Raw genomic sequence first — 72,089 nt, 5'->3', positions numbered from 1 at the left:
TAACTTCTGGGGCAGGGTTTAAATATATTTTCTAAAAATATATTTTTTAAAAATATGACTTTTTAGCCAAATATGTAATCTACCTTTACTATAGTCTGTATTCACACACACACACACAAACACACGTGCACACTGAGAGACTCATTTCAAGGAACTGGTTCCCATGATTGTGAGCGTTGCTGGTCTGAGACTTTTAAGGCAGGAATTTCAGTCAGGAGTTGGTGCTGCTGTCTTGAGGAAGAATTTCTTCTCTAGGAAACCTTAGTTTGTTCTCTTAAGCCCTTTCAACCTACTGGATGAAGCCCACTCACATTATCGAGGAAAATCTCCTTTAATTAAAATCAACTGATTATAGCTTTTCAGAACTCTGAAGAATCACCTAGATTTGCATTGGATTGGATGACTATGTGCTACAGTCTAGCCAAACTGACACATAAAACTAAGGATTGCAGGATATAAAGAGAAGAAAAAAAAATCCCAAACCTTGACCATTAGTTTAATTCACTTTAAAATGAATAAATTCTTTACCATGGTGGTAATACTTAGATTTTTTTGGACTTCGGTCATTAAAACTGATCTCTATTGCTCTTCTGGAAGCTGGAGGAGGACATTGCAGCAATCTGTGCTGGGAAATTTTCTGGAAAAAAGCCTCTCTTTTTTCCAACCCTGTGTTTTCCAGTTGCAGTAGACAATGTCCTCCTGACTTGAAGTGTGGGGTGGGAATTGGTTATCCTCCTGCCACCAGGTGATCCCTTATTCCTGAACTTATCTTTTAGTTCACAGGAAGACCAGAGGACCAGTTCACAGGTAAGATTGTGTCTGAGTTTCCCAGTTCTTCTCTTGCTTCATTGAACAGAAAGTCAGGAGGTAGGAGGCAGAGTGTAGTAGAAGGAGAAAGCCTTTGTTATGTAAAACCTGTAATCCCTCCTTATTCCTCCCTCCCTTCCTTCTTTCCAAGACCATTCCTCAGGCAACTCTGAGCTCTGGAGCTTCCATTCCCTAGAACATTGGACACACGGATGTGCAGAGGATGGTTCCTTCCCTCTGGAAACGCTCTCGTGTTTAGGGTCTCTGTTGACTGCATTTCATTTTTTAAGAAATAATAATTACCAACTGGTAGGATTATTCATTGATATAAGGATAAAAAAATAAGTCTGATATGAAGTAAGTATTTAGAATGAAGAAAAGAAGGAAAGAGGGAAGGAAGGAAGGAAGGAAGGAAGGAAGAGAGGAAGGAAGAGAGGAGGGAAAGAGGAAGGTGGGGGAGGGAGGAAGGAGTCCAACAGGGAATGGCCTTTGTCCCAACACCAAAGGCTATTACACTATGTGCACCTATCATATTACTATATGGACCCCAGAAAATCCAGGTTAGTTCCTGGCCTTTTGAAAAAATTTGAAGACTCTGGTTTGAACCAACCTAGAATTGGCAAATCATATCTGGACCTGAGCCTGTTTTGGAAATATTGTAAGTTTGTACTGAATTTGCTTTATTTTATTTCTAGGCAAGATGCATGCCTTAACCTTAAAAAGGCTAACAATTTAATTTGCTAACAATCCAAATATTTTCTTTTTTTTTTTTTTTAGATTTCATATATATGTGTTAGTATATGGTATTTGTTTTTCTATTTCTGACTTACTTTACTCTTTCTGAGAGACTCTAGGTCCATCCACCTCACTACAAATAACTCAATTTCATTTCCTTTTATGGTGGAGTAATATTCCATTGTATATATGTGTCACATCTTCTTTATCCATTTATCTGTCAATGGACACTTAGGTTGCTTCCATGTCCTGGCTATTGTAAACAGTGCTGCAATGAACATTGTGGTACATGACTCTTTGAATTATGGTTTCTCAGGGTATACGCCCAGTAGTGGGAGTGCTGGGTCGTATGGTAGTTCTATTTTTAGTTTTTTAAGGAACCTCCATAGTGGCTGTATCAATTTACATTCCCACCAAGTGGGCAAGAGAGTTCCCTTTTCTCCACATCCTCTCCAGAATTTATTGTTTGTAGATTTTTTGATGGTGGCCATTCTGACCTGTGTGAGGTGGCATGACATTATAGTTTTGATTTGCATTTTTCTAATGATTATTGATGTTGAGCATCCTTTCATGTGTTTGTTGGCAATCTGCATATCTTCTTTGGAGAAATGTCTGTTTAGGTCTTCTGCTCATTTTTGGACTGGATTGTCTTCTTGGTATTGAGCTGCATAAGCTGCTTGTATATTTTAGAGATTAATCAATGGTCAGTTGCTTCATTTGCAAATATTTTCTCCCATTCTGAGGGTTGTCTTTTCATCTTGTTTATGGTTTCCTTTGCTGTGCAAAATTTTTAGGTTTCATTATGTCCCATTTTTTAATTTTTGTTTTTATTTCCATTTCTCTAGAAGGCGGGTCAAAAAGGATCTTGCTGTGATTTATGTCATAGAGTGTTCTGTCTATGTTTTCCTCTAAGAGTTTGATAGTGTCTGGCCTATAGATTTAGGTCTTCAATCCATTTTGAATTTATTTTTCTGTATGGTGTTAGAGAGTGTTCTAATTTCATTCTTTTATGTGTAGCTGTCCAGATTTCCCAGCACCACTTACTGAAGAGGCTGTCTTTTCTCCATTGTACATTCTTGTCTCCTTTATCAAAGATAAGGTGACCATATGTATGTGGGTTTATCTCTGGGCTTTCTATCTTGTTCCACTGATCTATATTTCTGTGTTTGTGCCAGTACCATACTGGCTTGATTACTGTAGATTTGTAGTATAGTCTGAAGTCAGGGAGTCTGATTCCTCCAGCTTCGTTTTTCTTTCTCAAGATTGCTTTGACTATTCGGGGTCTTTGGTGTTTCCATACGAATTGTGAATTTTTTTGTTCTACTTCTGTGAAAAATGTCATTGGTAGTTTGATAGGGATTTCACTGAACCTGTAGATTGCTTTGGGTAGTATAGTCATTTTTGCAATATTGATTCTTCCAATCCCAGAACATGGTATATCTCTCCACCTGTTTGTATCATCTTTCATTTCTTTCATCAGTGTCTTAGAGTTTACTGCATACAGACCTTTTTTCTCCTTAAGTAGGTTTATTCCTAGGTATCTTATTCTTTTTATTTATTTGCAGAGGTAAATGGGAGTGCTTCATTAATTTCCCTTTCATATTTTTCATCATTATCTATAAGCATGCAAGATATTTCTGTGCATTAATTTTGTATCCTACTACATTACCAAATTCATTGATTAGCTCTAATAGTTTTCTGGTAGCATCTTTAGGATTCTCTATGTATAGTATCATGTCATCTGCAAACAGTGACAGCTATACTTCTTCTTTTCCAATTTGGATTCCTTTTATTTATTTTTCTTCTCTGATTGCTGTGGCTAAAACTTCCAAAACTATGTTGAAAAATAGTGATGAGAGTGGGCAACCTTGTCTTGTTCCTGATCTTAGTGGATATGGTTTCAGTTTTTCACCATTGAGGATGATGTTGGCTGTGGGTTTGTCATTTATTATGTTGATGTAAGTTCCATCTATGCCTACTTTTGGAGGGTTTTTATCATAAATGGGTGTTGAATATTGTCAAAACCTTTTTCTGCATCTATTGAGAATATCATATGCTTTTTATCCTTCAGTTTGTTAATATGGTGTGTCACACTGATTGATTCACATATACTGAAGAATCCTTGCATTCCTGGGATAAACCCCACTTCATCATGGTGTATGATCCTTTTAATGTGCTGCTGGATTCTGTTTGCTAGTATTTTGCTGAGGATTTTTGCATTTATGTTCATTCGTGATATTAGCCATAGTATTCTTTTTTTGTGACATCTTTGTCTGCTTTTGGTATCAGTATGATGGTGGCCTTGTAGAATTAGTTTTGGAGTGTCCCTCCCTCTGCTGTATCTTGGAAGCATTTGAGAAGGATAAGTGTTAGCTCGTCTCTAAATATTTGATAGAATTTGACTGTCAAGCCATCTGGTCCTGGACTTTTGTTTGTTGAGAGATTTTTAATCACAGTTTCAATTTCATTACCTGTGATTGGTCTGTACATATTTTCTACTTCTTCCTGGTTCAGTCTTGGAAGGTTATATCTTTCTAAGAATTTGTCCATTTCTTCCAGGTTGTCCATTTTATTGGCAATATTGTTTATCTTCTCAAAGAACCAGCTTTTAGTTTTATTGATCTTTGCTATTGTGTCCTTCATTTCTTTTTCATTTATTTCTGATCTGATTTTTATGATGTCTTTCCTTCTTCTAACTTCAGGGAATTTTTGTTCTGCTTTCTGTAATTGCTTTAGTTGTAAGGTTAGGTTGTTTATTTGAGATATTTTTGTTTTTTGAGCTAGGAATGTATTGCTATAAACTTCCCTCTTAGAACTGCTTTTACTGCATCCCATGGGTTTTGGATCATCGTATTTTCATTGTCATTTATCTTTAGGTATTTTTTGATTTCCTCTTTGATTTCTTCAGTGATCTCTTGGTTATTTAGTAGTGTATTATTTAGCCTCCATGTGTTTGTATTCTTTATGTTTTTTTTTTTTTTCCTGGAATTGATATCTAGTCTCATAGCATTGTAGTCAGAAAAGATACCTGATATGATTTCAATTTTCTTAATTTTACCAAGGCTTGATTTGTGACCCAATATATGATCTATCCTAGAGAATGTTCCATGAGCATTTGAGAAGAAAGTGTATTCTGTTGTTTGGATGGAATGTCCTATAAATATCAATTAAGTCCATCTTGTTTAATGTATCATTAAAGCTTATGTTTCCTTATTTATTTTCATTTTGGATGACCTGCCATTGGTGAAAGCATGGTGTTAAAGTGCCCTATTACTATTGTGTTACTGTCTATTTACCCTTTTATGACTGTTAGCTTTTGCCTTATATATTGAGGTGATCCTATATTGGGTGCATAAATATTTACAGTTGTTCTATCTTCTTCTTGGATTGATCCCTTGATCATTATGTAGTGTCCTTCTTTGTCTCTTGTAATAGTCTTTATTTTAAAGTCTATTTTTTCTGATATGAGAATTGCTACTCCAGCTTTCTTTTTTTTTTTTTTTATTTTTTTTTATTTTTTTTTTGCAGTATGCGGGCCTCTCACTGCTGTGGCCTCTCCCATTGCGGAGCACAGGCTCCGGATGCACAGGCTCAGCGGCCATGGCTCACGGGCCCAGCCCCTCCGCGGCATGTGGGATCTTCCCAGACTGGGGCACGAACCCGTGTCCCCTGCATCGGCAGGCAGACTCTCAACCACCGCGCCACCAGGGAAGCCCTCCAGCTTTCTTTTGATTTCCATTTGCCGGGAATATATTTTTCCATCTCCTCACTTTCAGTCTGTATGTGTCCCTAGGTCTGAAGTCAATCTCTTGTAGACAGCATATATACGGCCTTTATTTTTGTATCCATTCAGCCAGTCTATGTCTTTTGGTTGGAGCATTTAAACCATTTACATGTAAGGTGATTATTAATATGTATGTTCCTATACCATTTTCTTAATTATTTTGGGTTTGTTATTGTAGGTCTTTTCTTCCTCTTGTGTTTCTTGCCTAGAGAAGTTTCTTTAGCATTTATTGTAAAGCTGGTTTGGTGGTGCTGAATTCTCTCAGCTTTTGCTTTTCTGTAAAGGTTTTAATTTCTCCATAAAATCTGAATGAGATCCTTGTTGGTTAGAGTAATCTTGGTTGTAGGTTTTTCCCCTTCATCACTTTAAATATGTCCCGGCACACCCTTCTGGTTTGCAGAGTTTCTGCTGAAAGATCAGCTGATAACCTTATGGGGATTCCCTTGTATATTACTTGTTGCTTTTCCCTTGCTGTTTTTAATATTTTTTCTTTGTATTTAATTTTTGATTGTTTGATTAATATGTGTGTGGACATGTTTCTGCTTGGATTTATCCTGTATGGGACTCTCTGCACTTCCTGGTCTTGATTATTTCCTTTCCCATATTAGGGAAGTTTTCAATTATAATCTCTTCAAATATTTTCTCAGTCCCTTTCTTTTTCTCTTCTTCTTCTGGGACACCTATAATTTGAATGTTGGTACGTTTAATGCTGTCTCAGATCTCTGAGACTGTCCTCAATTCTTTTCATTGTTTTGTCTTTATTCTGCTCTGCAGGAGTTATTCCCACTCTTTTATCTTCCAGGTCACTTATCTGTTCTTCTGCCTCAGTTATTCTGCTTTTGATTCCTTCTAGAGAATTTTAATTTCATTTATTGTGGTGTTCATCATTGTTTGTTAGCTCTTTATTTCTTTTAGGTCCTTGTTAAATGTTTCTTGTAATTTATCCTTTCTACTTCCAAAATTTTGGATCATCTTTACTACCATTTCTCTGAATTCTTTTTCAGGTAGACTGCCTATTTCTTCTTCATTTGTTAGGTCTGGTGGATTTTTGCCTTTCACCTTCATCTACTGTGTGTTTCTCTGTCTTCTCATTTTGCTTAACTTACTGTGTTTGGAGTCTCCTTTTCGCAGGCTGCAGGTTCATAGTTCCCATTGCTTTTGGTGTCTGTCCCCAGTGGGTAAGGTTTGTTCAGTGGGTTGTGTAGTATTCCTGGTGGAGGGGACTGGTGTCCATGTTCTGATGGATTAGGCTGGATCTTGTCTTTCTGGTGAGCAGGACCACATCTGGTGGTGTCTTTTGGGGTATCTGTGAACTTACTATGGTTTTAGGTATCCTCTCTACTAATGGGTGGGGTTGTATTCCTGTTTTGCTAGTTGTTTGACATGGGGTGTCCAGCACTGGAATTTGCTGGTCATTGAGTGGAGCTGGGTCTTAGCATTGAGTTGGAGATCTCTGGGAGACCTCTCACTGCCTGATATTACATGGGGCTGGGAGGTCTCTGATGGTCCAATGTCCTGAACTCAGATCTCCCACCTCAGAGGCTCAGGCCTGACACCTGGCTGGCACACCCAGACCCTTCCAGCACATGGCTCAGAAGAAAAGGGAGGAAAAAATAAATGAAAGAAAAATAAAATAAATAAAATAAAGTTATTAAAATAAAAAAATTAAGTAATTAAAAATAAGAAGAGAGCAACAAAACCAATAAACAAATCCACCAATGATAACAAGCACTAAAAACTATACCAAACTAAACATAAAAATTAGAAACTAGTCTGTCGCAGACAGCAAACCCCAAGTCTATATTTGCTCCCAGAGTGTACCACCTCAGTTTTGGGATGATTTGTTGTCTATTCAGGTATTCCACAGATGTTGATTTTGCAGATTTAATCTGCTGCTCCTGAGGCTGCACAGAGAAATTTCCCTTTCACTTCTTTGTTTGCATAGCTCCTGGGGTTCAGGGTTGGATTTGGCCTCTCCTCTGCATGTAGGTTGCCTTCTGGCATCTGTTCTTCAGCCAGACAGGAGAAGGTTAAAGGAGCGCCTGATTAAGGGGCTCTTGCTCACTCAGGCTGGGGGAAAGGAGGGTTACAGAATGTGGTGTGAGCCTGTGGTGGCAGAGGCCAGCATGATGTTACACCAGCCTGAGGCATGCCGTGTGCTCTCCTGGAGAAGTTGTCCTTGGGTCACAGGACCCTGACAGTGGGGGGCTGCACAGGCTCCCGGGGGTGAAGTGTGGATAGTGACCCGTACTTGCACACAGACATTTTGTTGGCTGCAGCAGAAGCCTAGAGTCTCATGCCCATCTCTGGAGCTCTTTTAGGCAGTGCTATGAATCTCCTCTCCTCGCGCACCCCAAAAAATGGTCTATTGCTTCTTAGGCAGGTCCAGACCTTTTCCCAGACTCCCTTCCAGCTAGCTGTGGTGCACTAGACCCCTTCAGTTTGTGTTCACACAACCAACCCCAGTCCTCTCCCTGGGATCTGACTTCCAAAGCCCAAGCCTTAGCTCCCAACCCCCACCTGCCCCGGGGGGTGAGCAGACAAACCTCTAGGGCTGGTGAGTGCTGGTCGGCACTGATCCTCTGTGCGGGAATCTCTCCACTTTGCCCTCTGCACCCCTGTTGCTGTGCTCTCCTCTATGGATCCAAAGCTTCCCCCTCCACCCACCCCCCATCTCCACCAGTGAAGGGGCTTCCTGGTGGAAACTTTTCCTCCTTCACAGCTCCCTCCCACTGGTGCAGGTCCCGTCCCTATTCTTTTTCCTCTGTTTTTCCTTTTTTCTTTTGCCCTACCCAGGTGAGTGGGGAGTTTCTTGCCTTTTGGGAAGTCTGAGGTCTTCTGCCAGCATTCAGAAGGTGTTCTGTAGGAGTTGTTCCACATGTAGATGTATTTTTGATGTATTTGTGGGGAGGAAGGTGATCTCCACATCGTACTCCTCCACCATCTTGAGGGTCTTCTCTCAAATATTTTCTTTACAAAATTTGCCCTTATACAAATTAATTCATCTACCCAGTGTGCATGCACATAAATGTAGGACATATACTTTACTTCTATTAAATAAAATATGGATTTTAAATAGAACTACATTAATCTCCCTTTTTAGATTCCATTTTAATTTTGGAGTCCATGTACTTTCCTAATTTCCTAGGAAGACCTTGGATTCCTGGGCCCCCTTGTGAAATATCCACAAAGTGCCTCTGTGAGTCAAGCTTCTTCTTGGTAATGAACATATCTGATGTTACCATTACAGGAATGTGTACAGATACATATTGAAACTTCACATCTATGTAGAACAATATTTGGAAACAAAGCTCACATTCTTTTCATGTGTTTTAATACTTTTCTTTTGTGTTATCCAAACTATTCTAATAATTATTCTACCAGAGTGAGCAATTCTGTGTGTGTTGTGTGTGTTGGAAAGGTGGTATGTGTGAGTGAGCAAGCAGTTTGTATTTTAGTGTGTGTTTGTGTGGTGTCATGTGTGGGTGAGTGAGTGGTGTGTGTGTGTAAGTGTGTGGTGTGGAGGTGTGTGCACACACACATTTAAGGGCCAGGCCACATGGGTTTTGATGGATGAATTTCTATCTAAACTTTAATCATCACTCCCCATGCACTGCTCCCTGCTTATTATTCAGTTTAATTCATTTTACGTAGTGGAGATTTGAAAGAGGTGGCTAGGTGGCCTTCTTTCAGAAGCAAGTGGGTCATAAAAGGATGTGTGTGCACGGCGGTTGGGGTCCTGGGGGGGCTCATTGCATCCTTCCCAGGCAGCAGTTTCAGCTGCAGGGCCATCTGAAGAAAACATCACACAATCCTGAATGTGGGAGCCAGGATCACTCCATTTTCTCTCTTTAAAGCTTCTAGGTTAAGTATCACCACGTGTGGAGATGGGATAGACCCTTCGTTATGGGAAGGTGATTGGTGGACCACAGAGAGGAGAGGAAATGCTGATCTCTGCCTCCTCGGCTGCATCAATCGTGGATCCTCCATACAAATGAACTTAGTTACAAAGCAGAAGTGGACTCACAGACATAGAAAACAGACTTATGGTTACCAAAGGGGAAAGGGGATAAATTAGGGGGGATAAAGGGGATTAACAGTTACAGGCTACTATATATAAAATAGACAACAAGGACGTGCTGTATAGCACAGGAAACTCTACTCAATATTCTGTAATAATCTGTAATGTAAAAGAATCTGAAAAAGAATATACATATATGCATAACTGAATCACTTTGCTGTATACCTGAAACATTGTAAATCAACTATACTTCAATAAAAAAGTGGACCGTCCACAATTCCAGAGTAGTCTTCCTCTTCTCCTACCTTTGGCTTTATTTTTAAAGCAGTTTAACTGTACAATATTATAAGGACAAAGCTGACATTATTTGGATCACACTTGTTTAATATTCCTTTAAAAACCATGAGTTCACAGGTAGATTCCTTAAACCTATCAATACATTTAATTGTTTTAGGGACAATTAAAAGAAAAATAGATCAATATAAATCAAATACAGAACATGGTTGTTTCTCAGTAATATTTTTGCTAATGAAAATGCCCAAACAAGACAAATAAGCCAAAAGTAACCACTTTACTATTACAAAGAGCAACGTATAAACTCCAGTTCAAGAATGAAACCAAATTTGTGGAATGGTTTTGCTGTCACAGATATGGGACAGATTTCAGATCTCAAAAGTTGCCTGTGTCAGTTTCTACCTGGCCAGAGGATTACTGTGATTTATAATCAAGGAATGAGGGTCAGAGTATTTTACTTTTGTTTCGTACAGTGTTCTTATTTGGTAAAAGTGATTAATGTTGCTTAGAACTCGCAGAGGATTATCATGGAAGCAGATATCCAATCACGAGGAATTTCCCAGAACTGTAATCACTCAACATGACAGCTTACCTTCCCTTTAGCATCTCACAAGTCCAGACAAGCACAGACAAGGGTATCAATGACCAGGCAAAAGGACGCTGCTGGGTAGTAAGGCCTGGTCTGCAGGCTGCATTGATCAGAGCAGGAGGATTTTTGTACTACGACTGCTAATCAATAGATATTGATGCAATCCCCTGCTCTAAATGCAGCTGGGTTAATCAGTGCCTACACAGAACAATGAGCTGAAAGGCAATCTTCCCATTCAAGGGCCATAAAGAGGAGGGTCGGTTTGTTGCAGCAGCTGTCTGTGGAGCAGGGGTGGCAACAGCTGGGCCTTTACTGAACATGGCCTGGAACAGCATGGGCCGGCTGTAGAGACAGCTGCACAGCCGACGGGAGCACTGTGGTCAGAGGATCTGTTTCTGGGTCCCCCAAAGTCTTAGAGGCTATCTTGCTCTCTGATAGAGGTCATGTAAAACTGCTAATGGAGTTTTGCACCTGAGACCTTTGGGTCTTGTTTTTCACAGAACACTGGCAGTTTAGGAAGAAAGGTAAAGGCCTGTGCTCCCTAATATGGAATGTCCCAGACCCCCAGACTTTTGCTTGAACTTAGAGCATCATCTGTTTAAGAAGGAAACAATGAAAGAAAACAAAACAAACAAAAAGAAATGAAGAAGGAAGGAACGGAAAGAGGGAGAGAGTAAGAAAAAACAAGAAAAAATAAAATAACCGGAAGACAACCTATACGTATTTTGATCTAGAGGAAAGCACCAGCAGGCTTGGGCAGATACCATCTGAATATTTCATCATGTGCTCTCTAGGAAAAACAGTCCTGGTGAACCATCCATTTTCTCTCTGGCCGGGGTGAGATTGGAGCTGAAGAATTAGAGAGGAAATTTGTGTGTTTCTGTATTCTTCTATCTTGTGCACAGAAAGCCTGTGGTTCCAATTACCAGTAATTCTGAAATGTCTTACTCAGCACATAGACAACAGCAAAGAAGCAGCCTATTTCAAACTTCAGTATAGGTAAGAGTGTGTAATGCAAAGATTGAAAGAGACTTGAATTTATTGTGTCCTGTGGAAGGTCTCGACTTCCCTGACACAGAGAGACCTGATTTCAAATATTTTGTTCCATGAAATCCCATTCAGACTTTCATACTTACCCAAGTAGTAATATGATTTCAGTTTAGTTAATCCCCAACTCAATAGAGTTTTCAGCCACTTGTCAAAGATAAGTTTCCAAGTATAATTTCTCAGATTTGTGGCTCTATAATTAAAATGAAAACAAAAAACAAAGTAAAAAATCAATACCACAACTGAGTTTTTAAAACATTTTATCATATTATAAGAAAGGGAAAGATAGGTCCAAGATAATTAAATAACCAGTGTTCAGATGTTCATTTTTCCCAGCTATGACATGAAAGATAACTGCATATTTATCAGCTATTAATATATTTAAATGACACACTCATTCGTTTTTAATTGGTAGACTCTTATACTCATTTAGCTGCTGAATACATTCACTTTCCACCTGGCTTCGGATTATTAGATGACCAGGAATAAAACAGAAAAGTGCTGTCTGTTATTTTAGCACATGCCTCCTCTAATGAATACAACCTTGGGTGATGGTGGTCCCCAGGGCCTTGGGAAACACCTTACAGGTCTTTATTTTCTTCTGCTTAAAACCAGGCCTTTCTGGCCTTTATGTGCCCTAAGATTATGTGAATTAGCCCTTCCCTCATCATGTTTTGACACAGGAATAAAAACAAAAACAATTACATCAAATTATTTTAATTCTCTGATGTACACTTCTCTGATCAAATTATTTTACCCCCTGAAAAAATGGAATATAATTATTTTAACATTTTAGGCTTTTCATGCATTTATTTTATTCTTTTGGCTCTCCTGTCTGATTATGTTACCACAGAGGCTTAAGCATCCCCAAGTATTTTTGTGATCCTTTTTGTGCTCAGTGTGAAGATAAGGCACTAATATCATTTCCACAGCCCAAATCAATAACTCTTCTTATCTTTGCAAAATTCCATGCTGTGTACATGGAGAACACTGGTGAAAAAAAAGAAAAGAAAAAACACTGGGAGCCCAGAAGGTATGTGTATGCCTGTGTCTTCTATTGTTCTTGGCAGGTAACCTAAGTGAATAATTACCTTGTTTCTATCTCTTTTACATCAAAATGAAGATGATAACAGAGGTCTCTTTTTCTTGATAGAGGTGCTTTTTGATCACAGATAACAAGATCTTCAATTTTTAAATCTAAATTAACCATATATATTTAATAAAATATATTTAATAAAAACAATTAAGATATATATAGATATATACAGATATGCTGTTTTAAATCAGGAATGTTCTGGAAAATACTGATAGGCATAAATTCTTATCTATGGCAGGAAAGAGTCATTTATTTCCATTTTTATATGAAAACATATTCATTATACAGAAGTCTGATCATTTTTTGAAGTCGGTATTCACAACACGGTCATTATTGAGTTTTTAACTATGCATGAATTTCACAGATAACTGGTACCACTTTATAGCTTTTGAATAGGTTATAAATCTAGGGTTGTGATTTTGGGGTCATTTTCCTTTTACTTCTTCCAATAAGGGAGCCTTTCATGTCTATAGGGAGCTATCATCTCGAGTAATCTGCAATGCCAATTCTCTGAATTTTATTCCATCAAGAGTCAAGTGAAATGAGGTTCAGGCCCACTGAAATAGAATGGAAATAGGTAAATTGTGATCTTTAAAAAAAATATGTTCTTTGTTTTCTTTGGATTTCTTAGCCACATTTGGGTTTGTTGTTTCCCATTAATCTTCTTCTATTTTGTTATCTTGCCATTTTAGACAGAGTTGAGGATTTGAAAATGAAAACCAAAGGAAGTTGGAACAGATGGAAAACACATGTGAGTGTGTGACTATGGGTGAGTCATTTAAACTCTCTGAGCTTCAAATTATAATGTACAAAATAGATATAATATCATCTACCTCAAATAGATCATTTTCTGAGTTAACTGAAATTATTTAAGTACAGTACCTCCCAGTGCCTGGTATATTGTAAATGTTCAAATTGATGTCTTTTCTTCTTATGAATATTATCTACACTATTAGGAACCCTGACAATAAGCTAAACCAAAATGAAGATAGAAAAGAAGAGGCCACAATAGTCTGGAGGATAAAGGTAACTGCCTTGATGGGTCAGGTGTAATTTATCCTCTGTGGTCAGAGAGCTCAGCTTATCTGTCTGGGACCACAATGTCTGAGAAGCCGTGATTGAGAATTCAGGAAGGACCAGGGCACGCGTTGATGTTCTTGTTCTAACCACAAATCTACTAGCTGTTCTCTGTTGCTAAGGTGCTCTGTTTTTCTGGAGGATGTTTATCCTTTTTTACTGCTAAAGTTCTCTTCATTCCAATCTTCATGAACACCGGGAAGTAGGTAGGAGCCAAGTTTTCCAGTGCCAGAAGCCATTCCTAATCCCAGGCAGCCCATACTTAATCGATTTCTCTTTGCCCCAAGTGTGTAAAAGATGTGTTTAGCCAAGGCATTCGGCATGATTCTCTTTAAAGAACTTAGAACAGACTATGAGAAGTGACTCTTCCAGTCTCTGTGGGAGTTCCAACAGCGGGAGATGAGCACCATTCCCTCTGGCACTTATTTGGGCTTTTGGGGTAGGATTTAGCTGAATGTACAGAATAGTAGGCAGACGTATAAGAAAGGGGGTTTATCCAATACGCTAGTTCTCAAACTTGTTGTGCTGTTTGACACAAGAAGTGGCAGCAAATAACTCTTGGAACATTATTCAGGTTGTGTGGTGTGGCTGGATCAAAACTAACATGATTTTTTGGGAGGAGAGAAAGGGTGTTAACACTCCCAGGATAATTGATGACTTTATGTCCCCACAAACCAGAGACATAAAGGGAATAATTCAGAGCAGCTCTTTGAATAAAAAACTTAGTAACTGAGCAAAAGAAATGGAAGACAAATATGAGGAAATTTCCCAAGAAGTTGAGCAAAATGGTCAAGCAACAGATCATAGAAAAATTCATAAAATTAGAGGTTCAGCCCAGAAGGTACAACAACCAAGTAATAGCATTTACAGATAGAAAAATCAAAGGAAAAGGAGAGAAGAAAATCTCCAATAAAACACTTGAAGAGCATTTCTGAGATATAAGGGACATTGGTTTTACAATTGAAAGTATCCAGCACAATGGAAAGAAAAAGACCCAGACTGAGTCATATTATTATAACGTTTCAGGCACTAGAGACAATGATCCTAAAAACTTGGACTCAGAACACTATGGACTTGAGAATAGCAGCCCTAGGAGCTGCAGGAAAATGGAATAATGCCTTCCCAATTCTGAGCAAGTTTGATCTTAGACTTATATTCGTTACCAAGGAAAACGATCAATCAGGTATGAGGATGGAGTACAGACATTTTAAGACGTGCAAGGTGTCAACAATTTACTACTGTGCGATGTTATGGCCACCCCAGGAAACTCATACACAGCCTTCTTGGAGATATGTTTACCCACCACTGGTCCCAACAGTCCTCCTAGCATTTCCATTACTGAAAGACCTTTAGTTCTTTTGTAGAATGTGTGATATTTCCTAAGAGTAATTAAGGTTTTTTTTTTCTGAATGTTTCTGAATATCTATGAGCAGCGTAAGGGCAGGCATCGTGTCTAATCATTCTTTAGTGTGTACCCAGTGCTGGACACACAGTGATGACTCACGTACTGTGGAAAGAGAGGTAACAGGAGAGGAAAGATGAAGAAGAAAGAAAACATGAAATGGCTTTGCCCCTCAGTGCGTCTCTTTCTTCTGATTAGAATTCTTAATATGACGGCCATGCGATAAGATCTCACAGGAAAATTGTTTGTAACCTTAATTGGTAAGGCCAACTATCCCATTAACAACATTTTTTTTTCACTTTCTGACTTTTGTTTTTATTATACAAGTAATGTATAACACATTCCAACATGATCCAATTAATGCACTTGCATATTGATTAAATCCCCTCACCTCCCACTGCCTTTCCCATCTCATGTGTATTTTATCCTGTTGTCATGTACTTACACACATATAAACGTGTGCATACCTGTTTTATAACATTAATAGGATTATATTAAACATACTTGTTTCTTAACATTTGCTGTTCAACTAATAATGTGAGTATGCATTTTCAGGTCAGTACAGACACCTTTAACTCATCATTTCTAATAACTGGGTAACTGTGTTTATTCCATGGAGTACGCCATGATTTATTTCACTACATTTGATGCACATCTATAGTACTTACTACTATGCCAAATGTGGCCATAAATATCCTCATCCTTAAAAATTTAACTTCTTAGGAATGTCCTTAAAAAAAGTTTCCTAGAACTCCAATTTCTAGATCAAACAAAATTTACATTTTTTATGGACACTGATAATCAGCACTTACTAAATGTTTTACCAACTTACACTCCCATTAAAATGACATGATACTGCCAGGTTCTCTTATTTTTGCACCACTTTAATTTTTTTTTCAAATCTATTGGGTGAAAAATAATATTTAGTTATTGTTTTAATCAGTTTTTATTTGACCACTAATGATGTTAAGCTTCTTTTTCTGTATTAATTGGCCGTAAAAGTTCTTTGTGTATTGCCTGTTCATTTGCTTTGCTCAATTTCTATTAGCTTGCAAATATTTTATTTTATTGATTTGTAGGTATTCTTTATATATTCTTGAATAATTTTTTAATCCTTTCCTTTCCTTATATATGTTGTACACAGTTTTTTTTTTTTTTTAATAATTCAAACAACCTGCTATAACAATATAGCCAGTGATGGAGCACTGACTTTTCCAGGGGAAATTAGCTGTATGTCTACAAGTATAAGTATCTTTCCATGCTTAATTAATTCTCACTTGTGTCAAGGTCCTATATTTGTTTTGGTTCATTCTCACTTGAGGACAGTGTGATTGGTGATAATGACACAAATGTCAATCAACTGTCTGCTTGTCCAGTTATCTACCTGTGGAAGCAGAGCACCTGGGCACAGGTTGTAACAAACTTGAGCCAGTTACACTGAACCACAAGGGGGAGGTGTCTGACCTCAACTATGAGAGATGAAAGACAAATTGAAGACAAACATGCCCACCTGGCTGCTAGCCTTAGTTAACATTTTCCATTTTTTTCTCTCCCTCACCCAAATCACAGGAACTAATTCAATGAAAAACTTTAACAGACCCAAATGATTGCAGGACATTTTTTGAAAACTAAGCAGTATCACCTGCTGCCTGGGTTGGTGTGACATCTGCCAATCAGAAGGACATCTAAGGTAGATGTGATAGGGTATGTTTGTGTATACATCTATTTAATACCTTTTAGTCTGTCATTTAATTCTTATCTTCTTCAAATACCTGGACAAATGCAAAGAAAACATTCAGCTGAGTCAAAAGTGAAGATGTATTAATCAACCCTTGCAAACAAATGGGTCATTTGAGCTATTTGGCCCCTTTGGTGGGCTGAAGTCTCAGAACTGCAGAAATGAAGAATCGTGGTGATATGGGGTATTTGATTCTTGTCTGGCAGAGTTTATCTCAATTCCTTGTTTACTCTTCATTACCTTTGAGCAAAAGATAAAAATGCCATGGGAGGTACAGTGGTTCCATCACATGAGGGTCTCCTAATTGCTGATGCCATCCATTAATCAAAGGTTGGAAAGCCAGTCTTGGGGCGCACGGGGAACCCAGCAGGTCTGGGCCACCCAGGTTACCACGCTAAAGATGGCCGACTCTCCGAATATGATTGTCAAAAGTGACTTTCTCTAATCTGTCTTAAGCTGTTGTGATACTCTGAGTACACAGGGACAGCTGTGAAGTCAGACGCTGCTGCCCGCTCCAAGGGATTTGGTGACTCTGTTTAGGGTCTCAGGAAGGTGACAGAGGCAGGAGGCTGAGAGAGCAGAAGGAGGTCAGCTCTCACACGCAGGTGAGAAACGACAAGCACGCCTGCATGTCCCCTTCAGAGACTTTCATGAATTGGGAACCACAACACCCAATTCCCCTTTCATTGTGGCAAACCCTGCTGGGAGTCCCAGCCCAGATTTTAAAGGAAGACCAGCATTAAATCACTGAAAACTTGAACTAGCTTTATATTTCAGTGAACACATTAAAAAATGTGTTCCTTCTACGAGGGACTGAAGTTTGGTCCATTGATGTGTTTCAGAACGTTTCCTAACATGGACTGCAGTTGGGTTTATTTTTTCTGAATGCCTGAGGCTCAAGGGCATAGCACCTTTATAGAAAATTTAGTTGGGAGCGTACATGATTCAGAGGAGAGCCTTTATCTGATTAAGGAATGAAACCAGATGGTGACCTGTTGATGAGCATTCTAAACCCACCCTGATTTTGTGTGTTTCCCACAACCCACCTTTGTGGAAAAGTTTCTCTCCTACCTTTTAGTAAAAACACAGCAAATGACTGTATTGGGGGATGAGGGATTTGAGAGTGTGGCTCACTTTGCATGCAGAGGTGGGAGGTACATTCAGCATCTTTAGTAAAATGGACACCGTGCAGGTCCTGACAGCCTGGTGACGATTTGTTTGTGTTGCAGTAACCAGTAAGTCTGCTGTTAGTCTTTGCGTAATCGCTCCTGTCAGCTTGTTAAACATTAAAAACAAATGCACTGGAGAAAAGCCATGCCTCTTTTTGAGATAGAGAGTCATTTCTAGGCCAGTTTGCAGTACATGTGGTAATTGGTGGTCCTGGGGTTGTGTGTGTCCTCACATCCACCACATCTGAAGCTAAGCAGGATGGAGACGTTGAACTTCTGACCTGGGAGCCAGGTCCAGCCCCCAGCTTGATCTCTAGGTGTCCATGGATGGTCACTGATGTTACGGCACAGAAAACAGTTTTCATCCTGAGGGTTGCTCTGGTTATTCTAGTCATCAAAGGCTCTAAAGTTTGGAGGAAGAGAGAGCCATTCAAGAGCTGTGAACAGTTCTTAGTCAGATAATTAAATTCTCAAAGCCCTGAGGAGCTGAGGCCATTTGGATTCACAGTCTAATGGAAACTTACTTTATTCTTCATTTTTTATTCTCCAGATCTTCTCTTCTTTCCTTCCCCATTATCCCTTCTCCTTCAAGTCTGTTTTAATTCTCTCTTTCCATCAATTCTATTTTACCTTTATTTGTTCCCGTATCTGCTTCATGGATCATACATATATTTTGATTTTAATGTATGTCTGGGTGTGATTCCTAGGCTCTATCTAAGTCTTAGCAGTAGTCAATATCAAAGAGGTGTTTTATAAAATAACTTGTTCATTCTTATTTAATAAGCAGCTACTGATTATAAGTGAGATAATCATAATACTTACTAAGACTAAGGTATATATTTTATATACCTTAAAAAGATATATTTTAAAAGGAATTTTGGGGTATCTTTCAACTACCTAAGTCCATTCTGCAGAGGTAAAGCTGTGTTCTTAAGGGCATTTGTTCTGCAGATACAAGGTGAAAAGTGGCTTTCTTCTGTGCACAACTGCTTCTTTCTAGGCTTAGGTTTACTAAAATTAATCAGTTGGTGATCCATCACTGGTATGCTTATTTTCCTGAGACAATATGAAGCATATTTTCATATCTCAATAGAAAGATTATGGCTCAAGAGAGAATCTTCACAGGAATAGACTATATTCCAAATTGAAACCAAGTATTTGGTCATGTGATTTGCTTTCCTCTGGTCCTAGGGAAAGGAGTTCGTGAGGACAGCAGCCTCTGTACTTCTGTAAGAAGACACATAGCTCTCAACCAGGCTGGAGAATTTCAAAAACATTGCTGGTGTGAAATTCACTGACTGCCAGCCAGGGCCTGCCTATCTCTAGAATTTTATTGAATATGTATACACTTTCTAAAAGCAGTTTTTCTTTGCTGAAACGACTTTTAACAAATATGTCACTTTTAAAAGCCACTTTCAATGATCAATCCGTAATCAAGTTCAAATTGTAGATCCCAGAGTACCTTTGCAGACAAACTAAGATAAATACATTCACCCAGAGCTCAGGAAAGAACTGTCAGAAAAGTCAAACCAAGGGGATAAAAAGTCTTAAAACTGCAACTGTGACATAAATTTCCAGGGAAAGTTCATGAATTCTACCAACAGCAATCTTAGGTTCTCATATTTCAGGGGATATTTAATGATTTTAAATAATCTAGGAGTATCAGATCCATGCAGCACTGGAAGACCTATAAAAATTGATGAGACGAGAAAAGAAAGAGGTAGCCATGGCACATTTTATATGCATAACATTTATTTTTCTTTTAATGAATGTTAGAGTGTCCAAGATGTCACTAAATCATCATAGAAAGGGGATAATATATATATAGGATTTTAAAGTCAAATATGTGAATTAGTTACTGTAATCTCTTTAAAACAATTCAAATAGAAGATATGCCATAAGGCTGATTTTCGAACAAATGTATACATTGAGATTTTAGCACCTGAACACAAACAATAAATGGAGATATTATCCTGACAAATTGGAGACAGGTCTTTAAAATGTTGATAATACAAAACCCTGCAAGTTCCTAGTGTTTATACACTCTTAATTTTGAATCTCTGTACCTTCTAAGTACAGATATTTGTGATAGAAAATGAGAATCTCTCCTACTTTAATCACTTGCCACGTAACCCGTGACAACAGGGAAGCTTTGTGTTGACGAGTGGCAGGAACAAGGAGCTGCCTTCAGTAAGACTGTGCCGAGTTCTCTGCCATAACCTCACATCGCTCCTTCGGAAGAGACCGCTGCCCGATTCACTGTTTTGTGTTCAACTAGTGTTTCCAGAATATATGTCCTAGAGCATGGCTCCTATTAGGTGTTTGGTGAAAAGAGTACCCATATTCTTTTTGCCGTTTAACAGGCCCTAAAACAGGGGCATATTCTATGCAGAGGAGGAAAGGGTAGGGTGGTGAGGAATCATTGTTTCTGGACAGGGCCATTGACAATCTTTCTTACGCCAAAGCAGTAAAGCTGGCCAAACTCTGATGGTCACTGACGGCTGAGGTTTAAGGGACTGGGACGAAAAAATTATCTGGGTTTTGGACTATATTGGTTGCCTCTTGCACTTATCAGTAAGAACCTATGGGAAGAAGTAATCTTAGTGAGAAGAAAAAAATCTCCATGATGTTCCAAAATAAGACCTTCTTTGTCTATAAATGACAATTCAAAATTTTGAATCTGTTTTTGTGGAAAACATTAAAATAACAATAACCATCACAAAGTAAAGTTAGCGTAAAAAGAGGCACTTATGTCACCTCTAGATATCACTACAGTCCCTTAACCCGTCTCCCCCAATTTAGGCTTCTCTGCCATAAAAAATAAAATAAAATCATGCTCATACTCATTGTTTTCTGTTTTTTTAAAAAAATAATTTAATTTTATTTATACAACAGGTTCTTATTAGTTATCTATTTTATACATATTAGTGTATATACGTCAATCCCAATCTCCCAATTCATCCCACCACCACCACCCCACTTTCCCCTCTTGGTGTCCATACATTTGTTCTCTACATCTGTGTCTCTGTTTCTGCCCTGCAACCTGGTTCATCTGTACCATTCTTCTAGGTTCCACATATATGCGTTAATATACAATATTTGTTTTTTGCTTTCTGACTTACTTCACTCTGTATGACAGTCTCTAGATCAATCCACGTCTCTACAAATGACTGATTTGTTCCTTTTTATGGCTGAGTAATATTCCATTGTATATATGTACCACATCTTCTTTATCCATTCGTCTGTCAACGGGCATTTAGGTTGCTTCCATGACCTGGCTATTGTAAATAGTGCTTCAATGAACATTGGGGTGCATGTGTCTTTTTGAATTATGGTTTTCTCTGGGTATATGCCCAGTAGTGGGATTGCTGTATCATATGGTAATTCTATTTTTAGTTTTTCAAGGAACCTCCATACTGTTCTCCATAGTGGCTGTATCAATTTACATTCCCACCAACAGTGCAAGAGGGCTCCCTTTTCTCCACACCCTCTCCAGCATTTGTTGTTTGTAGATTTTCTGATGATGCCCATTCTAAATAGTGTGAGGTAATACCTCATTGTAGTTTTGATTTGCATTTCTCTAATCATTAGTGATATTGAGCAGATTTTTATGTGCCTCTTGGCCATCTGTATGTCTTCTCTGGAGAAATGTCTAGTTAGGTCTTCTGTCCATTTTTGATTGGGTTTTTTGTTTTTTTTAATATTGAGCTGCATGAGCTGTTTATATATTTTGGAGACTAATCCTTTGTCCGTTGATTCATTTGCAAATATTTTCTTCCATTCTGAGGGTTGTCTTTTCATCTTGTTTATGGTTTCCTTTGCTCTGCAAAAGCTTTTAAGTTTCATTAGGTTCCATTTTTTTATTGTTATTTTTATTTCCCTTACTCTAGGAGGTGGGTCAAAAAATATCTTGCTGTGATTTATGTCAGTGTTCTTCCTATGTTTTCCTCTAAGAGATTTATAGTGTCTGGCCTTACATTTAGGTCTTTAATCCATTTTGAGTTTATTTTTGTGTATGGTGTTAGGGAGTGTTCTAATTTTATTCTTTCACATGTAGCAGTCCAGGTTTCACAGAACAACTTATTGAAAAGGCTGTCTTTTCTCCATTACATATCCTTGTCTCGTTTGTCATAGATTAGTTGACCATAGGTGTGTGGGTTTATCTCTGGGCTTTCTATCCTGTTCCATTGATTTATATTTCTGTTTTTGTGCCAGTACCTTATTGTCTTGATTACTGTAGCTTTGTAGTGTAATCTGAAGTCAGGGAGTCTGATTCCTCCAGCTCTGTTTTTTTTCCCTCAAGTTTGCTTTGCCTATTCAGTGTCTTTTTTGTGTCCATACAAATTTTAAGATTTTTGTGTTCTAGTTCTGTAACAACTGCCATTGGTAATTTGGTAGGGATTGCACTGAACATGTAGATTGCTTTGGGTAGTATAGTCAATTTCACAATGCAGATTCTTCCAAGCCAAGAACATGATATATCTCTCCATCTGTTAGTTTCATCTTTGATTTCTTTCATCAGTGCTTTATGGTTTTCTGAGTACATATATTTTACCTCCTTATGTAGGTTTATTCCTAGATATTTCATTCTTTTTGTTGCCATGGTGAATGGAATTGTTTCCTTAATTATTTTTTCTGTTCTTTTTTTATTAACATATAGGAATGTGGGACATATCTGCACATTAATTTTGTATCAGGAAACTACCAAATTCATTGATTAGCTCTAGTATTTTTCTGGTGGCATCTTTAGGATTCCCTATGTATAGTATCATGTCATCTGCCAACAGTGACAGTTTTACTTCTTCTTTTCCAATTTGTATTGATTTTATTTCTTTTTCTTCTCTAATTGCTGTGGCTAGGAATTCCAAAACTATATTGAATAATAGTGGCAAGATTGAACATCCTTGTCTTTTTCCTGACCTTAGAGGGAATGTTTTTAGGTTTTCACCATTGAGAATGATGTTTGCTGTGGGTTTGTTGTATATGGCCTTTATTTTGTTGAAATAGGTTCCCTTTATGCCCACTTTCTGGAGACTTTTATCATAAATGGGTGTTGACTTTTGTCAAAAGCTTTTTCTGCATCTATTGAGGTGATCATATGGTTTTTATTCTTCAATTTGTTAATATGATGTATCACATTGATTGATTTGCTTATATTGAAGAATTGTTGCATTCCTGGGATAAATTCCACTTGACCATGGGATATGATCCTTTGAATGTGCTGTTGGATTCTGTTTGCTAGTATTTTGTTGGGGATTTTTGCATCTATATTCATCAGTGATATTGGGTTGTAATTTTCATTTTTTGTAGTATCTTAGTCTGGTTTTGGTATCAGGGTGATGGTGGCCTCGTAGAATGAGTTTGGGAGTGTTCCTGCCTCTGCAATTTTTGGAAGAGTTTGAGAGGGATGGGTGTTAGCTCCTCTCTAAATGTTTGATAGAATTCGCTTGTGAAACCATCTGTGAATCCTAGACTTTTGTTTGTTGGAAGATTTTAAATTAGAGTTTCAATTTCATTAACTGTGATTGGTCTGTTTACATTCTCTAATTCTTCCTGGTTCAATCTTGGAAGGTTGTACTTTTCAGAAAATTTGTCCATTTCTTGCAGGTTGTCCATTTTATTGGCATATAGTTGCTTGTAGTAGTCTTTTATGATCTTTTGTATTTCTGCAGTGTCAGGTGTAATCTCTCCTTTTTCATTTCTAATTTTATTGATTTGAGTCCTCTCCCTTTTTTTTCTTGATGAGTCTGGCTAAAAGTATCAATTTTCTTTATCCTCTCAAAGAACCAGCTTTTCGTTTTATTGATCTTTGCTCTTGTTTTCTTTGTTTATATTTCATTTATTTCTTTTCTGATCTGTATGATTTCTTTCTACCTACTAATTTTGCGTTTTATTTTTTCTTTTTTCTTTAGTTCCTTTAGGTGTAAAGTTAAATTATTTATCTGATATTTTTCTTGTTTCTTTAGGTAGGATTGTATTGCTATAAACTTCTCACTTAGAACTGCTTTTTCTACAACCCATAGGTTTTGGATCATCATGTTTTCATTGTCATTTATTTCTAGGTATTTTTTGACTTCCTCTTTGGTTTCTTCAGTGATCACCTGATTACTTAGCAGCACACTGTTTAGCCTCCATGTATTTGTGTTTTTTAATTTTTTTTTTTCCTGTAATTGATTTCTAATCTCATAGTGTTGTGGTTGGAAAAGTTGCTTGATATGATTTCAATTTTCTTAAATTTTCCAAGGCTTAATTTGTGACCCAAGATGTGATCTATTCTGGAGCACGTTCCATGTGCACATGAGAAGAAAGTGTATTCTTCCGCTTTTTAGGAATGTACTAAAAATATCAATTAAGTCTACCTGTCTATTGTGTCATTTAAAGCTTTTATTTCCTTATTTATTTTCTGTCTGGATGATCTGTCTATTGGTGTAAGTAGGGTGTTAAAGTCCCCCACTATTATAGTGTTACTGTCAATTTTCTCTTTTATAGCTGTTAGCATTTGCCTTATGTATTGAGGTGTTCCTATGTTGGGTGCATGAATATTTATAATGCTATTTTTTTCCTTGGATTGAACCTTTGATCATTATGTAGTGTCCTTCCTTATCTCTTGTAACTGTCTTTATTTTAAAGTGTATTTTATCTGATATAAGTATTGTTACTCCAGCTTCCTTTTGATTTCCATTTGCATGGAATATCTTTTTCCATCCCCTCACTTTTAGTCTGTATGTGTCCCTAGGCCTGAAATGTATTTTTTGTAGACAGAATATATAAGGGTCTTGTTTTTGTATCCATTCAGTGAGCCTGTGTCTTTTGGTTGGAGCATTTAATTAATTTACATTCAAGATGATTATTGATATGTATGTTTCTATTACCACTTTCTCAATTGATTTGGGTTTGTTTTTGTGAGTCTTTTTCTTCTTCTTGTGTTTCCTGCTTAGAGAATTTCCTTTAGTATTTGTTGTAAAGCTGGTTTGGTGGTGCTGAATTCTCATAGCTTTTGCTTGTGTGTAAAATTTTTGATTTCTCAATTGAATCTGAATGAGATCCTTGTAGAGTAATCTTGGTTGTAGGTTTTTCCCTTTCATCATTTTAAATATGTCCTGCCACTCCCTTCTGGCTTGCAGAGTTTCTGCTGAAAGATCAACTGTTAACCTTACGGGAATTCCCTTGTATATTATTTGTTGCTTTTCCCTTGCTGCTTTTAATATTTGTTCTTTGTATTTAATTTTTGATAGTTTGATTAATATGTCTTGGCGTGTTTCTCTTTGGGTTTATCCTGTATGGGACTCTGCACTCCCTGAAATTGATTGACTATTTCCTTTTCCATGTTAGGTAAGTTTTCAACTATAATCTCTTCAAATGTTTTCTCAGACCCTTTCTTTTTCTCTTCCTCTTCTGGGACCCTTATATTTCGAATGTTGGTGCATTTAATGTTGTCCCACAGGTTTCTGAGTCTGTCCTCAATTCTTTTTTCTTTATTCTACTCTGCAGCAGTTTTTTCCACTATTTTATCTTCCAGACAACTTATCTGTTCTTCAGCCTCAGTTATTCTGCTATTGATTCCTTCTAGAGTATTTTTAATTTCAGTTATTGTGCTGTTCATCACTGTTTTTTTGCTCTTTAGTTCTTCTAGATCCTGTTAAATGTTTCTGGTATTTTCTCCATTCTTCTTCTGAGATTTTGGATCATTGTTACTATCATTACTCTGAATTCTTTTTCCAGTAGTTTTCCTATTTCATCTTCATTTATTTGGTCTTTTAGGTTTTTACCTTGTTCCTTCATCTGTAACATTTTCTTTTGTCATTTTTTTTTTTTTTTTAATCTGTGGGGCTGTATTCCTGTCACACTGGTTGTTTGGCCTGAGGCATCCAGCACTGGAGTTTGCAGGCAGTTGGAAAGAGGTGGGTCTTGGTGCCGAGATGAGGACTTCCAGGAGACCTCACTCTGATTAATATTCCTTGGGGTCTGAGGTTCTCTATTAGTCTAGCGGTTTGGACTCGGAGCTCCCACCACAGGAGCTTGAGCCTGAATTCCAACCTAGGAACCAAGATCCTGCAAGCCACCTGGTAAGGTTTAAAAAAAAAAAAAAAAAAAAAAAAAAGCAGTCAATAACAAAGAATATAAAACAAAATAAAATTAGAAAGATAAAAATATATTAGGAAAAATAAAAATATAATTGAGACATCTGCAATAAGGTAAAACAAAACCACAACAGAATAAATAAATAAATAAATAAAAGGGGAACAAGCCAAAAGGAGCAGAACAATAACAAAATATAAAGAATAAAATAAAATTAGAAAATTAAAAGATTTGTTAGAAAAAATAAAAATATAAATGAATCAACAGCAATGAATCAACAACAAGGTAAAACAGAACCCTAATCTAAAATAGGAAAAAAAAAAAAAACTTGGCTACAGGGGTGTGGAGTTTAGGCAGAGGTGGAACTTAGGCAGCGGTGGGGTTTAGGGTGGGGCGGGACCTAGGCAGGGGGTTGGAGTTTGAGTGTGGGGCGGAGCCTAGGCTCAGGACCCACCAGGGGAAGAGGCCGTGTGGTGGGGCCTGGGCAGGGTGGTGTTCAAGCCTGGGTGGGGCTTCTGCTTAGGAAGCGGAGAGGCAGCACATGGAAAGGAGGGCTCTGGAGTGTGGAGTTCTGGAGTTTGGAGGTAAGGCTCTGAGTGAGGGTGTGTGGGTGAGGTTTAGGCCTAGCTTGTTGCAGGGGGCCTTATAGGGGGTCTCTGAGTATAGAGGTAGGGCTCTGGGGGGCGTGTAGTGCTGGGGCTCGTGCTCTGTGCTGCTGGAGGAAGGCTCCAAGGGCAGAGGATTAGGCCCAGGAGCCCAACAGGCTCCTTGGTGCCTAAGTGGATAGGGAAAGCACTGGCTGTGTTCCCTTCCATTCCTCCCTGTCCCCCCATGTCTCCCCCAGGGTCTCCCCCATTCCCACTGGACCCCTAACCGTGGGTAGGTCTTGCTGGGTGTAGTATCTCCTCTCCTCTACCAGCCACTCCTCAGGGGTGCTGGTCCCGGAGGTCCAGCCTTTACTTCTGCTCCCCCTTCTCTGTCCCCCACTCCCTCAGAATCCACATGGCTGGAGGGGGCCTCAGTGGGCAGAGGATCAGGCCCGGGGTCTCAACAGACTCCTGGTGGCCCAAGAGGGCAGGGGAAACCTGGCCACTCTCCCTCTTGATCCTCTGCCCTCCCAATGATCGCTCAATTTCCCCCTTCAGGAGTGGGATCCCTTCCCCTCCCACAGCCACCCCTCAGGGAGCCAGTCCCCTCCCGCCTCCACTTCTCCTCCTCGCTCACTCTCCCACATGCCCCACAACCTACCCAGTCTCTGGAGGTTCCTCCCATCCCCTTAGGTGTCCATGGTCCCCCACCAGTGCCTGGTAGGTGCCCTAGTTGTGCAGAGCCACAAATTCCGTGTCCTCCTAGTCTGCTATCTTGACTCCTCTCTTCAGTAGATATTTTTACCACTGATGCAACAACCACTTCTGCTCTCTTCCTTCCAACTAGAATCTCGACTTGTTTTTAGAATCCACTCATTTTTCAAAGATCCCATATGTCCTAAAGAAAGATGTCCTAGGAATGATCTAGATGGATTTAAGTGTAATTCTATTTCACTAATTAGTAAGAGGAACAGGCATGAGAACCAGTCTGGTCCAGTGATGACAGTTAGGGATTTTTATGGGTGCTTCTGCAGTGTTTCTTTTTATCTTGTTCAGAATTCCTGGAAGTGACCTCTTTTCAATTTCTCACAGTGTGTACTATGTAATTGTGAGTCTAAAGACAACTTTAACTGTGTTGCTACCAGGTTGCTGGCCTACAGAGGGGGACAAAGATGAAGGAATTTTGAGCTAGAGTTACTGGATCAAGTTAAAATTGAAACCCACCTTACCTCTAGATTTCACAATATGCTGTTTCTTATGCTGTTTGAGTTGGTTTTACTCTTACTTGGAGACAGAAGTATTGCAAGTGATATGGCTTAAATGAAAGAATAGTCCCCATAGGAGCCACAGATGGCTAGTAGAAAGAGTGAGGGGAAGAACATAAGAGCATTACCAAGGGAGGAAACAGCACAAGAAAGACAGAAGGAGGGGTGATGAGAGAGGGATATGCATTTAGCCTCCTTAGCATTAGTTCTTAGGCAAAGTGTTAGAATGCTAGAATCACAGAATCTCAGCATGGAGGGCTTTAGTCTGTAGAGTGGCACTAGCTGAAATATACTGGTCAAACGTGGTTAACATACATATGTTTCAAATATCTTTTATTCTATTAAGCCTGTTCCCTTTTTTGTTTGTCTGTTTTTGTATTCTTTAATTGACTGATATAGATGTTTAATTTCTTAATTTGGCAAAAAGAGAGCTTAAAATCATATTAATTAGTTTTAATTTTATATTATTTAAAATTTCACTGGTTTGGGAAACTCATGATCTGGATATTATCACACTAGTTTGACACCCTTTACTGATTGTGATAGTTAATTTTATGTGTCAACTTGCTTAGCCTATGGTGCCCAGTTGTCTTCTCAAACACCAGGCTAAATGTTGTTTTGAAGATATTTTTTTAGATGTGATTAACATTAAAATCAGTAGATACTGATCAAAGCAGATTGCACTTCATTGGGTGGGTCTTATCTAATCAGTGGAAGGTCTTAGAGAAAAGATTGAGGTCCCCCTAAGAGGAAGGAATTCTGCCTCCAGACCACCTTTGGACCCAAGACTGCAGCATCAGCTCCTGCCAGATTTCCAGCCTGCTGTTTCCCCTTTAGACATCAAACTTGCCAGCCACACAATCTCATGGGACAATTCTTTAAAATAAATTTCTCTCCATATATATATAATATATATATTAATATATATATATTATATATATATATTATATATATGCACATCCTATTGGTTCTGTTTCTCTGGAGAAGTCTGACTAAAACATTGATTCTTGAATATTCATTCTGTTAACGAATGTTATTTAAGTCCTTACAATGTGCAAAACACTGCACTAAGACAACGGGAATAGAAAAATGGTAGGAACCTTGATGATGTCAGCACATGCCATGCAATGTGATGCAAACTTAGAGGTGAGGACAAGATCCTGTTTAATACAAGATGCAGGGGCCAGAGAAGTCAAGAATGCACTCCCAGAGGGGATGACTTTGAGCTAGGCTTTGAAGGATGAGAGGATGTTTATCAGACGGGAAGGAAAGAAAATTCTTCTCAAGAGTAAACACATATGTTAAACCTCTGCTGAAATATCTCCCCTGTGATCAGACCTTACTAGCTGCTGTCATCCCAGTGACAGATAGCTCCAATTATAAGAAATGTCTTTCTCAACTGAACTGAGAATCTGCTCCCCTAATGTCTGTTGGTTTGGCTCTGGTCCTGTCTCTAGCACTTGCTAGACACGTGGCTTTGTGGAGCTCATGCATTCGTTCTGAGATTCACCATCTTCACCTGTGAGTGGGAATGAATCACTTACCTTATGAGGCCGTAGTGAATGTTAAATCAGATATGTTATCTAAAATGCCTATAAAATATTAGGTCATTATTCATGTTAGTTTATTTCACTTCACTTTAGTGCCCATTCTGGGGTCAGACAGAGCAAATCGATTCCAAATCTGTAGAAGAACCTTTCATAAAATGGTATCTTTATGATAAGAAATGTGAAAATAGGTTAAAACCTAATGTCATATAACATTAATAACTTACATAAAATATAATTATTGTAAATATAATGAATATACATCAATGATACTAATATTAATATATTAATACAATATTAATATGTAACAAAAATTAATATAGTTCACAACGTTTTTCTGTCTGGACACTTTACCACCCAGATATGAGCCTGATGACAAGATGAATTAGTATAAAATTACAAAATCATTAAAACAAACAAACAAGTACCTCCCTTTCACATCTCAGTTCAATGAATGATAACTTGTGGTTGATAATATATTTTTCTCTCACAATCAAAATGACATATTTAGAGCCCACATTCCTTTATGCTGAGGAAGAAGCGAGTGTTTGTGCCACAAAAATTTTTATTTTAGAAAAAAGTGATTTTTTTTTAACATTAGCAATCAATTATTCTAAAAGTCATGAATTCCTTAAATTATCTCTCATTTTTGTGAGATTAAATGATCACAAGCAGGTCAAAGAAAGCAAGAAAACTTAATTCTACAAAGTTTGATGTGTATTTATGGAGTGTACTCTATAGAATTATCTATTTTCACTTTTCTTAGCAGGTTGAGGCATCAGCAAATAAATATAAAGCAAGTGAGGATTTTCTTCTCCACCACTTCATGTTCCTCACCAGCATGCTTTCCGTGCGAAGACCTGTGCCTATTTGTCTCACACACCCAGCTCTTTTGAAGGGGCTGGTAGGCAAGCAGGACAAGGCTGTCTCACTGGTTTTACCCCTCAATTGTGTGTCAGGATCACGTGGGGACCCTTTAAACATGATGCCCACCTTCCACACCAGAGCCTCTAAGTGCTTGTTCTGAATGGGGTCCTGCATCGGTATTTTAAAAACTCTCTAAATGGTTTTATTATGCAGCTAGGGTTAAAAAACACCGAGCTGATAAAATATAGGAGGCTAAGGAAAAAGAAAGAGTAAATGAAAACTGCAAAAGAGATCAATGGAATCTTAATGGAGCTCTTTTGAAAATGATAGGTGTTTGTTTATTTGTTTGCTTTATCTTTTCCACTTGTCCATTCACATGTAGAGTATCGGCAAAGTCTTTCGCTATGATCTTTATTTCTCCAGGAGAGGGTGATTATATCAGTATTTTCTGGAGTTGGGGGTATATAAATTTGTAAAGACCTTCAGTATTTTACCTAAACCCAAAGAGGTGCTCCTCTTTGAATAAAGCTAAGATGGTGAAAAAAAGCAGATAATATACCCTTCTTAACGATGTTCTCAATGGGTGTTGTCTCCTCACCTGCTCATTAGGGTGATCCTAGAACATGTGTACCAGTGGCCCTTTAAAATGCGTTTCCTAACAAACATGTAGATACAGAGAACAGAGTACTGGTTACCAGAGGGGAAAGGGGAGTGGCAAAATGGGTGAAGGGGAGCAACTTTATGGTGATAGATGGAAACTAAATTTTTGGTGGTGAACATGTGGCGGGGTATACAGAAGTAGAAATATAATGTAAACATAAAACATATAATGTTATAAATCAAAATTGCCTCAATTAAAAAAAAATACAATTCAAACCGAAAAATATGTTTTCTAATGCCCTTAGGGAATATTTAAATTTCAAGTGTAAAATGTTTTAATTTTACTTGCCATACCCTTGGTCAATTCTTGAAGCTTTCTTAAAATTGAACCACATTATTTATTAATTTTAAAAATACAAGAAAAACAATTTACATTTTACCTGACACTCTACTGATAAATTCTAATGATATATATCCACCCACACACAGCATATATAGACCATATACATATACATATAGTACAAATATATACATAAATATATATACATATATGTATAAATATACATCAAATAGTATCCAGGAAACTTCAACAAGTTGCTTTTCATTTGTGTTTTCTGCCTTAGTCAGTTTGGGCTGCTATAACAACATACCAAAGATTGGGTGGCTTATAAACAACAGAAATTTGTTTCTCACAGTTTTGGAGGCTGAAAGTCTGATATCAGAGTGGTAGCCTGGTTGGGAGAGGGCCCTCTTCCTGATGGCAAATGGCAGACTTCTTGTGTCCTCACCTGGTGGGAGGGCCAAGGGAGCATGCTGGGGCCTCTTTTATAAGGAAACTAATCTCACTCATGACCTAATCATCTCCCAGAGGCCCCATCTCCAAATACCATCACCTTGAGTCTTAGGGTATAAACATATGGATTTGAGGGGACACAACCATTCAGACCATAGCATTACCTGTTTCAGTCAAATGCCCCCAATGCTAACAGAAACTTGAACTCTAACCAGAAATCCAATTAACAGCCTCAGCAGTAAGCACATTGTCCCAAGTAACTGGAAGTCTGTAGGTAAGAAAAGCTCTAGTGATTGGCTCAGCCCAGGAATCTGATTCTATTTCTCTGTCAATGTCCTGACTCACTCTTCAGGCTATGTACATGTTACTCTCAGCCAGTGGCTGCAGCAGGTCTGGGTATCAGGCCGTCAACAGAGATTCCATGTGAGGAGACATCAGTGACCCTACCTACGGTATATTTCCTCTTATTGGATTTGGCATGATTGGTTTATGTGCTCATTACAGAACCGGCTCTGATGGCCTGAAGAATGCCATCCACTGGGCCGTAACCTAGTTCCCGAGTCACTCCCTGACAAGGATGGATGCGATTACCAGCATCACATTTAATAAGGTATTGCTCTATGCTGGATCCCGAGTCATTCTGCAGACCCCTAGCTTCAATACCCTGGGGGCACAGAAACCTACAAAATTCAACTTAAAGGGCCCACAAGAGAACCAGGCACTCTCCAGCAACCAAGTCTGAAGTTTAGAAGGAACTCACATTTGGGGCTCCATATTTGGGATCCTTAGTGTGTGTTTGCTACACAATAAGAAGGCACAGACCCACATGCAAAATTCACATGTAAGTAAGTGGTGGGGTGGGAGGAAAGGATGGTTGGAATATTAAGTGAGCATTATTCTCGGGAGAGGTTGCAGGTGGTGAAAAATATTGCTTTTCAGATCATGGTCTAAAGGTTTGCATCAGAATCACCAGCCGTCCTTGTAAAAATTCAGATTCCTGGGTCCCAAGTCAGGACTTCAGTGAGTCAAATGCTCAGGAGTGGAGCTCAGCCAGCTGTATTTTTAACCAGACTCCCAAGTGGACCTGAGGCAGGCTGAGGAAGAAGGTGTCCCCCACCTGCCAGGAAAGCCCTTCATTCCTAACACCGTGTGATTCCAGGAATGGGAGACTATGTTTTTCTAAGTCCATTTTTCTTATTGGTTTATGAATGTAGCACCAGTTGAAGTGTCTTTAGGCCCCAACTTTGTTTGAAATGGGCAAATTGATTTCTTATTCCAGGAAAACTACACGTAAAAAGGGTCATATGGCTTCTTTGACATCAGTTTTTTAACGTAACAAACTGTTTTGATAAATTGAAGGCCTCCAAATCAAAGCCATCTGGGCAGTGCTTGGACTGCAAGGGCAGAAGGTGTGTGAGTAATTGGCCAAGAGTTCAAACACTAGAGTAATTCTAGGGGAGAGACAGGCAGATCTGAAGAGCCCAGCTAGCTTATCTGCCTTACTGACCCCATTACTGTTAAATACTGGAGTTGCTCATTCATCACAAGACTAAAGCATAATGAGACTACAATGAAAATTCCAATGGTACTTAGAGAAGAGAATTACGTTCCTTTATAGTGAAATAACTAATAGGTCATGCATAACAAATGTATGGATTTAATGTTTTACAGAAAGAGAGGAATGACCTTCTCCTTCTCAGCACGTGTAAGTGTGTGTGAGCTGTAGGGTAGATACAGTGAACGGTGGGTGAGTATCATATGAGAAGGTCTAGGTGATAAAAGCAATTCAGTATTAAAACATTGACAGAGAGGCTGCCTTGTCTGTGACCCCAAATTTCAACCTACCTGTAAAAATTGTATTTTTTAAAGAAAATGTATCAATCAGTGTGCCATACGTTTGTTCACTATATTCTGTGGATTAGCTATATCGTTGTGTGGTACAGATTTCGGAGTGCAATGCCTCAGTGCACCTATTACTAACTATTGGGAAACGTTGCGGCAATTGCTTAACTCTTTTTAGTTTAAATTTTTCATCTAAAAAATGAGGATAATAATATGTCTCTCAGGATTGATTTGAGAATTAAGTAAATTAATACATATTAATCTCTTGGGATAGAGCCTTGTACATAGAAAGCCACCAACATTTAGATATGCTTTCTAGTAAAATTATGCATAATATATATGTTGGTAAAACATCTTTCATATTAGGAAAATTTTGTGAACATTTTTGGTTATTTTTAGAAGAGTTATTTTTAAACCTACACCTGTGTCAATGGGAGTGACCTTCATCATTAGATTTGCCTAAGAATCCAAACAATTAGAAATTCCATATACTATTAAACTTATATAGGTCCAATTTTTTTTTCTCACTATACCATAGAGCAATGGTTCTCAAACATATTGGTCTCAAGTATCCTTTGAGTTTTGTTTATGTGGATTATATCTATCAGTATATACCATATTAGTAATTAAAACTGAAAAATTAAAAATATATATTATTAATTTATTTTTTAAAATAATAAATGTATTACGTGTTAGCATAAATACAATTTTGAATGAAAAATGACTGTTTTCAAGACATAGAATTAGCAAGAAGAGTGACACTATTTTATGTATTATGTATCTCTTTAATATCTCTTCATAGAAATGAAGATTGTTATATTTCCTGTTGTATTCAGTCTGTTGCAACATGCAGATATGTAGTTGGAAAAAGGAAGAGTATTTTAATAATCTTTTCATGTAAATGTGGAAAGTCTTACTTTTTAGAAATGTCCATATTACAATCCGTTGGTATGTCTTGCACTCTAAATGTGTCTTTTCCCCATGCTTAATTTTGTAACATCTTGCATTGATCATTTGAAAAAGTGTTGGCTCACTTGAATTATACAGCCCGTGCAAATATTAACACATTTTATTACACATTATTAGAAAATCACATTGACTATTTTCACCAGCAATTTCATCAGAAAATTCTCAACTTATTGGGAGGCTGTCAGAATCACAGCGGCTGATTTGAGTTTTCCAAAAATTATCATTTTCTCTTGAGAGCTTGAACTTTATGTTTAGCAACAAAAATTGCTAATTGATTTTCTTGAAGTGACAGGCTGCTGCTGCTCATTTTTAAGAATATGTCTGACACTCAAGCTCCACAATCAAAGTTCGCTGTCACAGGTTCTTTTCAGTAAATATGGTGTTCCATGAGAAAAGGGGGCTAGTTTAGCTTGTAACTTAAACAGTCACACAAATGATTCCCTAGAGACAAACTTTGTGCCTTCATACACAGCAGAAGTGCTTTATGTGACCTTCCCATTTCCTCACAGAGAATATTTGAAAGATATGAACTAAAAGATCAGATTTAACAAAAGTAATACCTTTGCTGATTAATCAAGTGTATTCTAAAGTATATCTGGCATTTTTTATTGTAACACGTTTCAATGACCACAGATACAGTATGTGCAAATGCCGTGATTCGGGTTAAAATGCCAACATGTTTTGCCACCATTGCTTTGAGGCCACCACTGTGAAAAGGCACCTGGCATTTTAATGTATTATGAAAACAGTGGTGTCTGCCTGTACTCCTGCAAGTGTCTCAGGGATGCCAAGGGTCTGCAGACCTCACCTGAGACCCACTGTGTCCTGCTCTCTCTGACCTTTCTGAGCTATTTCATTAGGCTGCCAGCAACTAGGGAGCAGTATTAATGTTTTATGTGGTTTTTTTGTGTACCTAGTACCTCATGTTATCAAATAAAAGAATGAGGGAGTAAATGAAGAAGTGAAAGAACAAACAGATGAGTGAATGAACTTAGCTCTGGTTGTGCTATATTTTTTTCTGTTCCTCAAACAGGTAAAGCTTACTCCTTGTTCAGGGTGTTTTGGTTACCACCTCCTTCTGCCCGAGTGTTCCTTCTGATATTTGAATGTCAGACTCTTCTTATTATACAATCTCAGCTCAAACATCATAGGCATCCCCCAATTCCTCAAGTTAAAATAGCCACCCAACACCCCATTTCTATCCCCACGTTCTGCTTCTTTACATTTATCACCATTGAATGTATTTGTATTTTAGCACCCAGCACATGATAGTCATTTAGCAAATATTTTTGAATGAACAGATAAATGAGTAGAGCAGCTAATTCATTCAACAGGTACTTATTAAGCATCTACTGTTTGCAAGGGACTATTAATATAAGTTCTTTGCTCTCAGCAAACTTACAGTATAATGTGTAGGAGGGCAGACAATAAACAAAAACGTGATCAATGTGAAATAACAATTGTGTTGTTTTTTAAGAAGCATACAAATTTAATGTAAGTATATGAGGTAGAATGACATCTTTACAGGGTCTATCCTGGTTTCCCCAAGGAGGTGTTGACTAAGATAAGGCTACAAGGATGAGTAGGCATTAACTACTGAGGGGAGAAAGGTGGCCCAGGATCCCTCCAAAGGGAAGTGTTGTACCTTAGGGCTCTTGTAATGTTTGTAAACTTTTCATGTCTTTTTTCTCCAGACACACTGTCATCCTTCCTATCTTCCAAGAAAGTGGCCTGAGTCTTCAGTATCTTTCTACCTTGGTGACACCTAGTAGAGCCCTGAGCACAGATCAACACAGCCATGTGTGTGTGGCTGCTTGGAGGGCAGGCATCATAGCATCCCTGGAAATCTGTCCTCACCCACGTGATGGTGATTTGCATAATCATGAATTTTCCCATCATCTCCTTGTTGTCAGATCAGTCCTGTGTATTTATCTTCAGATGAGACTTTTCTCAGAATCCATGCTCTCCCTCCCCCTTTTTCTCCATTGCCTCCACTACTCTCCAGATGTGCTCTACAGCAAATCAATCTTTATTTCTTTACCATTATCAGCCCATCCATAAATCAGTCTTGCCCACTCAGTGTTTAGTGTGACAAGGCCTCCAACTGTCCATTGCCTGCAAATGGTGTCGCTTTTTTTAGCTCCTCATCGCCAGCTGTTCCTGGAGCACTGGAGCCCCTGCGTTTTCGACAAGTGTCTCATGTGTGAAACCACTTCTCTATTTTTCCCCCTTTCTTATTCCTTGCTCCTGACAGCTGCCCACAGGGCTTCAACCCGGCCATTTATCTGGAGTGCACCTAGCACATGTCCACGGCTGGCTCTTAGGGAATAAAAGCCGACTTTCAGTAAATCATACCTGTAAGGAGACCCATAAATCTGGTCCTTGCCTTGAACACATCAATCGTTACTGTCATGAATAGTGCAAGCCTGAGTCATTTGGTCTGCCCACTAATTTTGGACCCAGTCACTGACTGGCTATAATTGAATGGGGAGGATGTCTTGGAGGGGATCGTACTCTAGAAAATTGGTGTCTTCTGGAATAAATGGTGAATTAGGCTCAATTCAGGGAAATGGTAGTGAACTCAGTGAGCCCTCATCTGCCTGCCCATCCTGCTAATATAGTGATGGGCACACTTGCTCCTGTGACACAAAGGTTATGCTTTGTTCAAAGTGTGCAAGGACATGTCAAGTTTGGAGGAGAGAACTGATTACTAAAGCTCCATTCTTTGTTTCTGCAGCATTTAGGACTTCAGCACTAGTTCCCATCACACCAATACAGCAGTAGTTTCATAAGTATCCTAACAGAAAGGACGCAGGTCAGGCAGACCTGCTTTAGCATCCTAACACTGGCTCTTCCTTGAGGCAGCATTATTGCGTCTGTAAAGTGACAACTGGAAAACTTGCTTTGTCTTGTTGTCTCAAGAATTAATTATGCTAATACTTTTGAAGCTCTGAACACAGGGTCCGGATGTTACAAGTATTTAATATGTTTGTTACATGACTTCATGTTCATAAACCTGGTAGCTCCTTTGGTTGGATGGATAAATGACTTGATGTCCCTCATGTGGTATCTGCCAGGGGAAGGCATAGGTGAGGGAGGGTTTAGGCTGCATCTGTCATATTGTCCAGCCCTTCAGTCATTTACACTTACTAAAGATGAGGCCACAGCTGTCGGTAGAGATTTGAAGCTGTTGACCTTGAACTAACATGTGACATTGGGACCAAAATATGTTTTCCTGTATGCAGAAACACCTCAAATAATTATCAGCAGTTCCATCTTTTTGCCTCACAAAACAGCATGAGGCTGCCCCACTAAGCTTGGATGGAGGAATGAGAGGAGGGCATTGGAAATGAAGATAATTTTCCAACTGGGGCTCTGGGCTGGCTTTTCCCCCTTATATTCAGTCTTGCCCACACTCTTGCCACTGGGTCTTAGCATGTAGGGTAGAGCTATAGCCAAGGTCTCCTCTCTCTTCTAATATCTTCTTACCATATGGCAGAGGCAACCTAAATGGGCACCCCACATCCCAAGTTTTTCAAGGACACAGGCATGAAAAAATAAGAAGGCTTTTACATGATAAGACTATAAAAATTAGTGGACATGATCTACCACATCCTTTTTGCTGGTTTCCCTTCGTTTTACTGCATTTTTCAGTTCTGTCCTCTGATGCTTCAGCACCATGGAAGCCAGGTGGCCCGACCCCAAGACAAGGGAGGGTCATCTGATCTGCTTTGAGCTAATATGAGAAATAATAAAATTCTATTTTAATCTCACGTTAAGATTTGGGGTTTATTGGATACCACAGCAGAGACTAAACAAACAATCCTGACCAATATACCATTATGAAAAGAAATCTATATTTTTTCTATGAAGTATTGTTTCAGCTACATCTGAGGACAGAGATATAACAAATATTGTTTATTTAGGGTTTAAGACACATAGAAATATAGACCATTAAACAGTCACAAGCCATCTATATGCTCCATGTGGAAACCAAAGTTTTACAAGTGCCAGATAAAGTAATAAAACCAGGAGGTATTCTGGCCCTTCTCTGTGTTCATTCCTTAAACTGCCCTTGGGTTTCTTATGGGGCATGTCAGATACAAGACTATCTATCTCCCCCCAAATGTTATTTTCTTTCCTGCTACAGTGTGCACTTGGCCTTCTCATTTCCAGGCCAAGAAAGAACACTCTACATTTACCGCACAGTTTGAATTCATATTACTCTAGTACTGTTCCACATGTATACTCTACTTATGAGTGTGTGCATTCGTTGACTAGGGCCTCCATAACAGCCTCTCACGCACTAGGCAGCTTAAGCAACAGAAGTTAATTTGCTCAAAGTTCTGGAGATGGGAAGTCTGAGATCAAGGTGCCTGTAGGTTTGGTCTCTCCTTGGCTTGTAGATGGCGGCCTTCTCACGGGGCCTCACATGGTTATCTCCCTGTGCACACACCCCTGGTATCCCTCTTACAAGAACACTAATCAGATTGGATTAGGACCCACACAAACAACCTCATTTAAACTTAATTACCTCTTTAAAGGCTCTATTTCCATGTAGTCACATTCTGTGGTACTGGCGGGAAGGGTGGTGGGTAGTGTTATGAATTTGGGGAGGGACACAGTTCTGTCCATAACAGCGTGGCAGATTGAAAAGTAGTCACATTTCTTCACACCCCTGCCAGTATGCACACCCTTTGCAAGTCCTGCCATCCGAAGGAGGCTTTTCTTTCTAACTCCTTGAGTCTGGGCCAGACTTGTGACTTGCTTTGGCCAAGAGGATGCAGCAGAGGTGGCAGTGTGCTGGCTTTGAGCCTGGCCTCAGGAGGCCTTGCCTGCTTCTACTCACTGTCTTGAAAGGCCACCCTGGTATAAAATGGAGCTCAGATTGCCTGCTGGTGGGTGAGAGATGACATGGAAGAGAAACGATTGCTCAGCCAAGACCAGGCCATGCTGACCAGCCAGCCCAGCCCCATCGTGGATCTGCCTGGGTCATGACCAGTTGACTGCAGATTCAGGCAGAGCCCAGCTGGGAGCAAAAGAATGGCTGAGCCTATCTTAGACCTGTATTTGGGTAACTACTTATTGCCTTAAGCCACTGGGTTTTGTGTTTGTGCTTTACCCCAGGTTACTGTGGCCATAGATCACAGATATTATGATTGTAATAATTAGAAAGTCCTGTTTAGCCAAAGGGATTTCCCATTTAGAGCATCTTTACTTATGTAAAGATTTGATTTTATTTGTAATTTGATTTTCACAATTCTCCTTCAAGTAGGTATTTATTCATGCAACCATTTTGCCTAAAAGGATTGTCTGCATTTGACTACTTTAAGTAATTCCAGAGGGATTGCACACGAGTAAGGAATGAAGCCCGTTCCCAGACCTCCAGGGTCTGATCGGGGTGGGAAGATGCTTTACTTTAAGCGTTGCCTTCGTCTCTCCCAGTCTCCCCTATAGCAGTTAGTGGCGCCAAGAAGAATCACTGAGAAATCTCCCCTGAATGGTTAAGAAAACTAAGCCTTTACTTTCAGGATTTGTCTATTTTTTCTTTTCCTTTGTTGTAATTAATAAATATAGGAGACCTGAATAGTAACCTCCACATGTGGGGTTTGGACTTATCCACAACTCTTTCAATCTTAAAAAATTACGTCAGAAAAAAAGAGCTAAATTTTATTAGAGGGGGGCATATTTTTCCTAATATGAAGTGGGAATTTCTTAAAACCTTTCTGGAGGACAAGGCTCAAGGCATGTGCATTCACTAGAGGCATGCAGGAGGTGATTGCAGAGAGTGTGTCTGAAGATACATCACTCCACTCTCCCTCAGGGTTACCTTCTCAGGCTTCAGCCCCAGTGATGGAGGGCTGTGACCTCACAAGTGAGAAAGATTCATCAAACATGAGGGAGAGCAGAATTCACTTCCTGTGACATCCTTTTTATGACCAGTTGTGTTGCCTGACTTTGAAAAAGAAAACAATTCATTCCAATATTTCCACTTATGGTCAGAAACATAAATGCTGATGTTTTTAACACCACTTTTTATCTATTATTTTTTCCCAATTTTACTGAGATACAATTGACATAGAACATTGTGTACATTTAAGGTGCACCTTTTAAATCAACACATAGTATCTGCCTTTAGATTCAGTGAAACAAATGTCAAATTTTTCTTGAAACAGATTTCTGTTTCTGGTTGATACAGCTCAAGGCCAGCTGGGGGCATGAGCCACTATTTAAAATGAAAAATTTTAAGTGAGGGACTAAGAACAGCCGGGGGGTCCACTGTCAGGAGAGCAGGGGTGAACCACAGTGGAAAAATTAAGCAGTAAACTTTCACTCCTTTCCATCTTGATTCCACACATTCCTTTCTCAGTTAAATTGATTACTTTCGTATTCTCTCATTCGACAATTTATTAATAAATTGCCGTCCATTTTTATCCTAATTCAACAACGACTCCTGGAGTGAGTTCAAAACCAGTGAATTTATAATGACTGGTTGTGTTGCTAAGTACATGAGTAGACACCATCATATATAATTCTACCATATTTCATGGTAGAAGTGAGAGAAATTTCCTTTCACTTACATAAAAACCCTATAATTCTTCCAAAAGCCAAGTAGCAAAACCTCAGAAAAGACTGAATAGCTAGCACACCACTAAAAGCTCTTATTACTAACAGTGGAGTGGAAGCATGGCTAATGACAGCCAACTGACACTTGACAAAATTAAATCCATATCCCTAAAATTGTTGCTAGGTTCTGGCAGCCATTAATTTGCAGCTCCAGGAAAATTATAGCTGGGCTACTTTCCTTAATTGAAATTAGCAATCTTTATGTGTAGGGAAAGAGTGGGACTGCCATTTGTGTTTCTAATTCTAACTCAAGACAGTTATGTTAATAGCAATTTTTAACCAACGTGTGAGGAGAACTCTGGCATTTTAACTTCAGCTATCTGACGTGGGGGAGAAAATGAACCTCAGAGAACAGGTGTCATGGATGTGGGTGAAGGTGCATCAGTGATACCCTTGATGAAGACAGACCAGAAAGCTTGCTGCAAACTCTGCAGACAATTCACTCTACATCCTTTCCAAATAACGTTCTTTGAGTTGTGTTGTGGCTTTAGACTATTGATTTTGGTCTGTCATATTTACAGTATATAGAATATAAATCTAAACAATGGACAAACTGAATGTATTTATATGTCATTTGAAGGTTTCATGGGAGCACTTTTTATAGAAGTTAAGTACATAGGAATTAGATCTTGTCTAGAGAAGGTGTAAGTTTGTGTTTGTTTGGTAATAATAGATCAAGCAAAGTTTTGCAGTTTTGGTCAAACCCCACTCAAACTCTTCTTCCCATCTCCTTGGAGAAAGAGTCCTTTCCAGAGGTCACCAATGGTCACAAAGCCAGTGACCTAGACAAAGATACCTTACATCTTAATGGCCTTATTCATATGAAGAGAGGAATTGGGGATATATCATGTATTAAGTGCCTATCATGTGTATGTGCTACCTACTTTTTCTTAGGTCACATAATTTAGTACTCACATCACCCTATCAGTTACTGTGACCATTAATTTCACTTGTCAAATTGGTTAGACGATGGTGCCCAGTTGTTCGGTCAAATACTGGTCCAGATATTGCTATGAAATACTTTTTAGATGAGATTTACATTTAAATCAGTGTGGGTGGACCTCTTCTGATCAGTTGAAGATGTTAAGTGAAAAAAGGATGGAAATCCCCCAAGAAAGAAGCCAATCTGCCTCCATTGCTTTTGGACCTACCTGAGTTGCAACATCACCTCTGCTCCGTGTCTCCAGCTGGCCTGCATGCATTAAAATATTTGGATTTGCCATCCCCACAACTGTGTAAACCAATCCCTTGAAAACTCTCTCTCTCTAGTGGTTCTGCTTCTCTGGAGGACCCTGACTAATACAGTTATCTCTTATTATTCCTGGTTTACAGTTATGAAAACAGAGGCACCGAGAGGTGACTTGACTTTCCCAAGATCAAAAAGTGGAGTCAGTATTCAAATTCGGACTTCCTGCCCAGTTCTCTGCTGGAGTTGGAATGCTGGAGCAACCGGGCTATAATTTGTACGAAGAGATCCCAGCAGCCTAGCTGTTGGTGTCAGGAGTGTTTTCCACAAGAAGCAAGCACCGGGTAAGAGAACCTCATTTGAAAGGAGTATCTGAAAGCAGTAAAAGACTCTGGAGTTCACACTAATAGCTCCACTGGACATAGAGCAATGCTTGGATTTGTCAGAGGGAACTTAGGGTGCAGAGGGAATTTCTGAGGAAATTTATAGAGATGGAGCAAGTGTGACATGCCCAGGGAACCATGGGTGATTAGATAGAATTGGAAGTAATATGGCAGTCAAGCAAAAATATCTACACTTGATTCATGCATTTGCAAGGTGTTTATTGAATACTCAAGCACACTGTGGAGCTCCTGGCAAAAAAGGAGCAAAAATATGGAGGACATAGTCTAGTGGGGAAGATGCACATCAAATAAATTATTACAGATATAATCAGGTTATCACAGGTGTGATGAATATTGTGAAGGTAGCTTTCATAGGTTAAGAAGACCAGCCTTGTCTGGAGTGTCAGGAAATGCGTCTTAAAGGAAGCAGTATCTTAAGGAGGAGGATAATGGTTCTTAAACTCCTTCCCAGTGTGAGCTACACAGAGTAGACATGTTCTACTGCTAAATGGAATAGTTTTGATTCTTTTTTCCAACTGGCAGAAGCATATTTAATGAATGGAGAGGAGTTTTTCACTTCCAGATTTTCCTTCCATATATATTTTTAATTGTGGCACCTGCTAGTACTTCTCTGTGCTAGCAGATGACAAATGAACAAACATGTTGTAGATGAATATTAATGGAAAACTTTAAATAATGAATCATACTTAGACATCATACTTATTTACTTATTTATTTTATGTCATCATTATTGTTTTGTGTTGTGGGACCATGTGCTTTTTTTTTTTTTTTTTTAATGCATACTAACATTGTCCTAGTCGACAGAATGGAGTTACACATACAAATGTCACCATGTTCTGCAAGATGCATGGAGAGCCAAATTCGAGGAACCCTGTGAATGGCAATAGGAGTCATGTGAATTTTCTTCACAGGAAAGAAATGGGATAGAAAATCCTAACATTTACCAACCACTTCCGATGTGCCAGGACTTGCATGTGTATGACCTTACTTGTCCTTTACAACAGTACAAGGAGGTGGGCAACAGCGTCATTCCGCTCTGAGATGAAAAAAGTGAGACTTAGAATCACTGACTGGCCCAAGGTCAAATTATTAGCACTTGGCAGACAGTTTGAAGTCAGGCATTCTAATGCAAGATGTCTGTGTTAAATAGAATCAGTAGAATACCTATTTATTCATCTATCTATAACCTACATATAACATACATACATATATAATATATATACATGTATGTACAGAGAGAGAGAGAGAGAGATAATAGCTCATATGATTGTGGGTTGGCAGTTCCAAAACCTTCAGGGCAGTCCAGCAGATTGGAAACTCAGGCAGGGTTTCTATGTTACATTCTTGAAGATAATTTCTTCTTGTCTGGGAAACCCAATTCTTTGCTCTTATGTCTATCCACTGATTGGATGAGGCCACTCACATTACAGAGGGCGATCTGCTTTACTCAAAGGCTACTGATTTGAATGTCAATTACATCTGAAAAATACCTTCCTAGCCACACACAGTCTAGAGTTTGACCAAACCCCTGGGCACCAGAGGTCTATCCAAGTTGGCAATAAAATTAACCAAAACCGCACCTTCCCTAAAATGACTGGGTTGTACCTCCTAAAACTTTGGTGTAGAACTGCTTAGGCTGACTCTGACCTGGGAATATGGTCTCAGGTGCTTGTGTGGACCCTGTGTGCTCATGCCTCTGTGCCGGATGAAGGGTGGATTCCTGCCTCAGTTACTAACACCCGCCTAACCCTTCTCATGAAATCTTTCCTTCCTACATCCTCTGTCACATGCAGTTTCTCTGGTTTCTGTGTTTGCCTCTCGACCCAACCTGGTTCAGTGACACTGCCTCCACACCCACTATTTTTCACCCTCACCTTTGGCTCTGGAGTGCTGCCCTGAGTCACCTTCAGTGGACCCTCTGCAGACCCCGGAGCCCCGCCCAGCCTAGTCTTCAGAATCCCCCCTGGGCCCTGTGTCTCCAGGCAGTTTGAACAGATCTTCCTAAATCAGATGCTCCACTGCAACTTCTTGCAAACTGAGGCGTTTGAACGGGAGCCATTCCGAAGAATATGCCTGGGTGGTTTAAGGGAATCACTTGCCAGATATTCAACATTCATATTACTCTTTCCTTAGTTGATCCACCCGAGGATGGACCTGAGAGGGAGATTTTACTCTTGAACTTCCCCTTTTCATAATCTCTTTTTCATATTTTTCATATTTTATGAGAGAAAAGCATGCATCTCGAGTGTCCCTTTGGAGTTTAACACTATGAGGGGCTGAAGGAAGCACGATTCGGTAATTCCTTTAATTAAAGCATCTAGTTGTCCCCCAACCCAATCCCTCTCATTAAGAGATGCTTTTGCAATAAAAGTTTACTTTTTTTTTTTTTGGTACGTGAGCCTCTCACTGCTGTGGCCTCTCCCGTTGCGGAGCACAGGCTCCGGATGCGCAGGCTCAGCGGCCATGGCTCACGGGCCATGGGACCTTGCCGGACCGGGGCACGACCCCGTGTTCCCTGCATCGGCAGGTGGATTCTCAACCACTGCACCACCAGGGAAGCCCCAAAATTTACTTTTTATGTTAATAATTACTCATAAAATTTTAATACCTTTATGCTTTACTGTTCGCTTGCATACTACTAATATTTTTAATAATAATTCAACTGGAATAAATTTTTAAGCATTTTATGTCCATAGTTATAAGGACATGAAAATATTAATCTTAATTTTCATATATCTTTTTATTTAAGTATAATAGGGAATGTTAATAAAAGCCTGTCAAGCACGAAAGCATATTGTACTAAGATAAAATTTTTGTGAAAAGGAGAAATAAAATATCAGCCCCAGGGGAAGAGGAACAGGTAAAATATTGGACTGGTAAAGGAAGAGCTTGTTAAGTGATGAGTTTCTATGGTATTTAGGTTCCACTGGAACCTTTTAGCCTGAGATAATCATCTTATTTTAAAGTACCCATGTTTTAATATATTGGAAACCATTTCTTTTGCAATTGTATAATTTATAATGAAAATTTTAAATATAACAAAATATATGACACATTATGTAGAATTTTAAAGTACTTTTAGTGACATATGAGCAGAAACTTGGAGGAATGCTGCCCCTCTTCTCACCTCTCCAGCTCTCCAGCCACAGCACTCAATGCCACATGGCACCACACCACATCACGTGGCCATTCCACATCATACTACTTACCACGCCGCACCACACACTTCACGTCACACACAGCACACTCTCATTACTCACTTCCAAAAAGGAAGAGAAGTGAGAAACGGGGGCATGAATTCTTGAAGGAGTTTGGAAGATTTCAGAATCGAAGAACTGATTCGAAAATAACTTGTGTTTTAATATTTGGTAAAATGAGAATCCAGTTGGAAATCAAAGCTCACATCTGTGGACTTTCATTAACAAGGTAAATAAACGAATCTTTGTCTTCGTCTTTGGACAGGCGCCGGCTGCTCTGAAGGACAGGTTCTATTGTGTTTGTTCCAGTCTTCTGAGCACCCTGGGAATTGGCGAGGACAGTTCTTAGAATATCCCCTTTATAGACTCAGATGGACCAAGTCACGCCTTAAGTCAAGTGGATCTCAAGTTTTAAGCTGCTATAATAGATATAATTTGGAAAACAAATACACCACCTTTTCAAGTGTGTTTTCTCCTCGTTTCTCTTAGAATAGATTCTGGAAAGACACAAATTAGGCATTTTGCTTGGGTCATATTTTAACCTGGGAAACATCACATTATAATGATAAGATACAGAAATGGAAAAAAACTTTGTGAACTTTAAAAAATTTGCTAATTGCTCATTTTTTACTTTTCTTACTTCCTACTTTCAACACTATGAAAAGGTTGTTGTAAGAACATAGGTCCAGAAAAAGGGCATGAAATTTTCGTGGATTATAACGTTTCTGACAAATGAGTTAACCTCATTTTTTTCTTGGGCTGGGGCCAAATGACTTAAGAAAAAGAGTAAAATGTAGGCAAAGATGGAAGATCTGTTTTGTGAAATGTCATAATATAAATGCCTGATGGTTTTAAAAGATGTCTACAAATCCTTTGATATTTCTGCACTGAGAGGTGGGGTTGATATTCCCTCCCCTGAGTCTGACTGCCTCTATGTGAAAGATCCCCCATAAGAACAGCCCATGAAATTCCTCGTCAAGAATTAGAGCAAAATAAAATAGCTAGTTTTAGTCACTACATTTTGGGGACATATTATTATGAGGCAACAGTAAGTCAATTGGTGACTATCATTTCTTAGATATCGTAGTAGACCTAAGTTTAAAACAGAGTTTTAGCTTTCCTATTTGTTAATATGAACATAAATGTCTAAAGAATACCTATTTAAATGGAAAATAACAATGTGTAATTTCATTAATTGCCACATTTGGAAGCCTCTTCTCCTTACTATTATTTCTGCTTGATTTTCATGGAAAGCTAATAGCCTGAAATTCTTTTTACTGTATACCTAGGCAGCAAAAAACCTCACTGAATAGAAGAGTAACAGATGTTTACCCTCAAATGGGACTCTGTGTCTAGTACTTAATTTTGCCTGGGTGTGGAGAATTGGAGGAGGGGGGTTGAGGGAGAGAGAATCTGTTTTGGGTGAGTCCCCATTCTCATTTGGTGCCAACTCTCTCCCTTCTCAATCCAGGATGGTCAAACTAAGTCTCACTGCTGAGTCCTTGAGCAGTATCTTAGCAAATCCCCTGGGGTGCTGCTGCAGGGAAAAAATGTTAGGTGAGAACATCTGCATTTCCTAGCTGACTGACTAAAAAGAATTCAAAGGACACATGCGCCATACTGGACATTATGTTCTCTTTGTAGATATGAAAGATGATAGTGGGAAAACTAAGATAATGACTAGTCTTCAGCCTTGGGGAAAAAAATGGAGTTGTGGCCTTTCCAAATATTTTCTCATTCTGGAAAGGCAAACATAAGCAGGATAGTTACTACTGGCTCTTAGCCTGGTCCAAGGTAGCTTTTCTATATATTCAACAAAGGTTTGCTTTCTCCTTTCTCTCCATCTCTCTCTTTCTTTCTGTCTTTTTAAAGTTTTCCCCATAAATATGAGTTATTTTTCACAATGAAAGGAGGAAGTTTTCATTTTTGCAATAAACCACATCGGTTTATTTCAATTTTGAGTTCAATTGTTTTTACAATTTTGAAGATTATTTTGTAAAAAGAGGATAGAGGAAGTCATAAGCCCATGTCATTCACCCATCAATTGATTCTTTTAATTTTTCCAATTGTTGGAGGAGAGTGTCCACCAAGAGAATGGTGTAAGATCATAACATAAAGGAGGTGGCCAAGTAGGGAACTAGTTTGTGTCTGTCTTTGAAATGATTTGAAAATAACCATTCCTTTCTGAGAGCATATGGTGGTCAATTTTCTGTTCCCCTTCTTTCTAAAAGATGACACCGTACTGTTCCAATCACACGTAATTGGCCTCAATATATTGTTAAAGTGTTGCAACTTACATGCTCAAAGCTGACTTACCCAAACCACATCCACGATCCAGCAGGGAAAGGGCAAGCCATTTGTTTTCAGAAAGAGACACAGACTCACTTCTACTCACATTCCATTGGTACAATTTTGGCTCAGAGCTTGGAAATGAAGTCAGAGCTTGGAAATGAAGTCTGTAGCTGGATGATCACTGCCCTGCTGAAATATGTAGATTATGTTACTAAAAGTAATAAAGGAAGAATAGATTCGGGAGAACAATGAAAAATCTCTGCTCTGATCATGAACAATATGTCAACAGTCTTGGAAAAATAGAGCAACATGAGCAAAAGACCCTGGGTTCCTGTCCCTCCACATGGAACAAAGTTGCCTGTTGGCTCTGCATCATCTTCTTACCTCTGTGTCTTAGTTGGCTAGGCTGTCATAACAAAATACCATAGCCTGGGTGATTTAAACATCAGAAATATATTTTAACATAGTGTTGGAGGTGGGAAAATCCAAAATCAAGGGTCAGTAAGATTTGGTTCCTGGTGGATACTCTCTTCTTGGTTGCTTCTGACTGTGTCCTCACAATTGTGGAGAGAGAGAGGGAGCTCTAAACTCTCTCCCTCTTCCTATAAGGCACAAATCCACTAACTCCATCATCGGACCCCACCCTCATGACCTCATCTAAGCCTTATTATCTCCCAAAGGCCCTGCCTCTAAATACCACCATATCAAGGGTTAGGGTTCAATATATGAATTTAGAGGGGACACAAATATTCAGTCCATAGCATTCTGTCTTGTTATATGATAGAGAATCAATTTTTGCTGTGTCTGAGATAACACGTTTGCACCTATTCGTTGTACCAGCCTATTTTTGACAGAATACATGCTCCAAAATGAACATATTCCTCCTGATATGGTTTACTCAGCATAGGACAGAGTAGGACTCACTTGAGTTCTAGAAGCTCTTCTATTAATGCTAACTTCATATAAACCTTGTGCAGAGAATTATAACACACTGTTGTTCCCTAGTAAGCTTGCCGTGGACTACAGTCTATAAACCTGCCTATCAAAAGTTACTACTACATACAATTTTCTCCATGACAGTGTTGCAGTCTTAGATTTTTGGACTTCTGTAAATTGACATTAGATAATTCTCACATTAGTCATTTTTAGGATGATTGGCTATTTGGAAGTGTTTATGTCCTTCCCTTTCCTGCTCTTCAAAGAAATGAGGACACAAATGCACATTATCTCATAGTTCAGGGTAAAAAATATCCCTGGAACTATCTGATTCACACTCAGAGAAAAAAGGTCATTTACTAACTTGCTTTTTTTAAAAAAATTGTGTTCCCCTCAAAAGAAGTTCTATGCTCCTGCATTGTGAATGTCAGCTTACTTGGAAAAAGAGTCTTTATAGATGTCAACAAGTTAAGTTAAAATTAGGTCATACTCAATTAGGGTGGACACTAATCCAATGGCTTCCCTGTAAGAAGAGGGAAATTATGACACACAGACACACAAGGAGAATGCCATGTAATGGTGGAAGAAGAGACTGAGTGGTGTGTCTCCAATCCAAGGAACACTGAATATAGTCAGTGACAGCAGAAGTTAGGACAAAGCAGGGAAGGATTCTCCCCTATAGGTGTCAGAGGGAACACTGCCCTGCTGACAACTTGATGTCATATTTCTGACCTCCAGAACTATGAGAAAAGTTTCTATTGGTTTAAGCCACCAAATTGTGGTTGTTTGTTATAGCAGCTCTAGGACACTAATAAGTAAAGTTTGAGGCTTGGACAAGTCAACCTCCCTAAACCTACTTAAATCACCTCTGAAATGGGAATAAAGATAGACTGCAGTTATGAAGAGGAAATGAAATAACATATGTAAAGCATCTCACACTATTCTTAACGCATAGAATCTGACTCAATGAGTATTAGCCCTCAGACTGTGGGAGTGGAGAGGCTGGGCAGAGAACTCTATTCCCATGTGTGGGTAGAAGTTTCCTTCATGGCTCTACAACAGCCCACTCACCATCTGTGAAGGTAATAGGAATAACAGCAACGGCCTCTATTTTTATAAACAAGGACTTGGGAGTAAATATCCTGTCCATTCTTGAATTTGCATGTGCCATATATTTCCCAGGAGTGCTTTATAACTAAAATATTCATGAGCAAATCATGTCTTCAATTTTTAAATCATATTTTGACCTGCAATAGTTTTTATTTTATGAGAAAAATCATAGAGTAATTGCAAGAAGCCTTTGTCTTTTTGAAAATTATAGCATGTATATGAATTTGATTAACTAAACTCTTCTTATTGGGTCAACTTTATGTTTATTTTAAAAATATTTAAATAATTGCATAATGTGATTACATAGATATAGGCTACAGAAAAGAATAAAAAGCAATTGCTTAGGGCATGGATTATTCCATGGAAATGGCTCAATGAAACATTTATTTAGTTATTTATTTTCATGGGGACATGATAATACTACATGTTGTGTGGACAGAAAATTACCTTTTTTGAGGGCAGAAAATGTAATATGGAGACAAAAGGAAACTGTCATATTATGAGTCCCATTCATATGACAGATGTTGTTGGAGGAGGTTTGCATTTTTACTCCTGGATAGGTAAGCATAAGTTCTTCATTTTACAAGAGGAAACACTAAAATTAGAGTTTAATTAAACTTCCCATCATTACTCATCTGCTAAATGGAAAAAAAAAATGAATTTGAAGCTGTCTTCTGACTCTCTATTATATTTTGTTGCCAGAAGGATTCCTGTGATGTAACTTACTGTGTCGGTCCTCCTGAAATAATTAGCTGGAAGAAGAGGTGTTTTCTTTCTACCCTCAGCATTGAGATTTATTATAAAGCAATATTAATTGTTTCATTAATTAATATTAATACTGACATATAGATTAATGAAGCAAGGTAGACATGACACCCAATAAACTCTTTTAAATGCACAGTGGTATTTTACAGAGCTGGCATTGATGGAGAGAGGGTGAAACGTAAAGTTTTCAACACATGCTGCTGAGATAATTGGTTATTTGAATGAAAAACAAATCAGCTTGCATCCCTACCTCATACCACACATACAAATCAATTCCAGATGGAGAAAACCTTCAATGGGAAAGGCAAAAATTTTGAAACGTTTAGAACATCTTTATACTCTTAAGTGATGAAAAGAATACAAAAATGTACCTCATTACATTAAAATTAAGAACTTTTATTAATCGAAACACATGAAAGACAAACTATTACTTGGGAGAAAATCATTATGACATATGTAATCAAAAAGGTTTATTATTACAATGTATATTTAATTTTTTCTATGACTCCATGTGGAAAACACAAAACTCACCAGAAAAATAGGGGAAAATACAGTCTCATTTCCTATAAAAGAAACACAAATTATGAATAAATGTATGAAAAGGTGTTCAACTTCATTAATAGTCATGAAAATGAGAATTCAAATCCTAAATGTGTTACTACTTAACACCCAGGAGATTGGGGGAAGGCAGAAATAGTGTGGTAATATTAAGTGTTGGTGAAATACAGAGCAGCAGGAACTCTAATACCTTTCCTGGGGAACTATAAATTAGTCTCTCACCAGTGCCATAGTAAGGCTGAAGAGCTGTATTATCTAAAATCCAGAAATTCTCCTTCTATATAGACACCCTAGAAAAACCTAAGCACAGAGAATTAAGATAGGTAAACTCATAATCAAGGCATTGTTTTTAACAGCAAAATACTGGAAAACAACCACCCAAATGTCTATCAAATGTATAAGTAAACTGTGGACTAGTTGCATGATTAATCTAGTACAGAGTGACAATTAATCAGCTACTTCTCCATGCATCAATATAGATGCCTTGAGAAAATGTAATGATGGGTGAAATAGCGAAGAAAAGAATAATGTACATATTTAAGATTCCATTTGTATAAAGGCTAAAAGCTTGGAAATTACTAATATTTTTATAATTATAGAATTATTCATTTGGGTAATAAATCTATAAGGAAAAATAAGGGAAGGATTAACACAACATAGAGGTAGTAATTATTCCAGATTAGGAGAGGGTGAGACATTATGAGAAGTGAAAATAAGGGACTTTGAAACTGGTGGCGATTTTCTATTTCTGAAAGTTGGTGATGAACTCATAGTATTGAATTTATCATTATTATGTAAATGTTAAATATGTATTTCCATTCACTTTGGTATGATATGTGTTTTTCTAGAATACCTTAAGATTTTGGAAGCCTTCCTAAGGAACACAGCCCTGCTGACACCTTGATTTTAGCTTTCTGATCTCCAGAATTGTAGGGATGAATTTGGGTTGTTTTTTTACCACTAAGTTTGTGTTATTCTGTTACAGCAGCAATAGGAAACTAATGAATACTGGTGGTCTGTGTTTCCCTAAGGTCCGCTATATGAGGATTTAGATGGGGAAATGGTCCATTGTGTCTCTCTCCTGCTTCAAACCTTTTAGTGGACTCCTACTGGGGAGAGCAAAAAAAAGGAACAGAAAGATGGGGAAAGGAGAAAACATGTAACCCGACCACACAGAAGGCTCTTCCTGGCCCTGGGACTCTGCAAATCCCACCCTTCTACCCTAAAAGCTCTTCTCTTCATTCTTCACCCTGCAAACTTCTACTCACCCACCAGGTCCCGGCATCAATGTCACATCTTCAGAAGCATTTCCTGATTCTCCACCTCGATAGCACCACCACAAATATTTCCTCTTCTCATATCCTGTGATTTTTCTCTTCCAGAGAACTTGAACAATTTGCAATGATGGCTCTATTTCTATGTGTTCGCTTCACATGCATCCCCATCTAGATGGTAGCTCTGTGAATGTCCTGCCCTGTTCACTCCTGTCCTGTCCCCTTCGCCTTGGCACTGGACCTGAGGACACACCCGGGCATCTTTGCTCTAGCTTGCACACCTGGACAGAGGGACCCAGTTCTCTCTCTCTCTCCTTTTACCAACATGCAGCACTACAGAGTTGTTCCTGAAGTAACTCTGCATTTTTCCTATAGAACTTGTGCCTTCAGACAGAGCTTTGGCAAAGTTATAAACTCAAGTGGTAGGTATCACGTTGAACTCAGAATGGCCCTCTCCCTCAGAATATTTTATGTCTGGTTCCTTCCTTCGGGAGTTCTCCCCTAGGAGCTCTTAAATCCTCAGGCAAATAAGCCTGCCTGAGCTTGCTCCACGAGGTTCCATGTGCTTGGTCAAGTACAAATCCCACTTTCTTTGAAAAAAGGAGTTCAGACACTCTACAGGTAAGACAGTGAGATGAGAAAAATTTAAATTTTAAAGGTAATGTTTCTGTGGCAATGTTGAATTAAAGCTCTCGCTCGACAGTGAGGGATGTGTTTGCTAAGAGGTCCAACCATCCCTGGAGAGGGAGGAGCATCCTCCCCAGGGCAGAGGCTGTGCTGGGGATGGAGCATTGCTGAGCTGGGCTGGTTGTTGCCTACCCAGTGCACCTGAGCAGAGTGCTGAGCAGTTACCACCTCCCCTCTAACCACACCAAGGGAAGAGACCTTTGTTTTATTTACAATAAACAACCAAGAAAAGAGAATATGCATCATCCTGCAGGCCAGAATGTTACTTTCTGCTGTAATAAATGTTGCCCTATTTTTGAGAGCACACCGTGGAGAGGCATGGAAGTTTTCTCCCCTTCCCTGCAGTGCGTTGTAATTCCCCTGATTTGTAGCTATTTTCTGCAGCTGTGTAATGACTATAAAACTGGAAAAAAACATAAAACATGAAAGAAAGGTGTTGAAGTCAGCCTTAAGGTACTAAATTCCTGACAGCAGCTTGTAAAGCAGTCAGGAAATAGGTGCTCTGGAGTGCTGATGACGGTTGGGAGGTGGGTGGAAGGAGGTGCTGACATGGAGAGGCCTTGGTGGGCTACAGACTAACCAGGGTGCACTTTCCAGCTGGGTGGGAGCTGCAAGCCAGGCAGGGCCAGAGCCGCTCCTGTGATAGGTGGAGAACAGATAGCTTAATAGGCCATTCACCAGGTACACTATTAGTTTTCTCACCTCTTTTCTTTGGAGACTGGATGGAAATGCAAATGGAAAGACATATATTTAGGCTTTTTTTAAAAAAAATATGAACCATATGGTTGATTTTTCTAACAGAGCACTTTTCTCCACTTTACATCACCATTAGTAGTGAAGTTCTTTTGAAAATTGTTTTGACTATAAAAATACCAATTAACTTTTTCAAAATTAAAAGCAGGACAAGTTTATGAAAATATTTTTGTATAGAGTAAGTGTTTAGGATGGAAAGTTTTGTTCCCCTTGGCACTCTAGTAATATTTTTTTGCAATCCTCTCCACTGATTATTATAAGTGCATCTCATTCACCCTGAAACCGCCCCTCCCCCCCATTGGTTCTTCTAGCACCAGCAGGACAAGCGTTTCTAGACATTTTCTAGAAAAGCCAGACTCATTGTAGTGTGTGCAGGGTGTGATTTCCTCAGGACTCCCATTTAATATCATAAGGTTGTCCTGGAGTGAACTGAATCATGCTATTGTTTGAGTCTAGTGGTAAAAACTTCCAAGCTGTAACAAGTTCTCATCTCCTGCTGAGGGCAGAGGTACATCTTGCTTCCATTTCCATGCTAGTTTTTTGACTAGTTCTGGAAAATACAACGTGAGTGAAATATGTTTGTTTCATTTGTTTGTCCCATCACAGGGCCATTCTCTGGGGTGTGGAGGAGACTTTTGGGCTTCTGATCAACATCCCTTCCCTTGGTTTTCTTCTCCGCTGATAGAACTTCCTCTTGGGACAGAGGTTTCAAAGCTAGATTCTTCCTTTCCCTGCTTCTGCAGCAGAGGGTGTCCATGGGACCTGGTTCTAGCCAATGATAAAGAAGAGAAACCAACAGAGGCACTTAGAGAAAGATTTGTCTCCATCACAAGGAGGACTCTCTTCTCTGTCATTGGGTGAAATTGTGTGAGGTTGTTGAAAGCCATTGAAATGGTCAGAATGATGACTGATTTTTCCAAACAAGAAAAAAGATATTGATACATGGACCAACAACTTAGTGAATAGAAACCAAATGGAAGCAGGCAAGTTACTACTAGTGGGGATGATTCCAGGGAAGATAAACATGTGTCATTTTTAATAGCAAGCAACAGCCTCAGGTGTTCTCAGATTGTCATGGCTTCAGTTTTGTGCAATTTGCCTCCATCTGCTTGCCTCTACTTCCTGTTCTTAGCCTCCAAAGCTACTGGATGTTGAAGCCTCTCTCTCAGAGTTTTGACTTCATATTATATCTTTCACTTAGTGCAAATTATTGTTATCTTGGTTTCCTACTTTGTAACATTTTGTGTTCATTATCTTTGTTATCCAGTGTTTAGCTGATCTTGATAAATACCCTACCAGGTTCACTTGATCTTGAAAATGGGGCCTGTAATGTTAAAAACATATAGTTGGTCAGCCAGTACTTTGCTAAAGAGGAGAAGGAGGGTCACCATGATGCATGTGGAAGAGACAGTGACATAGGCACACAGGTACAGGACAGGATTTGGGGGTCAAAGTTATCTCCTCAAAGATTTACGAGAGTCTTGCATATAACATTTTATATAAATACATATATATATATATCCTACATATATATATCCTATATATATATATATTTATATAGGCTTTGAGATGAGAATGAAATGACATGACATACATTTTGTACATAAGTATCATCTAGCTTATTTGACTCAGTAAAGCTATCAGAAAACCAGCTTTTGATAATAACCAGAATAATACAACATCACTTTTGAAATGCTACATACACTTGATAGTAAATATTAGGAGAATGATTTAATAGAGGAAAAAGTAGCCAAATGAACAATGGTAAGTTTTAGCTGATATCTCTAAAATCAGGTAATAAAATGTATCACTCTTAACTTTATGATTATGGGTAGGTGGTTTAATATATGAAGCCAGAGACTTGATTTGGATAACATGATTTACATTAAATGCATTCCATTATCCATTATCACTTTGAGCCTTACTGATTTCTATGATATTTCATTAAATTTTTTGAAAAATCAACTGAATTCATACGTTCTTAATAGGATATATTACAGAAGGAAATTACAGAATTACCCAGACATTAAGAATTAAATAACTTTTACCAGAAGCTCACTTTGGTAAGGCTGATATAAAGATAAGTTTCTGACAACAAATGAAAGATTTAGAAATTTATTATAATAACAAAATATATAAAAAGATCTACAAAAAAAGCTGAATGGTTTTGGATAACTTAGAAACAATTTGTTTATGGTCACTGACCACAAATATAGTTATTTTCCAGCTTTTCCACTATATCTACTTATATTTTGAAATAATATCTCTATTTTGATATTTTCATAAAATATGGAGCTTAGAGAACAGCAGTTTTGAAATTTCTGAAAAATGTTAATTTAATGGTAAATTTCTAGCAGCCTAGAGTAAAAGAATCCAAATTCCACCTGCTTATTAAGAGACTGTTAAGTATCAGGCTTTGTACCAGGCCAATTCCTAGGTAGCTGTGGATATTTGAACTTTGGAAGTCACATTTCTGATTTGTTTTTATATATTTAAAATAAGATGGTGACCTTGAGCTTGTGAGATTGTGGGGGTGTCCACACGTGAGAAAGAACAAATGAATAAATGAAGCACATTCTCTGTATTTTCACGGAAGGGCACCTCTTTTGATCACAATTAGCGTATTTATTTTCCTGAAACCATTGTTGGAGATTCCAACCCAATTCTGAATGAATGTTTGTGTACAGGGAAGATTATTCCCTCTTTGAAATCACCTATAATTCTCCCTTTGGCCCTGTGTTTCCTCATTCTCTACCTCGTGAGTTCTGCCACCCACTCCAGTTCCTCAGCCCCATTCCTCTCCCCTCCAAGGCTCATGGTTGTCATTCACGTGGAGCTGTTGTAACTGCCTCTCTGCTATCCTTTGTCCCTCTTCCCAGAGTATGTGTGTATCTCCTGGGATCGGCATCCTGGTCCCCACACTGACCTCCATGGGTGAATTGGGATGGGTGCTTCCCTTCACATCCTTGGACAGCCTCTCCTCCAACTCCTTACTTCTTCCAGACAGGTGTGGCTCAATTTTCCACAAACTCCTCCCTAGATGAAGCCACTTTCTTGGTCTAGCCTCACACATCTGTTTATAACCTTTAATTCAGTCCACACAGATCTCTTCGAACGGGGCTGGGGTGGTGTGTCTCACCCTTGCTGAACAAGCCCCTCCCGGGTAGAAGTGGCAGATCTCCCTCCCTGCTGCTGTGCTTCAAATATTTGGCTTTCTATGTACTCCTCAAAATATGTATCTTCTATATTCATGTCTCCCCCTCCCCAAAGGAAAGTACAAGAAACAGGTCCTTCTTCTAAGATGTGTGGATTCAGCCACAGGCCTCCTGCCCACAGCCCCCAGCTGAACTATTCTTTTCTGCTGATACTTTGCCTATGATCTGATCATCAGCTCCAGCTGCTGTAGAAAAATACCCCAGAATGAGTGGGGGTAAGCAACAGACATTATCTCTGACAGATATGGAGGCTGGAAGTCCAAGGTCAATGTGTCAGTGGGTCTGGGTTCTGGTGAGAGTCCTCTTCCTGGCTTGTCAACAGCCTCCTTCCCTCTGTGTCCTCACTTGGGAAAGAGAGATCTTTCTCTCTTCCTTCTTATAAGGACACTAACCCCATTATGAGGGTTCTTTATTACCAGATCTAACCCTATTTACCTTCCAAAGGCCCTGAATCAAAACACCGTCACATTTGTGGTTAGGACTTCAACATATGAATTTGCAGAGGAAACACAAATTCAGTCCATGACACATCCCAAGCTGGCTCCCTGCCCCTAGACACGATGCTTTAATTCTGTCCATGGGATTTCATGGTGCTCTTTCCTCATTGCTCAGTAGTTGTTGGTAATTTCTGCTTGTCCTCACTTCTAGGTTTCAGGACCCTATTCAAGGGCCATGCTTTCTGCACCCTGAAGGGGATACCATGAAGAAGGAGCTTGTACTTTCTTAGGCTGTGACATCAGCTCAGCAGAGGCCACACACCCACAGCCCCACAGGGAGAACTGTTGACACCCAAGGCATTGTAACAACCACCCATGGCGTCCAGAATGCACCTGCTTCTTCCTGTTGTTCTAGCTTTCTGATTTTCCGTCAGGGTCCTAATTCAATGACTCCTCTCCCATCTCTGGTCCATGAGCTTGGTATCTGGATTTAATTCCTTCAAGATTGAGCCTTACACGTCCCTGGGAGCAGTTGACTTAGCTGCCACCAGGATTCCATCATCTATTTCTCTGTTTCTGCTCCAACTCTTAAACTCACCATAAGTCCAGCTCCAGAAGCTGTGGATCCAGCTTCAGGAGGCAGTAGGGTGGCTGGCAGTCCCTTCCAAAATGTAGTTCAGATCTTGGTGGTGACAAGTGACCTAGAGGGCAGTATTTGGGGTTACTCTGCCCCTCACACCCTGCTGGTACTGGGCTCTTTAAATTCGAACAGAAACCCTCGTCGGCAATTATTGCAGTTTCCCCGGTCCATCTGGTTTGAACGGATCCTTTCAGTTTTGATTCAACCAGGCAGATGAAATCTCAGTGGTTTCAATATCTCATATTGGCAGGGCCAGCCTGACTCGAGGATGGAGCCAGCGCTCTCCCATCTGGTCTGATTTCAGAGGCATTGGAGGGGACCAGACACTCCCCTAGCTTCACTCCTTCCCCACGTCCATAATGATTTTGTGTTTTCTGATTGTGCCTGAGGTTCACTGTAAGAACTTCAGCCCTTGGGTTTAATGATCAGTGAAGATGTATATCCCGCTGGGAAACACACAGCACGGAGTTATCAGCTCTTTATACCATCATGAGAATTAAGAACCTGTGGGCATTTGATTTCCGCTTACTTACACAGTCTCCCCTTTTCCATGTGGATCTGATGAAGCTACAATACAATCTGGTAACAAGGTGAAATAAACACATTTAAAATATGGAAAGTGATGATAAATGTAAAAGTGACTAAACAAAATGAAGAAAGTTGTTATCTAAAAAAGTCCTCTTTATGTGGCCATTTTAAGAGTCATATAATTTAGACACGTCCAACTCGGGAATTGACATAATTATTTCCGTTTTACAGAAGAAGAAATTGGGGCTCTTAGAGCTCTAATGAATTGCCTTAAGTCATCTATTTAGTATATGACAGAGAATATTGACACCCAGGTCTGTCTAGTTTCCCAATACTTTCCTAAGTAGTATGCTACTTGCTTTCAAAACACAGTTCTGGAAGTCAAATCTGACCCCTTCACAGTTTTACCTGAAACCAGCCCTGGATATAAAAGGAGGAAGGTGTTTAAAAAGGAGGAAGGAATGAGCTCACTTTGGTAGATATTTCTAGTGTATATTCTTAAAAGGAGCCATAATCTTGTCTGCACAGGTAATGCTGAGGAATTAGTCTTGCTTCATCAAAAGAAACATCACGCGACTGATGGGGGACACAGGTACATTGCATTTCTATCAGAGCGTGGTTTCTAATGCTGCAGCATTAGTCATATTTACACTGTCTGACTTCTTTTTTTCTTTCCAAAATGCCTCATTTAAATGCTGACAGATCGGTTGGCATCGTGAATGTCTTTGCTATGTAATCAGGAAATGGTGTGACTTGTGGAAACGTGGTCTATAAAACTGCTGTTACTCCGACTAATTCCACAGTAGCATTTGATGGACAATAAGGACTTATGTAAAAAGTGATATCTGTTGAGATTGGGGCAGAGTTCAATGTGGTGTGTTGTTATTTAGATGATATTTAAAAATCCTTTTTGCTCATTGCACTCTAAAAACTGAGAAGGCAACCTTTGACAATGGAGAAACAACCTGTATCCTGGCCAAATCCTCCCTTTCAAGGTAGCTTGGGTTGATTCTGTTTTCCTCCCGATCTCCAAATAAATTTCCATTTTTTAGCAAAAAATCCACAATGCTGAATTTTGTACATCTGGGAAAGAAAAGGTTATGGATATGTCCCTCCCATCCCCAAATAACACATTTTAAAAAAATTTGTTTTTGGCTGCGTTCGGTCTTTGTTACTGTGCACAGGCTTTCTCTAGTTGTGGCGAGTGGGGGCTACTCTTCGTTGTGGTTCATGTGCTTCTCATTGCTGTGGCTTCTCTTGTTGCAGAGTACAGACTCTAGGCATGCGGGCATCAGTAGTTGTGGCACGTGGGCTTCAGTAGTTGTGACGCATGGGCTTAGTTGCTCTGCGGCATGTGGGATCTTCCAGGACCAGGAGTTGAACCCGTGTCCCGCTCATTGGCAGGCGGATTCTTAACCAGTGCACCACCAGGGAAGTCCCAGCACATCTGTTTTGATGTTAAAATACTGAAATGCATATGATGGCTCATCACAGGACATCCATGGGGTTTGGGAAGGGTAATTTACTTGAATTTTCCTGTTGTCTTTTATGATTCCTTAGAGCTTGAAATCCTTTAGAGAGGAATTCCTCAGCTAGGGACAGGCAACTGGTGACATTTTCAGCAGCAGATCTCCTTTCTGGTGGAAGATGTCAGCCGTCGTTCTATGTCCTGGAGGGCTGCCTCTGAGGATGGGGCTGGTTCGCCTGCGCATTTGGTGATCCTGGCTTAGCAGGAGCTAGCTCTTGGCTCAGGTCACATGTCTGAAGGGGTGGGTCACTTACTGCTGGTTCAGAACTTGTAGCTGGAGTGGAATGTACTTCTTGTTATTAGCCAACAGCTCCCTTGGCTCTTTTCCTTTACTCACTTGAAAACAATTGCCACTCCAGAGGTATCTCCATAATGGACACATCCTAGCCCTGTCACATACTAGGAATACGAACGTCCATTAAAAGGAATCTAAAATAAAATCTGTCACTTTTAAAGAAAACACAGAACTGGCCCTTGGTAGCAATAGATTATCACCTGGGTATGACTCTTGTCCGAGAAGCCACTAAGACTTGTGTTCATCACTGTGTTTGTGTGTGTGTGTATTCTGATTACTCTGATATTTTTCTTTTTCTCTGAATCTAATCATTTCCCTAAAAACAAGGAAACAGGCCTGAAATGGAGTTTCTTTTGCAAAGTCCCACATCTCCAAACAGAGACTTAATTACAACTTCAGCTGTTCCAGAAATGGAATCTCAAACCAGTCAATCAGGAATCAAATGATCAACACTAGTTGGGTCACTTGCTGGCTAGATCCGAGCCATCCCCTGAAGGAAAGGAGCTTTGCAGGAACCAACCTGCTTTTTTGCCCAGTGCAATTTCCTTGTCCCCACTCTCTCTGCCTGTGAAAGCCTTTCATTCGGTACAGGTCCTTGGAACTCCTTTCTATCTGCTAGACTGGGATTGGTTCAGATTGATCTTTGCTCAAACTCTTAAAGTTGTTACTATGCCTGTTTATCTTTTAACAATTTCAACCATAGCAGTGAAGATGACATTACTTTTTTCCTTCCTTTTATGTTATAAAGAAGTCATGAAATACTGGTACTACATCTCTGAGATTATTATTTGACCAATGAATAAGCATCTCTCACCCCTTTCTACAGCATGTCCAGGAACATGGGTGTGTGAACAGGGAAATCTTTTCCTCCTGAGGGAAAGCAGTCACCGTGGGACAACTGCCATCTGTTGAGTCCCTACAAGTGCCAGTCTTGTGAGGTAAACACATGGCATAACTGATTTCTTTCTTAGGTGAGGACACGGAGGGTCAGCAAGTTTCACTAACTTTATCGTATGTCCATAGAATATCACTGCAGAGTCTGGATTTAAGACTGTGTTTCTCAGTGCTTGGCATTAATGGCCTCCTCAAGTATCCTGCTGAGTGTCGGTGAACCTGTGAGCCCGAATCTTAGCACTCTGTCAGTGAGTCCACACCTGGCCACTTCACCTCAGAGAGTGTTTTTAAATGCACAAGGCATAGGCTCTTGGTGCTCCCTTGATTTTAATATCTTGATTAAACAAGAGACTTAATTCAAGTCTGAAGTGATTCACTGAAGCGGTGAGTTTGATTCTGATTTAAAATGTCTCGCCATCTCCATTTGGGTTTAATGCTCCCTGTGGATTCGCAGAATTGCAGGGATACAGAGGTGTACAAATTGTGTGAGACGACGCTCGTGCTGCTTAAATTACTGCTCTGTGACTTTGACATTTATATATACTGGTGCCTTTTCTTTGCAATAGTCTTCTTTTGTGCCACAGTTAAAACTACCCTTCCCTGGGCTATAAACTACTACTTAGTTTTATTAGTCTTCTTCAGAAGGTGTTAAGGGGACAACAGTATCCTTTTTTTCCCCTTGTCCAGAGACAGCTATGCATAGTACCTGATAAAAGCAAATAAATTATGAGTGAAAAAAATTCATGGAAAATGAGGTCTGAAATGTCATTTTTTTTAACCTATATAGGAAAAATAATCTTTTGCACTATTAGTTTGAAAATATATATTGTATGCATAGTCTAATAAAAAATAGAAGATATCTAAATGTCAAATATATATTAACTTGAAAGGTTGTGTTTAGACTTCTCCCCAGCATAGTAAAAGGGAAAGAACATGGTTATTTTGTTAAAACCTACTGGGCTTCAAACAGTGGTTCTAGTAAAAACTAGCATTGTCACCCCGGGAAATTTACATAACCTATTCTAGGCACATTTTATCCAATTTAAAAGAGGAAGGTGATTACCTAAGTTAAGGTCTTCCCTGACCACTCTGTTCCCCTCTCCTCCACGCTGCTTTAACAGTATGTACATTCCTATATAATATCACTGATCCCAGGATATTATCATTGGAATTGTGAGTTTGGTAGGTACAGAGTTCTCAAGCATCTACAACTTAACTTGTATCACAATAGACATTTTACCTGATTGCCTAGAACTTAATAAGCATAAAGTCAAATAATTTCAATCAATTCAGTTTTCTTGCTCAGGACTAAATTTTCTACTTCTGTTCCATGTCCTCTGATTTGCAGCAGACTTTGGCTTGAGTGTGGTAGAGAGCTGATAGGAGAGTGGGGTGACCCTCAGGGACTTCCCTTAGGTTCTGCTGAAGTATACCACGTGCATGCCATGATTCACATAGCAAGAGCAGCTTTGGTATAATGTGTGTCAGAAATGTTACAGGAGTTGGCTGCAAAATAGGTAGCGTATGTGAAAGTGGGAAGTATGTGGTACACAGGTAAGGGATGACGTGTATCAGAGTTGAATTTTGATGAGCAGGAGAGCGCCTAAAAGTTTGGGCACATAAACCTAAAATAAAAGGAAACTCCAATTTTGAGAGCATGACAGTACCATGGAGTGACAAAAAATGTGGCTCTAGTAATAATTGTTTCAGACCATGGATCTTAGTAGTTGTAACCCTGTAAGTATCTAGCATATGAATTTACTGCCATCCACAGAAAATGATTCATTCTGTAGCCTCTGGAAAATAAAAGACCTAGAATTGACTTTAAAGTGGTGAATCTTATCATAAATTGAATTCTTCCTATCAGGTAGCTTTTGGTCGCTCAGAATTCACTTTGAATGTATTCTATTGCAAGTTCCTGTAAAATACTGAAACCTGGGTGATCACTGTAACCTCAGAAAACTCGTGTGCTGAATAAAATCGCAGATTTAGCAATTTTCCTCATTGTTCCACAATCACAGACACAACATGTAGAGAAAGGCAGCAAATACCAGATGAGTCCATTTCTCCTTTTGGCTCTTCAATCAGGTTGGCATTTTGTAAACCATCAGTTTTCTAGGGAGGCCCCTCAAGAACTCATTCTGTTCTGAAGATGCATCCCCAGCTGATGTTCATTCAACATGTTCCTGAAACAAAGTGTGACAGGAGACACAAGTAGAAAGAAAAGGGAGAAGACAAGACAGAAAGACTTGGCTGTTTAGGAAAATCTTTTTCATTTAAAAGGACCATTGGAATCAGATTTGCTATTCCACTGGCCTACCAAACCCAATCATATTGGCAAAATTTATATCTCTCTTCCAAATTAGCATCAACAATAATAAATGCAAAGTGTACAAAACCCCTGTGTAATTGGCAGGTTATGCTGAATCTCCACAATACTTTATACCAGTTAAATTTTGCTATAAAATAAACCACCTAAAACTAAGTGGTGTAAAACCACATCATGTCATAATATTAGTCATGATTTGGTGGGTTGGTTGGAGGATGGCTGATCTAGAACGGGCACAGCAGGTGACCTCTGCTGAGGCAGTGCTTCTCCAATTGTTTTTTTTGTTTTGTTTTGTTTTGTTTTTTAACATCTTTATTGGAGTATAATTGCTTTACAATGGTGTGTTAGTTTCTGCTTTATAACAAAGTGAATCAGTTATACATATACATGTGTCCCCATATCTCTTCCCTCTTGCGTCTCCCTCCTTCCCACCCTCCCTATCCCACCCCTCTAGGTGGTCACAAAGCACCGAGCTGATCTCCCTGTGGTATGCGGCTGCTTCCCACTAGCTATCTATTTTACGTTTGGTAGTGTATCTATGTCCATGTCACTCTCTCACTTTGTCCCAGCTTACCCTTCCGCCTCCCTGTATCCTCAAGTCCATTCTCTAGTAAGTTTGTGTCTTTATTCCTGTCTTGCCCCTAGGTTCTTCATGACCAGTTGTTTTTTGTTTGTTTGTTTTAGATTCCTTATATATGTGTTAGCATATGGTATTTGTTTTTCTCTCTCTGACTTACTTCACTCTGTATGACAGACTCTAGGTCCATCCATCTCACTACAAATAACTCAATTTCATTTCTTTTTATGGCTGAGTAATATTCCATTGTATGTCTGTGCCACATCTTCTTTATCCATTCATCTGTTGATGGACAGATTGCCAACAAACACATGAAAGAATGCTCAACATCATTAATCATTGGAGAAATGCAAATCAAAACTACAATGAGATATCATCTCACACCAGTCAGAATGACCATCATCAAAAAATCTACAAACAGCAAATGCTGGAGAGGGTGTGGAGAAAAGGGAACCCTCTTGCTCTGTTGGTGGGAGTGTAAATTGATACAGCCACTATGGAGAACAATAAGGAGGTTCCTTAAAAAATATAAATAGAACTACCATATGATCCAGCAATCCCAGTACTGGGCATATACCCTGAGAAAACCATAATTCAAAAAGAGTCATTTACCAACATGTTCATTGCAGCTCTATTTACAATAGTCTCCAATTGTTTTTACTCATCCTTTTGAGATGAGCAGAGCAGCCCAGGTGTGTTGAACTTCTCACAGGGATGGCAGAAGTAAGAGAAGGTAAGCGTACCACATGAGGCTTCTTAAAGTCTCAGCTTGGTACTGACACACTGTGACTTCCTTCTTATTCTATTGATCAAAGCAAGGCATAAGACAAAGCCCCAAATCAAACGATAGGGAAATGTATTCCACCTTTATGGGAGGAACTCCAAATTACACACCAAAGGGCATAGATTCAGGAGAGGTGAGAAATCAAATTAGTGTCAGTAATGAAATCTAGAATATTCTTATGTGACAAAATGTTACATGATCATCAAAACAGAGCACTAATCATAAGTAAGTCTTCCAACTAAGGAAATGTATCCTAACACGTTGGGAAACCGCGTTACAATCAACTCAGGAAGCCATAGAGGATCGGGAGAGGTGGTGGTGAAAGTCGGACGGCAGTCTCTGATACAGATACAGATAATTTTGCAGGAAGGGAAAACAAAAACCCAACAGACAAAAAACATCAGCCTCACAACACTTGTGACAGTTCCAGGGAAAGATCTCGTTATTTTGTGACACGGTTAGTGGAAAGTAGTCAGGAGTTGAAGCCATCTGAAAGACAGGGCACCTGTGTAAGGGAATTCACCATTAGTGACATCAGGGATCAAAAAGCTTTGTGGTCTTTCCAGCAGGTGAGTGTAGCAGTGCAGAAAGAAAAGAAGAGGCAAGCTCACATGGAGATCGCAGGCAGGCAGACAGCTTCAGGAGAGTTTGCTATTTATACTTGTTTAGCACATGCTGTATGGCAGGCAGTTTATCTGTCATTTCTCAAGTCCCTCAAAAACACTTTGAGGTGAGCATTCTTATTCCACCTTAGAAGTGATGTTGCAGGAGCCCATTGCAGGGCTAAGTAACTTAGAACCACAAAACTGTTAGGCTGTAAAGCAAATGCAAAGTTATATAAATTTGATTCCAAAGCTCATGGATGGATTCAGTGTCAGAGCCCTAGACACAGAACAAGAGGGGCTATTGCTCTGGTCTGAATGTTTGTATCCCCCTCAAATTCCTATGTTGCCATCATAATCCCCAATGTGATGGTAGTAGGAGGTGAGGCCTTTGGGAAGTGATTATGTCATGAGGGTGGAGCCCTCATGAATGGAGTTACTGCTCTTATAAAAGAGACCTCAGAACTCCCTTACGCCTTTCACATGGTGAGGACACAGGGAGAAGACTGTGACCCAGAAGAGGGCCCTTTTATGTTCACAATCATGTCTTCTGTTGAAATATTGAAAACAATTATGCTTGCCTTTTTTTCTTGTTTTATTGTATTTACTAGGTCTTCCAGTACCACGTTGAATAAAAGTGTTCATAGCAGACAACCTTTCCTCGTTCCTGATTTTTGGAAGAATGTGTCCAGTCTCTAACATTAAGGATGTTGTTATTTATAGGTTCTTTGTTCTTTCTCTTTTCCAATTTGAGGAATTTTCTATTCCTGTTTCTTAAGAGGGCGTGGATTTTGTCAAACATTTTTTTTTTTACATCAGTGGTTATAATCATATTTTTCTCTTTTATATTCTGTTAAGTTTGTAAATTACACAGATTGGTCAAACCTTGTATTACTGGAATAAACTCTACTAGATCATAATACATTATTTATGATTTAAATTACTGGCTATATATTAGATTTTTTGTTATATCTATTAGGGTGAGGTTATTTTTATAACAAAATGTCTCAAAGATACAGTGGTTTTAAGAATAGTGAATTTATTTTTCTCTTACATAGTAGCAAGGTGGACATCTTAGGCTGGGAGGCTGAGTTTTATTTTGTGTGTTGCAGGAAGTCACCTGCATGTGGTCCAAGTCTCCCTTCCAGCATCCAGGATGGCAATACTCTCATTCACATGATTGAACCTGGGTTGCCTCTATATCCAGGTTCCCCACATCTGGGTTGCATTCAACTGAAAAAAACTAAAAGGGAAAGAACATGAAAGAGATATAAATTTACAGTAGTAAGTCACAAGGGTCATAGTGGTATACATCATATATGTTTAAATTTTATTGAAAATTTAATCTTTTCCATATATATCTACAGAGGAGATTGGAAAGTGAAATGTAATCATGTGTACAGGAAGAAGGGAAAAACAAATTTTGGTGGACAGGTAACAGTATCTGAAACACTATTCTCTGCTCTTGTTCTCTTAATTTTATTGTATTATGCCCATAGCACGTTGCCTGTGTAATAGACATATATATATTTTTTAATTTATAAAGGTCTAATGACTTGAACTTTGATAATTTAAATCATTTAAACTCTCCTTATATTTTTATTCCTGATCAATTTGTGAGAAGCATATATTAAAATATTTAAATAAAAATATAGATATATTTTTTTCTCTATAAATTTCTGTTGTCACTTTATAAAGTTTAAGTCTATATTGTTTGAGACATATATGTTCTTAGCAGTTATAACTTCTTTTTTTTTTTTTTTTAACCAATATAACATGCTCCTATTTGTCACTGATGTATTTTAGGTTTTGCTAAAACAGAAGGATTAAATAAGATCCAGAATATCACAATATAATGCCTAAATTGTCCAGGCTTCAGTTAAAAATCACAGGTCATATGAAGTACCTAAAAGATCTCAAACTGAATGAGAAAAAGACAATGAGTACACATGGGAAAAAAAGGAAGAGACAATGTTAGAATTATCTGATCAAGATGTTAAAGTAGCCATCGTTAAAACACTTTGATGACCGATTACAAACATGCTTGAAAAACATGAAAAAATAGAACTTCAATAAGAAATAGAAAGTCTCAGAAAAAAAAAAAAAAGTTGAAGATATAAAGGAGAGCCAGATGGAAATCCAGAAAGTTTTAATTTTTCACTTTTCAAGACAATTACTGAAACATTTTAAAATGAAAATCTTTAAGTTTGTAATGTATATTCCAAGAATAAGTAAAAGGATTTCTACTATTTTAAGAATACACATCTCTCTTCTATCATTTGCAGAATTTTTCCCCCTTTTGTTATAGCATGTGGTAACTCTGCATTTAAACATATGTTAAACTGGCTACAGAGTTTTGGTTTCTAAAAGATGGATAATTGGCATAGATGCTACAACACCATTCTCTAAAATTAACCTTGGAGAAACTAAAAAAATACAAAGAGGAGGAAGAGGCTGTTAACTGGTATACTTGTGGAGGCATCGCACCCACCGGAGAGTTTAGTAACAAGATCAGAGGAGGGACTGGGAATTCTTTTACCATGTTACAGTTGCCTCTGCCCTGTGACACTGAGAGCAACTTTGCCTACCTCTTTCCACTGAAGGCAGAAATCAACAGCAGTAACTCACAGTGGAACGCTTCCCTTTCTTCTCTCTCTCTCTTTCTTTTTATATATTTTTTTTCTTTCTAATTTTACCTCTGAGTTGATATTGCAACCTCATTAATTAATTCAGAATTTTTTTTCAACTTTAACTAGTTTGGGTAGACAGAATTCTGCAACCCTTCAAAAAGTTGCAAAACACTTCTTCCAACTAATCTCTTGATTGCCTGGTAAAGAGCTTTATTATTTTCCTGGTTTCCTAACCCTAACCCTGACCCTACTGATATTACAAGTCTTCTCTTCCAGAATTCTTCTCATTAAATGAACTGCATTTTTACCCTATAATATCCCTGTATGACTGAATCGTCAGATAGCTAATCTTCTAGCTGTCAATTTACATTCAATCAAAACTAACATAATTATTGCTTTTTTTTAAATTCCATTGACAATTTTTTAAGTGCCTGAGGTATTTCTTGTAGCTTTTGTTCTAGGCACTGAAAGTACAAAGGTAAGAAAAACAGACACAGTCTTTACCCAAGCAGACTGACAGCCCAGTTGGGGAGACTAACAATCAGTAGTTCAAAAAAATTATACTGAGGAGTCTAAGGAAGAGTGCTTGGGAAGCAGAACGAAGAGAGTGTGAGATTTTGCACACACTCTACCCTCTTGGTGCTTTATATTCTATTCTTTATCCCTTTGTCTATCCTCAAATATTAACATATGCTGCATTTTCCCTTGTACCTTTCTTTTTCTTTTCCAACCCAAGTTAATATTTTTAGACTCAGAATTTCGAATTGAAAGGACCTGGAGAAATTTTCCTCGTTTGAGAGTAGCAGAGAGACCAAAAGAATCAAGTGACTTGCTCCAAGTTTCCCTGACTACGCAAAGGCAGACTGACTTCGTAGTTCCCCCAGTCTCCTACCCCGCCACTGTTCTTGGCCTCCTGTCTCGGTGCACTGGTGAAGTATAATCTGGCTTACCTATTTGTTTATTTGGCACTTATTATTATTGTCCTGTACAGTTAGTTATCCATCATATGTACATTCCTCAGTTGTACCGGAAGTGTCTTGAACACAAGAACATCCTTCTTTTCTTCTCTTCAATGTACCCAGCTGCCAGAGAATCTCTTACTCCCTTCTGGGGCTTTTCTAGCTTTCAGAAAGGTTTGGATTTGCTTCCACGTTTAGTAATTACTTGGGAAAAGGATTGACCCATTTGAGTCCCAGTTTTCTCATCTGTAAAAGAGAGATAATAAAAGAACTTACCTTATTTATTTATTTACAAATGAGATCATACATGTAAAGTTCATGGTTCAATGCCAGACATTCTAGAAGTGTTCAATGATTAGCAGGGAATTCTGTTGATGCCTTTTAATTCCCTCCTTTGTTCATTCAATTCCTTTCACAAGGAATGCCTTCCATTTTCACATGTTATCTTGTGATTAAAACCTAACATTCTTCTACCCAATCCTCCTGGTTGCAATTAGTGATAACTTTCTTACTACTCACACCACATTTTTCTTGAACTTTTATTAATTCACAGAGTTTATTCTGCTTTATCTGTGTCATCTACCTACACTAAATTGTGAGGAACTCAAGGTCAGAACATGTAAACTGTGTCTCTCAATATTACTTTAGCATCTACTTAATATTTTGCATAGAATAAGTACTAAATACATACTTCCATAATAATAACATATTATATAATTCATTCATTTAATTATCCATGAAACATTTTTAGAACATTTACATTGTTCCACTTTTTGTATTGTTGCTCAACACAGAATTAGGAACATTAAAGGATCTGATCAATTGTTTTCTTTAAATAAATAAATGGTAGAATTGATAATAAAGGCAAATTGTGCAGGCTCAATTTGGTCGCTAACTGTCAAGCCCAGATCTTGGTCTGAAAGTTGAAAGTGGTCCAATATTCTGAAGGCATCTGGATTTGACTTCCCACCTCCACAGTCAGTGGAGCTTCCATGTCAGAACAGAGTAATCTCGCCACAACTCTCCGGATTGAGACATGAAATACTCATGGAAGATGAAGGCCTTTCACAGCTCATTCAAGTCCTTGCAAAGATCAGGGGAAGTTGCTTCATTTGCAAATATTTTCTCCCATTCTGAGGGTTGTCTTTTCATCTTGTTTATGATTTCCTTTGCTTTGCGTAAGATTTTAAGTTTCATTAGGTCCCATTTATTTATTTTTGTTTTTATTTCCATTTCTCTAGGAGGTGGGTCAAAAAGGATCTTGCTGTGATTTAAGTCATAGAGTGTTCTGCCTATGTTTTCATCTAAGAGTTTGATAGTCTCTGGCCTTACCTTTAGGTCTTTAATCCATTTTGAGCTTATTTTTGTGTATGGTGTTAGGGAGTGTTCTAATTTCATTATTTTACATGTTGCTGTCCAGTTTCCCTAGCACCACTTATTGAAGAGGATATTTTTTCTTCATTGTATATTCTTGCTTCCTTTATCAAACATAAGGTGACCATATGTGCATGGGTTTATCTCTGGGCTTTCTATCCTGTTCCATTGATCTATATGTCTGTTTTTGTGCCAGTACCATAATGTCTTGATTACTGTAGCTTTGTAGTATAGTCTGAAGTCCAGGAGTCTGATTCCTCCAGCTCCATTTTTATTTCTCAAGATTGCTTTCATTATTCAGGGTCTTTTGTGTTTCCATACAAATTGTGAGATTTTTTTCTTCTAGTTCTGTGAAAAATGCCATTGGTAGTTTGATAGGGATTGCATTGAATCTGACAAAGGATTAATTTCCAAAATTTACAAGCAACTCTTGAAGCTAAATATCAAAAGAACAAACAACCTAATCTAAAAATGGGCAGAAGACCTAAATAGACATTTCTCCATAGAAGATATACTGATTACCAACAAACACATGGAAGAATGCTCAACATCACTAATCATTAGAGAAATTCAAATCAGAGCTACAATGAGGTATCACCTCAAACCAGTTAGAATGGCCATCATCAAAAAATCTACAAACAATAAATGCTGGAGAGGGTGTTGAGAAAAGGGAGCCATCTTGCACTGTTGCTAGGAATGTAAATTGATACAGCCACTATGGAGAAAAGTATGGAGGTTCCTTAAAAAACTAAAAATAGAACTATCATACAACCCAGCAATCCCACTACTGGGCATATACCCTGAGAAAACCATAATTCAAAAAGAGTCATGTACCACAATGTTCATTGCAGCACTGTTTACAATAGCCGGGACATGGAAGCAACCAAGTGTCCATCGACAGATAAATGGATAAAGAAGATGTGGCACATATATACAGTGAAGTATTACTCAACCGTAAAAAGAAACAAAATTGAACTAGTTGTATTGAGGTGGATGGACCTGGAGTCTATCATAAAAAGTGAAGTAAGTCAGAAAGAGAAAAACAAATACTGTATGCTAACACATATATATGCAATCTACAAAAAAGAAAGAAAAAAAAATGGTTATGAAGAACCTTGTGGCAGGACAGGAAAAAAGGCGCAGATGTAGAGAATGGACTTGAGGACATGGAGAGGGGGAAGGGTAAGCTGGGATGAAGTG

Source organism: Phocoena sinus, chromosome 13 (assembly GCF_008692025.1).
Source record: "Phocoena sinus isolate mPhoSin1 chromosome 13, mPhoSin1.pri, whole genome shotgun sequence".
NCBI classification, from domain to species: Eukaryota; Metazoa; Chordata; class Mammalia; order Artiodactyla; family Phocoenidae; genus Phocoena; species Phocoena sinus.
The sequence above is the reverse complement of the archived record's forward strand: the minus strand, read 5'-3'. Positions refer to the sequence as shown.